The sequence below is a fragment of the Oncorhynchus mykiss genome, chromosome 4, assembly GCF_013265735.2.
Source record: "Oncorhynchus mykiss isolate Arlee chromosome 4, USDA_OmykA_1.1, whole genome shotgun sequence".
Lineage (NCBI taxonomy): Eukaryota > Metazoa > Chordata > Actinopteri > Salmoniformes > Salmonidae > Oncorhynchus > Oncorhynchus mykiss.
The window spans coordinates 22,074,557-22,146,645 of NC_048568.1; the positions used below are offsets into that span (position 1 = coordinate 22,074,557).

Below are 72,089 nucleotides of genomic sequence, written 5' to 3' on the forward strand. Positions count from 1 at the left end.
ACCTCTCTCAGAGGTAGATCCTGTACCTTTGGGAAACCTGTTAATCAAGTGAGAACGCCCGCAATGTTCAAAGGGGCTCCAGGTCCAGGCTATATCAGTGGTTTCCCTTTCACAACTGGTTTTGTTTGAAAGCATCAGCTTGCCCCGAGAGAAAATAAAAAATAAGCTGTTATTTCTAAACGAATAATTATACTGAAGGTGCCAATAATCAAAAGGAAGGGTGGAGGGGTAGAGAGGCCAATCATTTTCTTCTTGCTTTTGTGACCTTGTTAACTTCTGTTTCAAATTCAATAAACCTTTAAAAGATATTTGCCAGAGGGAGCACACTGCCATTACCAGCCCCAACGCCCTCCCACCCAGAAAAGACTGAGTAAATGGGCAGTGTCTACGCAATTTTATGTAGTTGTTAAAGTAGGTTGTCTGAGAGAAAGTACACCGAGTCCATTCGAACCCCTGACAACAAAAGACCTCCAGCCTATAAGCAGATCTTGTCACAATAAATTATTTATTTAATGCCAGTGACAGAACACATCTAAATCCTGAATTAAAGAAAACAAAAACATGAAAGTTCTGTTCTATGGCCTTTATTCATCTCTAATTCATCTCTGTGTGGATTCTGTTGATCATCAGCCAGCTTTTGTGTTCTCTGTCCTCTGCTTATGTAGGAGGAGGAAGAGGCATGAGATGGTCTGATAACACTATCAAGCATCAATCAATCAATCAAATGTATTTATAAAGCCCTTTGTACATCCGCCTATGTCACAAAGTGCTATACAGAAATCCAGCCTAAAACCCCAAACAGCAAGCAATGCAGATGTAGAAGCACAGTACTAGGAAAAACTCCCTTGAAAGGCAGGAACCTAGGAAGAAACCTAGAGAGGAACCAGGCTCTGAGGGGTGGCCGGTCCTCTTCTGGCTGTGCAGGGTGGAGATTATAACAATACATGGCCAAGATGTTCAAACATTCATAGACGACCAGCAGGGTCAAATAATAATAATCACAGTGGTTGTAGAGGGTGCAACTGGTCATCACCTCAGGAGTAAATGTCAGTTGGCTTTTCATAGCTGACTATTCAGAGTTAGACACAGGAGGTGCGGTAGAGAGAGAGAGTCGAAAACAGCAGGTCCGGGACAAGGTAGCAAGTCCGGTGAACAGGTCAGGGTTCCATAGCTGCGGGCCGAACAGTTTAAACTGGAGCAGCAGCAGGTGGACTGGGGTGGACTGGGGACAGCAGGTGGACTGGGGACAGCAAGGAGTCATCAGGGCAGGTAGTCCTGAGGCATGGTCCCCAGGGCTCAGGTCCTCTGAGAGAAGAGAGAAAAGAGAGAGTTAGAGGGAGCATACTTAAATTCACACAGGATACCAAATAAGACAGGAGTAATACTCCAGATATAACAGACTGATCTTAGCCTCCCGACACGTAAACTATTGCAACATAAATACTGGAGGCTGAGACAGGAGGGGTCGGGAGACCTGAGTCTCTTTATCTGGCTCCACCTGTCTATCTTTGGTTTTCTGTAACAAAGCCGGGGTATGTTCCTGCTTTCTCCCTCTCAATATCTCATCCTTTCATCTGAAAGTGAACTTGAGCTAGCAATGACACCTATTAACCCTACCCTTACTGACAAGAAGCACATCTGAACAGCAGCAGTGGGAGAAATACGTTGAGAACTTTGTGGTCCAGTAGACTTCTGTTTCTTTTTTTCTGTATTCATTTTTCTGTATATGTTATGTATGTATGTATGTATGTATGTATGTGTATACAGTGCCTTGCAAAAGCATTCATCCCCCTTGTCGTTTTTTCCTATTTGTTGCATTACAACCTGTCATTTAAATAAATTTTTATTTGGATTTCATGTAATGGACATACACAAAATAGTCCAAATTGGTGAAGTGAAATGAAAAAAATTACTTGTTTCAAAAAAATTGAAATGGAAAAGTGGTGCGTGCATATGTATTCACCCCCTTTGCTAAATACCATCTGGTGCAACCAATTACCTACAAAGGTCACATAATTACTTAAAGAAAGTCCACCTGTGTGCAATCCAAGTGTCACATGATCTGTCACATGATCTCAGTATTTATACACCTGTTCTGAAAGGCCCCAGAGTCTGCAACACCCCTAAGCAAGGGGCACCACCAAGCAAGCGGCACCATGAAGACCAAGGTGCTCTCCAAACAGGTCAGGGACAAAGTTACTGAGAAGTACAGATCAGGGTTGGGTTATAAAAAAATATCAGAGACTTTGAACATCCCACGTAGCACCAGTAAATCCATTTTTTTTTTTAAATATAAAGAATATGGCACCACAACAAACCTGACAAGAGAGGGCCACCCACCAAAACTCATGGACTAGGCAAGGAGGGCATTAATCAGAGAGGCAACAAAGAGACCAAAGATAACCCCGAAGGTGCTGCAAAGCTCCACAGCAGAGATTGGAGTATCTGTCCATAGGACCACTTTAAGCCACACACTACACAGAGCTGGGCTTTATGGAAGAGTGGCCAGAAAAACAGTCATTGTTAAAAGAAAAGAAAATAAGAAAACACGTTTGGTGTTTGCCAAAAGACATGTGGGAGACTCCCCAAACATATGGAAGAAGGTACTCTGGTCAGATGAGACTAAATTTGAGCTTTTTGACCATCAAGGAAAACTCTACGTCTGGCGCAAACCCTACACCTCTCATCACCCAGAGAACCCTATCATCACATGGTGATGGCAGCATCATGCTGTGGGTATGTTTTTCATCGGCAGGGACTGAGAAACTGGTCAGAATTGAAGGAATGATGGATGGCGCTAAATACAGGGAAATACTTGAGGGAATCCTGTTTCAGTCTTCCAGAGATTTGAGACTGGGACGGAGATTCACCTTCCAGCAAGACAATGACCCTAAGCATACTGCTAAAGCAACACTTGAGTGGTTTAAGGGGAAACATTTAAATGTCTTGGAATGGCCTAGTCAAAACCCAGACCTCAGTCCATTTGAGAATCTGTGGTATGACTTAAAGATTGCTGTACACCAACAGAACCCATCCAACTTGAAGGAGCTGAAGCAGTTTTGCATTGAAGAATGGGCAAAAATCCCAGTGGCTAGATGTGCCAAGCTTATAGAGACATACCGCAAGAGACTCGCAGCTGTAATTGTTGCAAGAGGTGGGTCTACAAAGGGGGGGGGGGGGGGGGCTGATTAGTAATGCACGCTCAAGTTCTGTTTTTTTGTCCTATTACTTGTTTGCTTCACGATAAAAAATATTTTGCATCTTCAAAGTGGTAGGCATGTTGTGTAAATCAAATACAAACCCCACCCAAAAGAATCCATTTTAATTCCAGATTGTAAGGCAACAAAATAGGAAAAATGTCAAGGGGGGTGAATATTTTCGCAAGCCACTGTATATACAGTATGTATGTATGTATGTATGTATGTATGATATTTTACTGCTTAGGGATGTAATTTTTGATTGGATAACCTTTTTCACTATTATGTATTGATTTTTACCTTACTTTTTTTCTTCACTCTTTAGGCGATGTGCAATGCAGAGAACACCGGAAAAATAATTACCATTTAATTACTATAGTGAATTATTGTAATGTTTGTTTATGTGTCAATTAATCCCATAAGGGATGGGTTGCCAATTGGCGATATGACACAAAAATACAATTTTATTCATTCATTTCATTCATTGTTATATGTTCATATGCGCTACAGAACCTTTCCCTTACACGGCACATGTTGATACTGTATATTTGGACTTAAATCCTCACATGGGAACAATTCACAGTCTACATTCACTGCACACATTTGGAAATGCCGTGTTTCCTTCACATGACCGATTGTAAATATAGACGGATGTGAAGTGGGGCAGAAAGTTTTAGCTCATGCTGAGGCAGTAACATGATTTGAGTACGTGCACGACCCTGTCCCACTTCAAGGCTATTCATTTCATCAGATTTCCCTCCAAGAGGTATCTGCGTTTAGAACTTAAAGTGGCCGTTTAAATAGTACTTGAAAAAAAGATGTCAAAGTCAGCTGTGCTTACTGAAGAGCATAGCCCAATATGCCATGACAAAGTTCCAACATAAACTGAAATATTGCTGTGTGGTGGGAGAGGTTTTTGGGTGCCTGCCTGTTCTTAAATATCACTGAGGAATGTTTTGTGGTCACTGATTCGATTTCAAGGTAACATCACAGAGTAGAATAGTACAGTACTATGGACTGGTGCCATTGAGAGGGAAAGTGTCCGTTACTGCTAGGACAACAAACATCTCCACCTTACAAAAAACCCTCTGTAAGTACTTTGATCTCATCTCCATGTCATCAGCGAGGGATAACATGCCTGTCGCAGAGGCAACACCATCACATACAGAACATATTTTTCTCTTCCCTCTTCTCAAATCAAGCGGTACAGAAATAGGGCCTACTGTACATCAGAGACACATGGTGAAATGGAGTCACATTGGAGTTAGTGGCAAGAAGACACCAGAATCTACCTGTTTCATTCCTAAATGTCTTAGGACAAAAAACAAAAAGCCTATGTCGTGTCCTTTAGCCCAGCCTGACATGACTGATAATATGTCAAAGGCAAGTTAAAGTTAGAAAAACAGTTTGCTTGTTTGCCTCATTGTACTGAACAACACATTTCCAAGGGCAGACTGGGACAAAAATTCAGCCATGGCATTTTAGCCACACCAGTTCAGATCAGTATGCGTGCTACTTACACACACAGGTAGTAATGCTACCAACACAAAACATAGGTAACTATAGTATAGCGTTTCTCAACTCTTACTGTAACCAGTGACCGGTGACATATAGTCCAACCCTTTTGAAACAGCTATTTTTAACCAGCTCATGTTTAAGATGAATACAGCATGTAAAAGCACCACTGGAGTTCCTCACCACTATAACTGTGCCTCTGTTGCCTCCCTATTGTGCAGTCTATCTCTGCATCTTCTCAGCTGTCACTCACTCACTCAGTCTGTCTGTCTGTCTGTCTGTCTGTCTGTCTGTCTGTCTGTCTGTCTGTCTGTCTGTCTGTCTGTCTGTCTGTCTGTCTGTCTGTCTGTCTGTCTGTCTGTCTGTCTGTCTGTCTGTCTTTGCTTCTCATTATGCTCCTCTGTTGTCTCTCTCTCTGTATATGTTAAGTGTTAATTGCTATTACATATAGAGCCTACATATTAAGGCACTTGCAGTACATCTGTGACTCTCTGTTTTCTTTCTACCTACATGCACTCACCTCTGAGCTGTCTGTGCTAAGTCTAGCATCTTCCCACAGTACTGGTACCAGAAGACCAGGGGACCACACTGCCTGTGCTGGGCCCAGCAACATCCTAGTTGTGAATGAATAAGCACATTTATTAGATAAAGAAGAAAGATTACTGCTGAATGTCTGGCTGTCATTCATGCCCCCCCCCCCCCCATCCTAAGGTTTAATTAATATTACATTCACAACCGGTCAAACGTTTTGGAATACCTACTCATTCAGGGGTTTTTACTATTTTCTACATTATAGAATAATAGTGAAGACATCAAAACAATGGAATAACACACATTGAATCACGTTGTAACCAAAAAAGTGTTAAACAAATCAAAATATATATTAACATTGAGATTCTTCAAACAGCCACCCATTGCCTTGATGACAACTTTACACACTCTTGGCATTCTCTCAACCAGCTTCATGAGGTAGTCACCTGGAATGCATTTCAATTAACAGGTGTGCCTTGTTAAAAGTTCATTTGTGGAATTGGATTAATAAATGGTGAGCAAACAGTTTGTAAAAGTATTGTAAAACAACACATTTCACTGCACCTAACTGGTCTATTTAATATACAGCCAAAATAGCAATAAACTGCCTGTACATGTGTCAGTGTGTGTGTGTGTCTCTCTCTCTCTCTGCTGGTTATTCACAAGTGTATATTTCCTTAAACATCCTGTGTTGTGTGCTTGTTCTTTAATCAGGCACTGCAGGAATATCTACCAATGGCATGCCCATCTTTTTGTGAGAAATTACACTGGTCAATCAAAAGTATAGACAGCGCTCACATTAGATTAGGGACTGCAAAAATACTTTACTAATGATTACTAAATGGTTTATTAATGTGGGAGTAATGATTAATAAAGGGTGAACATACAATTTATAAATTGCATTATAAATGTTTTATGACGAACACTTTAAATAAAGTTTTACTATCCTGGATGTGAATGAATAAACACACATATTAGACAAAGGAGAAAATAACTGAATAAATGCCTTGACCATTGGCTTATATAATACCTTATAACTGCATATTTCAAATTAGTACATGTCAAGTGTTCCTCCCTGCCCACTTAGCTAAGTGTTTAAATATTAGGCTACATATAATTCAATAGAAGAAAACAGATAGAGAGGAGAGCAAGAGACTGCCAGTTCCTTCATGTGTTGGCTGTACAATACAGCCAATGGCTACATTAAGGAACTGGCAGGCTCTCTCTCTTCCTCTCTCTCTGTTTTCTTATATTGAATTCAATATACAACCTACTGTGTTCGTCAAAGAACGATGCCTGGACTAGTTTGTGTGGATGCGAATAGATTTCCAGTGTTGTGCTTCGTTTGACAGTGCAGCGCGCATATGTGTAACTTTCTGCGTTTGTCTTCAACAGTCTTCGAGCACTGGCCTAGCACAGTGCTCCGCAGCCCCCGCAAGGCGTTGAATAGCAGAAAATTAGCTAAGAGATTCTTGAAAGTCGGGACATTCCTTGTCTGGCAGGGAAAACTTGTTTTTACAGTTGAAGAAAATGTATTTTGTTGCATTATTTGAGCTTAAAGTGTACTTTTAGGGGAATTTTAGAAGGGATTATTTTGGGGGTGGGGGGGATTTTCTAAATAATTTCAATATTATTCATTTTCATGTCGGCTCTATGCATGGAAATGCCCTTGTCTGGACCAAATATTTCACATTTAAAACAGTCCAATAAAGCAATAATGGATATTAATTGAAAATATTTCTTATGTAGTTTCTTGCAATAGCCCTACGTAGATAAAGATCTCATGCTAGATCTCATGCTAGAGAGAGCCATTGAGATGGCAAGGCAAACTGAAGAAGTGAAAAAGCAGCAAAGTTGCCTGCGAGGTGACACAGTAAGAACAAAAGAGGCATGCTCAGTGGATATAGTTATGCAGAAAGGCAGCCCTTGGAAACATGAGAAAGCTAGCCATATAAATGATAATGATAAAATACAGTCAAGGCGTCGCAACTGCGCAGCTGCACATCCAAGAGCACAGTGTGCAGCTAATGTAGTAGTGTGTCACTCCTGTGGGAAAAAGAGACATTACCAACGTGTGTACGTCATCAAGAGCCATAAATGAGGTTCAAGAAGAGGATGATAGCATTTTCCTAGGAACAACAACAGCAGGAGATGACTGACATTCAAGTGATGGACAAAAATGTGAAAATCAAAATAGACACTGTTGCCGATGTGACTCTTATCCCAGACAATTTGTTCAGTCACAGTTTTGCAGGAACCAGCAAGCCAACTTGGCAAAAACCTACAAAACTTCTGCTAGCACCAGGAAGAGCGCTGTTGGACGTGATCGGCGTCGCAAGTGTGGTTCTACTAAACGGAGAAAAATAAACACTGGAGGACGTGTATGATGTCATCAGAGATCTACACACAGCTTTACTATGCATTCCAGCTATCACAAAGCTTGAGCTAGTTGCTCGACTTGACAGCATTGATTTACAGACACTGAAAGAAAGCTATCCAAAGCTGTGCAGTAGTTTTGGCACAGCACAACAACCATATACTACCACGCTGAAACCCAGCGCAGAGCCCTACTCATTCCACACTCCACAACGGATTCCTCTGACATTGCTGCCAAATATCAAGAAAGAGCTAGAGTGCATGCAAGGGTTCAAGGTTGTCACCAGAGTGGAGGAGCCCACAGACTGGTGCGCCGGCTTGGTGGTTGTCCCAAAGAAGAATGGGGGCGTGCGGATATGTGTCTATTACACCAGTCTCAATGAATCAGTGTGTAGAGATGCGAACATGGGCTTCTGGCAGATCCCGCTAGCCAAGGAGTTGGTTAAGCTAACAACATTCATAACACTTTACGGACATTACTACTTCAACCGTTCTTCTTTTTGGCATGTTTTCAGAACCTGAACACTTCCAGACCAGAATGGTGACAGAGGTCACTGAAGTCTTGAAAGGTGTGGTCTGTCACATGAGTGATGTGTTGGTCTGGGGCCAAACACAGGAGGAGCACGATGCAAGACTTCATGCCGCATTGCAGAAGATGAAAAAGCCGGCTTAACTCTGAACATGGACAAGTGTGACTGGTCAAAGGAGGAAGTGAAGTTCCTGGGCGACATTATCTTGGACAAAGGAGTACAGCTTGACCCGACAAAGACAGAGGCTGTCAAGGAGATGGCAGAGCCATCCAATGTCAGTGAGCTGCAGAGTTTTCTAGGACTGGTTAACCAACTGGGAAAGTTCATCCCTCAATATCAGACAAGGACAAACCTCTCAGAGACCTACTCTCAAAGAAAAAAAAGTTAGAGCCTTGAAAGTGCTGAAGGAGGATCTGACAACCACACCCATGCTAGCCCTGTACGACCCAAACAAAGATATCAAGGTGTCAGCCGATGTGTCTTCCTACGGACTCGGAGGACTGCTGCTGCAGAAGAAGAGTAAGGAATGGAAACCCGTTGCCTACACTTCCCGGTCTCTCACACCAACCGAACAGAGATAAGCTCAAGTGGAATAATAAGCTCTGGGGCTGACATGGGCATGTGAAAGATTCAGAGACTTTCTCATTGGTCAACACTTTCAGCTGGAAACTGGTCATAAACCGCTCCTGAGCCTTCTAGGGAACCAAACCTTGGACAACCTTCCCCCACGTATCCTACACTTCAGGAAGAGACTCATGAGATACTCCTACATGATTGCGAATGTCAACTGAAAGCTGACAGTGTGTGCTCAAAAGTCAGAACCATGTGTCAGGAAGGATGGTCTGAGTTCAGGATGTGAAGGACCACTGAAACTGTACTGGCCAGAACGCGCTTTTCTCACAGTGCACAACGGTCTTCTGTTGAAAGGAACAAGGCTTGTCATTGCATCAGCCATATGAAATGATATCCTCACTAAGCTGCACAAGGGTCATAAAGTCGTGGTCAAGTGCAGAGAACTCGCACAACAGTCTGTGTGCTGGCCTGGACTCAGCCAGAAACTGAATGAACTTGTGCTTAACTGCAGGACATGCAGTAAAGAGTGCACAAACCACACAGAACCAGTCATACCATCACAACTTCCTGAGAGGCCCTGTCTCATGCGAGTACTGAGAACTGTTTGTTTCAGGTTCAAAGACACCTTGTTCCGGACAGACACACCTCGTTCCGGCTATGTAAGTTTCAGAGTACAGAGTTTATGTAGGTCCAACAACTTACACAATCAGACTAAAGGGATTGTACACATCTATCATTTATATAAACCTTAAATTAATGCTCATACTAATTTTGCCTTTACAGACCTCTTTCTGACTTCGCTGCAGAGTATGGATTTTGCCATGTCACCAGCAGTCCAAAGTTCCCGCAAAGCAACAGAGAGGCGGAACGCCAAGTTCAGACAGTGAAGAACCTCCTCAAGAAAGTAGCTCACCCTTACCTTGCTGGCCTATCGGTCAACTCCCCTCTAGAATGGCTTCAGCCCGGCACAACTGCTGATGAGACAACAGCTTCGTACCACAGTGCCAACACTCCCATCGCTGCTCGACCCATCATTCCCAAATACAGCTGCGGTCAGCTCAAAGGAAAAGGAGAGAAGGAGTGCGGATCAGAAACGATACAACAAGCGTCACAGAGTCAGTGACGTCAGCAGGCTCCCACCTGGAAAACAGGTGTGGGTGACAGACTCAAAAGTCACAGGAACAGTGCTGAGGGAACATGTAGGACCACGATCCTACATGATGGAAGTTTCACACAGAAGTTCCATCACCTCATCCCTATGGATGGACCTGAGAACAACAACGCTAGGCAGGAGAAGATTCACGTGGCTTCACCACTCAGACACACCTCATTGCCAGAACAATCAACATCCAAGGTAATGTTAGATGTACCCGCTACACCCAGAACAAGGTCCGGGCGAGCAATATTTAAATCTCAAAGACTGGACTTATGGGTCAGAGCAAACAAGAACAAAAAACTGAGCTCCAAAAATATAAATACACAAAACAACAGCAGTCAAGTTGTTACAGTTCGAACTTACCTGTGGGGTAGATTTGTGTTAAAATAAATGAGAGATGGATTTTTTTGTTCAAGTTTACAGAAAATATTTTATGTTCATGACTATGTTGAAATGCTCCAGAAGAACTAGGCAGGAACAGACCTACCGACATAAGGGCCGAATAATCCCTTGAGGTATGTTGAGACAAAGGCAGTCTACCATTTGTTCTCTTAAAAGGGGGGGATGTGGTGTTATTTACATTTTTCATCCTGTTTGGCCATATGCCATGTAAGGGTTCATTAGGAAAGCACCTCTCTCTCATGTGGCTTGTAAAGTGAAGCAACGTCCAGTTAGCAATAAATGAGTCTTCATAAAGAAACACCGTTAGTAGTTATTTTACTCGCGTACAGACAAGATTGATAACACAACTCTTATATGCTATGCTCAAAAGTAAACTGACTGGCAGCCAAAACAGCCAAATATTCTATCTAAACATGAATCGATTCTCAATGGTGATACGGTTGTAGAAACAAAAAGCCCTTACCTTTCATATCTCATCAAAATAATTTAACACATTTAAAATATACACGTACTACATTGTTTTAACCAGTTTTAACATAGTTGCAGCCAACATTAGTTTTCAGTTACCACACATTTCTGGCGTCCTTCTTTCGTTACGCACAGGTGTTTGGAAATGCTAGAGATAGCTAATTAGATAAAGTGGTCACCTCTCTCCGTAAACAAGCGCTGTACCATGGACATATGGCTGTGTAGGAACCCTAACCCTATAAACGTGTGTAGTAATTTAACTTTTTCGTTTTTTTAAAATTATTTCTTGTCGATATGAAAGTTCCAAATGTTTCCAAAACTGCATTGCAAGAGAGGCATATTGACGTTTAGACAGAGCTTCAGAGCAGCGCCGGAGAGTAAATGCATTTTCCCTGGTCAGCAGACACGTTTGTGAATAGACGGTATATGTTTAGCATTACCATAAATGAATGGGTTAAGGTTCAAGCTGTCCAGTAGGTCTTCTACGTGGATGTGCAGAAAATAGTTGGAGAGAGTGGAGCTGAGGAAGCTACAGTAGTTGCTTGGCTTTGGATTATTCTGAGCACATTTAATGAACTAGATAAAAAATATATACATTTTCTTGGTATTTCACTACTTTCAATTTCGGTAATGTTCTAGGAATGTTCTACAACTGGTTTGGCTTTGGGAATGTTTTCAGATAGTTCAGAGAATGCTAAGAAATCAATGTTATTCTGTGGGAATTTCAGTACGTCAGCATAACGTTTCTTACAGGTTCACTTTTTAATCACCACCATTAAGTCAGGACTCCTATTTGACTCAGCCATGCCTCATTGCCCGTCCAACATTTCCTCATCTCCCACCCCTTCTAATGCGACTAGCCCTGATGCTCCTCCCTCTTTTCCCCCTGCCCCGCTACAAAGTTTCTCCCTGCAGGCAGTCACTGAGTCTGAGGTGCTAAAGGAGCTCCTTAAACTTCACCCCAAAAGATAATCTGAGTCAGATGGTTTAGATCCTTTCTTCTTTAAGGTTGCAGTACCTATAATCGCCAAGCCTATCTCTGACCTTTTTAACCTGTCTTTCCTCTCCGGAGAGGTTCCCATTGCTTGGAAGGCAGCCTTTATTTAAAGGGGGAGATCAGGCCGATCCTAACTGTTCTATTTTGCCATGTTTATCAAAAGTGTTGGAAAAACCTGTCAATAATCAACTAACTGGCTTTATTGATGTCTATAGTATTATCTCTGGTATGCAATCTGGTTTCCAAACAGGTTATGGATGTGTCACTGCAACCTTAAATGTCAAATGTCACCGATGATGTCACCATTGCCCTTGATTCTGAGCAATGTGGTGCTGCTATTTGTATTTGGCCAAAGCTTTTGATATGGTAGACCATACCATTCTTGTGTGCCGGATAAGGATTATTGGTGTCTCTGGCCTCTCCCCAGATTTTGTGTTAAACGCTCTACAACAAAGATTTCTTAGTGTCTCTGCCCTTAACCTTGTTCTGAAAACCTCCAAAACAAAGGTCATGTGGTTTGGTAAGAAGAAAGCCCCTTTCCCCGCCAGTGTGATTACTACCTCTGAGGGTTTAGAGCTCATACAAGTACTTGGGACTATGGCTAGATGGTACACTGTCCTTCTCTCAGCACATATCAAAATTGCAGGGTAAGGTTAAATCTAGACTCGGTTTCCTCTATTGTAATCACCCCAGCTGCCAAATTAACCCTGATTCAGATGACCATCCTAACCATGCTAGACTACGGAGACGTAATTTATAGATCGGCAGGTAAGGGTGCTATCGAGCAGCTGGATGCTCTTTACCATTTGGCCATCAGATTTGCCACAAATCCTCCTTATAGGACACATCACTGCACTCAATACTCCTCTGTTAACTTCTTATGGCTGCAGGGGCAGTATTGAGTAGCTTGGATGAAAGGTGACCAGAGTAAACTGCCTGCTCCTCAGTCCCGTTTGCTAACATATGCATACTGGATAGAAAACACTCTGAAGTTTCTAAAACTGTTTGAATGATGTATGTGAGTATAACATAACTCATATGGCAGGCAGAAACCCGAGAAGAAATCCAAACAGGAAGTGGGAAATCTGAGGTTGGTCGATTTTCAACCCAGCCCCTATTGAATACACAGTGGAATATTGGTTATTGGTTGCACTTCCTAAGGCTTCCACTAGATGTCAACCGTCTTTAGAAACTTGTTTGAGGATTCTACTGTGAAGTGGGACCAAATGGGAGAGGAATGAGTCAGAGGTCTGCCAGCAGTCATGCGCTGGTCATGCACATTTCACATGAGAGGTAGCTGCGTTCCTTTGCTTTTCTGAAATATTATTTAAGTTTTATGTTAAAAACATCCTAAAGATTGATTCCATGCATCGTTTGACATGTTTCTACGGACAGTATCGGAACTTTTTGACATTTCGTCTGCAACTGGGGAACGCGCTTCATGACTTTGGATTTGTTTACCAAACGTGCTAACAAAAGTAACTCTTTGGACAAAAATTATGTACATTATCGAACAAATCAAACATTTAATGTGGAACTGGGATTCCTGGGAATGCATGAATATTTATAATGCTATTTATGACTAATGTTGACTACCCAATATGGCGGATATGTTTTTGGCTGCTTTGTTGTCTGAAAGCTGTACTCAGATTATTAAATGGTTTGCTTTTTCCGTAAAGCCTTTTTGAAATCTGACACAGCGGTTGCATTAAGGAGAAGTGTATCTATATTTCCATGTCTAACAATTGTATTTTCCTTGACATTTATAATGAGTATTTCTGTCAAATGATGTGGCTCTCTGCAATATCACCAGATGTTTTTGGAACTAGTAAACATGTCGCCAATGTATACACAGATCTTTTGATATAAATATGCACTTTATGGAACAAAACATACATGTATTGTGTAACCTGAAGTCCTATGAGTGTCATCTGATGAAGATCATCAAAGGTTAGTGATTCATTTTATCTCTATTTGTGCTTTTTGTGACTCATCTCTTTGGCTGGAAAAATGTCTGTGTTTTTCTGTGGCTCTGACCTAACATAATCGTTTGTGGTGCTTTCTCTGTAAAGCCTGTTTGAAATCGGACACTGTGGTGGGATTAACAACAAGGTTACCTTTAAAATGGTATAAGATACATGCATGTTTGAGGAATTTTAATTATGAGATTTCTGTTGTTTGAATTTGGCGCTCTACACTTTCACTGGCTGTTGTCATATCAATCCCGTTAACGGGATTGCAGCCCTAAGAAGTTTTAACCAGTCATCTCTGTATACCCGTCGCAAGACCCACTGGTTGATGCTTATTTATTAAAACCCTCTTAAGTCTCACTCCCCCCTATCTGAGATACCTACTGCAGCCCTCATCCTTCACATACAACACCCGTTCTGCCAGTCACATTCTGTTAAAGGTCCCCAAAGCACACATCCCTGGGTCGCTCCTCTTTTCAGTTCCCTCAAACTGGACAGTTTTATCTCCATCTCTTCATTCAAAGATTCAACCATGGACACTCTTACTGACAGTTGTGGCTGCTTCACGTGATGTATTGTTGTCTATACCTTCTGGCCTTTGTGCTGTTGTCTGTGCCAAATAATGTTTGTACCATGTTTTGTGCTGCTGTGATGTTGTGTTGCTACCATGTTGTTGTTGTCATGTGTTTTTGCTACCATGTTGTGTTGTCATGTGTTGCTGCCATGCTATGTTGTTGTCTTAGGTCTCTCTTTATGTAGTGTTGTGGCGTCTCTCTTGTCGTGATGTGTGTTTTGTCCTATATATATATTTTTTTATCCCAGCCCCCGTTCCACAGGAAGCCTTTTGGTAGGCTGTCATTGTAACAAAAAAAATGTCTTAACTGACTTGCTAAGTTAAATAAAGGTTAAATAAAAATAAATTCAAACGTATGGTTCTATTTAAAGATATGTTCTCAAATTGTTCCAAGAACGTTAAGAAACAATGTTTGTCTGTGGTAATTTCAGTATTTCCACAGAACATTCCACACAAGTGGTTCTATTTACTATCATTTTTTACTACATTCTGGGAACCTCCCAGGAATGCTTTCAAGGAACCAGAGTAAAACGTTTTAAGAACATCCCTGCAAACTAAAAATAAACATTACCAGAACAGGCAACATTTTCACTTGTGTTCTCCGAATGTTTAAAACATTTTCAGTGTTACCGGTCAGGAAAAGTATGGCTTTGTTTCCACAACCAATGTGAAACCAAATACATACGTTCCCACAACTTCCAAATAACCAAATGTGCTAGATGGGTAACAGCTGAAACATTTCAGGGAATACTGTCAGAAGATGTTTGCCCCTCCCAGGCCCTTGAGCCTGTGGGATGTTATCTTGAATGGAATGTGACTGAAGGAATGGGATAGGTTTATGATTTATCCATTTTCCATTCCCTTACAAAAAAAGATTGCAGTTTTGAAAGTGCAGTAAAAGTGAAGTAACTGCAGTCGACTGTGGTATTTTGGATGCAGTAATTACAGAATAACTGAACTGTGGTTATACTGCACTCTAATTCCAGTTACATTGCAAAATTACTGCAATAAAAAAACTGTTATTTTCGACGCAGTATTTGCCGCATAGTGCAGTTATACTGCATTCTGAACGCAATCCTCTTTCCTTCCTGTTCACTACTCGTACAGTAGGTGGCGGAATGCACGTTGCATTTCTGCAAACGCCATTATAGCAGAGAAGAAGAAAAAGGTCAACATTCCAAGATGGCACCGCGCTGTGTGCTTGGGTACATATGGATCTCTCTTTCTGGGTTTAAATGTGTTGCCAGCTGCAGCAATATGAGTGCCTTTCAGAGGAAAACAAGTTGCCCTCAGCTCTCGGTTTTTGGAAATATTCAAAGCAGAGGAATTCGACACAGTGAGTTTCTTGTTGAATCCTGTTGTAGCCATATGACAGTTCACTCTGTTAGCGTTGAAAATTGTAGCTAACTAAAATAGCGCATCCATTTAGTCATCTTTGCCCTTCGAAAATTATTATTTAAGGCATCAAATGTTAAAAGCATAATTGTGCTAGTTGATAATAAGTTCGATCATTTGAACGACCATGTTGCAGTTGCATGAACTAGCAGTATATCATCTAAACTAGCTTGCCGGTGTTGTGCCGAAAAGCTCCCCCCTCTTCACTGGACGCGTACCAACCAATCTGAAATGTATGATGAAAAATATTCATATTTAAAACATTAAATAAATTTCTTGAATTACAAGTATTTCATTATCAGACAAAGTGGATAATACTACCTCTAGAAATATGACCGCTTATACAAATTCGTACTCGTAAAAATGTGCCTTGAGAAGTGAACAAGCAATTGCCCAGTTAGTGTCTTCCTCATTATTGTCCACCTTCCCACAGAAGTGCCACAGTTGGCTCAGGTCATTTAGCAAAACATAATGTCAAGTAGTCTATAGATCTTTTACATGTATTTTTTTTCAGAGCGAGCAGGGAACAAGGGAATAGTATAGGTTTCTTGTAACACAATTATTTAAATACATGTGTTTTAGTGGCCATCTAGTCAGAAGTTGGATCAAAGATGAAAGATCCATATAAATGTTATTTTAAAAAAAAATCTACAATTAAATTAGAAATGTAACATACCAGTGTTTTGGAGGAGAGTGACTGCTATTTCTTCTCTCATGAAGTTAACGTCTTTGTCTGTATTTGAAAAGACAATCGACTCCTCCTTCAGAACACATTCAGAAAAATGTGATGGGCATTTCAGTTTTCCCCAACAAAATGATGTTACACTTAAGATTATAATTCGCAAGTATACAGCGACACAGCTATAATATAATTTGACAGTTCTGTTTTGCCTTTTATTCAGTATACTTTCAGTAGGTTCATTTTGCATTACTTACAGTTGAAGTCAGAAGTTTACATATACCTTAGCCAAATACATTTAAACTCAATTTATCACAATTCCTGACATTTTAATCCGAGTAAAAATTCCCTGTTTTAGGTCAGTTAGGATCAACACTTTATTTTAAGAATGTGAAATGTCAGAATAATAGTAGAGAATTATTTCTTTCAGCTTTTATTTCTTTCATCACATTCCCAGTGGGTCAGAAGTTTTACATACACTAAATTAGTATTTGATTGGCATTGTCTTTAAATTGTTTAACTTGGGTCAAATGTTTTGGGTAGCCTTCCACAAGCTTCCCACAATAGGTTGGGTGAATTTTGGCCCATTCCTCCTGACAGAGCTGGTGTAACTGAGTCAGGTTTGTAGGCCGCCTCGCTCGCACACACTTTTTTATTTTCTATATGATTGAGGTTTGGGCTTTGTGATGGCCACTCCCAATACCTTGACTTCGTTGTCCTTAAAGCCATTTTGCCACAACTTTGCTAGTATGCTTGGGGTCATTGTCCATTTGGAAGACCCATTTGCGACCAAGCTTTAACTTCCTGACTGATGTCTTGAGATGTTGCTTCAATATATCCATATCATTTTCCGGCCTCATGTTGCCATCTATTTTGTGAAGTGCACCAGTCCCTCCTGCAGCAATGCACCCCCACAACATGATGCTGCCACCCCGTGCTTCACGGTTGGTATGGTGTTCTTCGGCTTGCAAGCCTCCTCCTTTTTCCTCCAAACATAACGATGGTCATTATGGACGAACAGTTCTATTTTTGTTTCATCAGACCAGAGGACATTTCTCCAAAAAGTACAATCTTTGTCCCCATGTGCAGTTGCAAACCATAGTCTGGCTTTTTTATGGCGGTTTTAGAGATGTGGCTTCTTCCTTGCTGAGGGGCCTTTCAGGTTATGTTGTTATAGGACTCGTTTTACAGTGGATATAGATACTTTTGTACCTGTTTCCTCCAGCATCTTCACAAGGTCCTTTGCTGTTGTTCTGGGATTTATTTGCACTTTTTGCACCAAAATATGTTAATCTCTAGGAGACCGAACACTTCTCCTTCCTGAGCGGTATAATGGCTGCGTGGTCCCATGGTGTTTGTACTTGCGTACTATTGTTTGTACAGATGAACGTGGTACCTTCAGGCGTTTGGAAATTGCTCCCAGGGATGAACCAGACTTGTGGAGGTCTACATTTCTTTTTTCTGAGGTCTTGAAATACATTCAGCAGGGGATCAAATACTTTTTCCCTCACTGTATAGCACATACACATTTTACACACGTATGTGTTCACATATATATTCTGTGTTATGTATGTATTTCTTAGTACTGCCTTATTGGGTTGAGGAACAGAGCCCTCTTTTGGGATGGCAGTATAACCTTTCAAATTTAGACAGACACACATTACATGCACACATATTACACACGTGTTCACATGTATATTCTGTATTATGTACATAGTTCTTAGTACTGCCTTAGCGGCTCTTACCGTCACAGTCCAGTGGTTGTGTTCATTGATGATGCCAATAATGTACTTGTACATCATTGGATCAATCTGAAATTTCAAAGAGCAGGGATAGTTGCTTGAGTTCAATCTGTCAAATATAAGATATAATATTATGAGAATAATCCAACCAACCTTAAGTTTTGATTTCTTTCTCCCCAAATGCCAGTAATTTTAAAGGTGTCATTGTAGAACGCTTGCTCGGTTGACTGCCTTTAAAAATTCCGCACCAGAAGGAACATGTAGGCATTGATGGTCTGACAGAAAAAAAGACAATGAAGGTAAATCCTGTTTACATGGAAAAACAACAATTTAGGTTTTCCTCACAAATACACAGATTAATCACACACACACAGTATATGTAAACACTGTATGTGCAACAGTCTTACCTCACGTTCCAACTCCATATTTGGACCAGTTCTGTTGATTGTGATAAATGTATATGAGCCGATTCTAGACAACAGCACATATACATATTTGCCTCTGCAACACCTGGAAAAATGTACCTGTAAGTGTACTGAGAGATACAAATGGATCAATCTGACAAGATTACATACAGTGGGGCAAAAAAGTATTTAGTCAGCCACCAATTGTGCAAGTTCTCCCACTTAAAAAGATGAGAGGCCTGTAATTTTAATCATAGGTATACTTTTGAATGAATTTATTTGCAAATTATGGTGGAAAATATGTATTTGGTCAATAACAAAAGTTTATCTCAATACTTTGTTATATACCCTTTGTTGGTAATGACAGAGGTCAAACGTTTTCTGTAAGTCTTCACAAGGTTTTCACACACTGTTGCTGGTATTTTGGCCCATTCCTCCATGCAGATCTCCTCTAGAGCAGTGATGTTTTGGGGCTGTTGCTGGGCAACACGGACTTTCTACTCCCTCCAAAGATTTTCTATGGGGTTGAGATCTGGAGACTGGCTAGGCCACTCCAGGACCTTGAAATGCTTCTTACGAAGCCATTCCTTCGTTGCCCGGGCGGTGTGTTTGGAATCATTGTCATGCTGAAAGACCCAGCTATGTTTCATCTTCAATGCCCTTGCTGATGGAAGGAGGTTTTCACTCAAAATCTCACGATACATGGCCCCATTCATTCTTTTACACAGATCTGTCCCTATGCAGAAAAACAGCCCCAAAGCACGATGTTTCCACCCCATGCTTCACAGTAGGTATGGTGTTCTTTGGAAGCAACTCAGCATTCTTTGTCCTCCAAACACTACGAGTTGAGTTTTTACCAAAAAGTTATATTTTGGTTTCATCTGACCATATGACATTCTCCCAATCTTCTTCTGGATCATCCAAATGCTCTCTAGCAAACTTCAGACGGGCCTGGACATGTACTGGCTTAAGCAGGGGGACACGTCTAGCACTGCAGGATTTGAGTCCCTGGCGGCGTAGTCTGTTACTGATGGTAGGCTTTGTTACTTTGGTCCCAGCTCTCTGCAGGTCATTCACTAGGTCCCCCCGTGTGGTTATGGGATTTTTGCTCACCGTTCTTGTGATCATTTTGACCCCACGGATCTTGCGTGGAGCCCCAGATCGAGGGAGATTCAGTGGTCTTGTATGTCTTCCTGTTTCCTAATAATTGCTCCCACAGTTGATTTCTTCAAACCAAGCTGCTTACCTATTGCAGATTCAGTCTTCCCAGCCTGGTGCAGGTCTACAATTTTGTTTCCGGTGTCCTTTGACAGCTCTTTGGTCTTGGCCATAGTGGAGTTTGCAGTGTGACTGTTTGAGGTTGTGGACAGGTGTCTTTTATACTGATAACAAGTTCAAACAGGTGCCATTAATACAGGTAACGAGTGGAGGACAGAGGAGCCTCTTAAAGAAGAAGTTACAGGTCTGTGAGAGCCAGAAATCTTGCTTGTTTGTAGGTGACCAAATACTTATTTTCCATCATAATTTGCAAATAAATTCATTAAAAATCCTACAATGTGATTTTCTGGATTTTTTTCTTCTAATTTTGTCCGTCATAGTTGAAGTGTACCTATGATGAAAATTACAGGCCCCTCTCATCTTTTTAAGTGGGAGAACTTGCACAATTGGTGGCTGACTAAATACTTTTAGCCATTTTCAGCCATTTTTGCCCCACTACATACATTTGTTTATCAGTAGCTGGGGTGGAGGCCGCTGGGGTGGAGGCCGCTGGGGTGGAGGCCGCTGGGGTGGAGGCCGCTGGGGTGGAGGCCGCTGGGGTGGAGGCCGCTGGGGTGGAGGCCGCTGGGGTGGAGGCCGCTGGGGTGGAGGCCGCTGGGGTGGAGGCCGCTGGGGTGGAGGCTGCACCTGCTGGTGTGGTGGTTGTGGAGGCTGCACAACTAAAAATACCTAGGTGTCTGGCTAGACGGTAAACTCTCCTTCCAGACGCATATCAAACATCTCCAATCCAAAATCAAATCTAGAATCGGCTTTCTATTTCGCAACAAAGCCTCCTTCACTCACGCCGCCAAACTTACCCTAGTAAAACTGACTATCCTACCGATCCTCGACTTCGGCGTTGTCATCTACGAAATAGCTTCCAATACTTTACTCAGCAAACTGGATGCAGTCTATCACAGTGCCATCCATTTTGTTACCAAAGAACCTTATACCACCCACCACTGCGACCTGTATGCTCTAGTCGGCTGGTCCTCGCTACATATTCGTCGCCAGACCCGCTGGCTCCAGGTCATCTATAAGTCTATGCTAGGTAGCTCCGCCTCAGCTCACTAGTCACGATAACAACACCCACCCATAGCACGCGCTCCAGCAGGTATATCTCACTGGTCAACCCCAAAGCCAGCACCTCCTTTGGCCGCCTTTCCTTCTAGTTCTCTGCTGCCAGTGACTGGAACGAATTGCAAAAATCGCTGAAGCTGGAGACTTACATTTCCCTCACTAACTTTTAACATCAGCTATCTGAGCAGCTAACCGATCGCTGCAGCTGTACATAGTCCATCTGTAAATAGCCCACCCAATCTACCTACCTCATCCCCATATTGTTTTTATTTACTTTTCTTCTCATTTGCACACCAGTATCACTACTTGCACATCATCATCTGCTCATCTATCACTCCAGTGTTTAATCTGCTCAATTGTAATTACTTCGCTACTATGGACTATTTATTGCCTTACCACCTCACGCCATTTGCACACACTGTATATATATTTTCTTTTTTTTCTATTGTGTTATTGACTGTATGCTTGTTTATTCCATGTGTAACTCTGTGTCGCACTGCTTTGCTTTATCTTGGCCAGGTATATATATATATTTTTTTTACCTGCTGGTGTGGTGGTTCTGGAGGCTGCTGACTTTATTTTATGAGGGTTCCGACGAGTCTCCTCTATATGAGGCCTCTGGTGTTCCACGCATATTTTAGGGCAGATAACACCCTTGTCATCTTCCAAGTCCGCGCTTTTCCCTTCGAGACCTCAAATCGTGTATGGCCGAGATAGTTGGGATCTAGTTTGCCCCATTTCCTCTGCACTCATGTTGACTTACATATTTGAACTTTATTTTTTGCCCAGAGTATACATTTTTTTTATTTATTATTGTTATTATTATTTTATTATTACTACTGTATCTACATTCTTAACTAAAACAGAAATATATTTTTTTAAATGTCGGAAAAGCCATAATAGGGAAAAGCACGACAGGGGGAAGCTTTTCAGCACAACACCGGTTTGTTATGAAACACTGCTTGAATGACATGCCCTGGATTGTAGCTATACTAACTTTGACATTGACTATGTTGTTTGTGTTTACAGTCGTGGAAAAGAAACAATGAAAAACAACAATAGTGACAAGCTTGCTGACCTGTTGGTTCATCATTGTACACTGTTTGAGTGGCAATGGGTTACTTTTATCTCGCATTTGAGTCAATACAGTATCCACACACTTCGGGATATAAAGTATAAGATGAGCTCTATACCATTGTGTTAAGTATGAACACTGATCTAGATGGCTAGTAAATGTGAACTATGTGAACAGTAGATTGATGGAAGTATTTGTGTGGTGCTTATTTATTAATTGACCAGCATTGCATTCTTTTCTCAAATTGAGGGAACAACTGAGGATACCCCAAGTGGACCACAGCCACCCAATGCCACAGCCCAGTGCCCCATCTATCGATGGAACCTGCAGAACAAATACAACTACACAGTAAGTGTTTCAGTGATACCTGACTGCATACTTACTGCCTCTCGACTGTTCTGCCAGAATAACAGAGTGAGATGAACAGTGCTGGTCCACACTCACATCTGCCATGCCTCATGCATTTTATGTCAATATGTGTGCCTGTTCTATGAGCTCAGGCGTACAGTAATTCCCTGTGTTTGTATTTGTTAGGATGTCCTGTTGCTCAGTCAGTTCATCAGGTCTGATGGAGGAATGCTGCCTCGTAGAGTCACTGGTCTCTGTGCCCAGGAGCACCGCAAGATCGCCATCTGTGTGCAGATGGCTCACAGAGCAGGTATGATGCTGTGTGTGTCTGCTCTGGATGCACAACTATTATGAAATGTATTCTCTTCAAAGTGGTAAAAGTACTCTCTTTTCTACTCCAGGTCTGCTCCCAGATCACAAACCAACACTACCAGAGGGACACATCCCAAAGAAGCCCAAGCCACAGCTCAACAGGTAACGAGTGTGTTTGACCCCATCAGAATCTACCCTCTCACACCTGTATTGTTTCTTGTTAGACCTCTCATGACATTAATTACCTTTGTCGTGTCTTTGGCTATGCCGGATTAAGTGATATGACATGCTATACTATAAAATCATTTCTCCGTAATTAATATTACCTGATTGAGCTAATCATGTAAATGTAATTAACTAGAGTCGGGGCACCATAAAATAATATTTATAGAGCTGTTATCTTCTGAATAAACTCTTAAAGACCTAGTAATATTTTACATCAATAGCAGTCAATATTAATCGTCACCTTAATTCAGTCTTAACCAAGAATTTCCAACTTTCAGATATCTTCACAATCCCTGGCTAACAACTTGAATCAGCAATACAAAATTGGGTTAAATTATTTATTTACTAAGTACCTAACTAATCACACAGAATTACATATATACAGAATGAATTATACCTTGATTACAAATTACGTCATAAAGGGAAAACGTCCCTAGCGGGCGGAACAGATATGACAGCTGGTTACACAAAAGAAAAGGTCTGGGTTTGAGTGAATGAGCGGGAAGACTGAGGACCAAAGGAAGAAGCTGTGCTTTCGTAAATACAGTATTTTATGCATTCTAAATTACCGCCCATTTGGAAAAAGAAAATGCAATAAATATTTACTTTGAGCTGCGCTTCGGTAGGTTGGTGGTAGATGGAAGGCCGTGTTGCCAAACCGAGTCCTTTGTCCTTTGCAGAATGTCTCTGGTGGTCAATTGGATACGTTGTAGTAACGTTGTTGTGTGATAGACGGGATACTCTGTCTGTTCCTTCCTAACCCTTGTTTGCAGCTGCTGTTGCTAACTCAACGGCTAAGAGGTATCACTTCTGTAGTGAATAAGAGTTCAAAGTTCATACCATTCGCAACCAAAGCTCACGCTGATGTTGGCTTCGTTCTGTAGTTATTATCTGAACCATTCTGACATCGGACCGTCGTCCTCACATCCTCGGAACAGGAGGTTACATTTTCGTCAAGGGCTTATATAGTGGAGGGAGAAAAGGGGTGTGTTTCATAGTTTACAACCTATGTCTCTTCACGTGGGTGGGCCACTGAGTCGGGCCTAATTCACTCATGAAAACCCAATTCTCACATTTTAGAAGCTAAAATCACATTTCATCCCATCATGAATAATTTCATATTCAAACATTTAAATTGAACAACAATTCCATGTGAATCCGATAACTCTGATGTGTAGACTTTACACTGTAGAGTTTATGTCATCTTATCATTGATGAGAATGTCTCAGGTGACAACCGAACTGACATCATATTCATTAAGTACCACTGCATATGTTCAATTGGTCAGATTACCAGAATATAGTTAATTTCCCACCACATTCTGATGTTCTCAAAATCTCTGTTAACCAAGGGGTTTTCAAATGTAACATCAGTAGGGTAGAGAGAGGAAAAAGGGGGGAAGAGATATTTATGACTGTCATAAACCTACCCCCAGGCCAACGTCATGACACCTTTCAACTAACTCTTGTGCATCCTCTCTCTGACTAACTCACACCTGTGTTGTTGCATCACAGATATCTGACTCGCTGGTCCATTGATTCAGTGAAGCCCATCTATAGGACGGGGCTGAAGTGGTGTAAAAACCGCAACTCTGTCGGCCACCCAGCTCTCGGAAACAACGTACAGTACGGCAAGAAAATCCTCTACCTGAAACATTGATGACCTGGGGGCATGTCAACTCATAGCAGCAGGAGTCAGTGTGGGCGGGACAGAGATGGGGTACAACAGTTCTATTGGACGTCCTTCCTTATAGTACTCCTGGCCCATTTGGAGCTCCATTGACTTCGAGAACTAGCCATTGGAAAAGCTGGGGGAGCATCTGTATTTGTCCAGCCTTTTTATCTATTGGTGGACATTGCCCATTAGAAACCCATTCTGTCATTTGACCTTTTTGAAGATGCCCTGAAACAAAACTATTAAACTCCACATTTAGGGGCTCTATTCAATCCGCATCGCGGCAGTTCAGCTTTACAGCGTGATTGATATTTTAAAGGCAATGTTCCAGCTTTACCAGAGACTGCATTCACGGTAACCACTGCATATGTCAGCTCAATCGGGCATTACCTTTACATTTCTATTGCGGAATCTGTAACGCTTCAGCAATACAGATTGACTAGAGCCCTTGCTGTAAGATCAATTGGGTCAGTGTTACACTGTTTTGATGTAGGTGGGATGTTGTACTTCAAGACAACCCAGATGTGCAAATAAATCGGATTTGCTTTTTCTCCCTCCACCATGTGTGTTTGCATGAGTGTGGAAGTAAGCATTTACTGGGCCTATTGACAGAAATGAACCAAGTGCATGTGGAGGTAAATCACAAATAATTAATGATTTTAGTTTGTTTATTTACTTTAAATAACAGTAAAGAAACATCTCTTGCATAAATAGAACTGTTTTGGGTGGGGATGAAACACTGCTTGCTCAGATGAGAGGTTGATGATGATTCTCAGTTTGGATAAGTGGTAGGTGTTGGCTCTCCAGCTCTGGATCTCACTGGCTCTTTAAAGCATGAAGGGCAGGTCCAGGTTCTTCAGTCCGTCGCCCATGTAGATGTATCCGTGCTGGGGGGTCATGGGTACATGGAAGGAGGTCAGGCCCAGCCACAGCATGCTACGGATCACACACACTGTGCTGCCACGCTCAAACTGCAAGCTCCATGACCCTACACACACAAGTATATGGGTTATGAAGATGATCACACAAACTGCTGCTCGTCCATGACCTTTCATAAACAGAGACCGTGTACACGTCTCACATTACTCCCTCATTAACTGAATCCACTCTTCCCTATGTAAAGAAGTCTACACAGAAAAAGGTAACAGTTGGCTGATAGCTCAATAATTTAGAAGGGTTTAGTAAGTCCTTTCCCTGACTCTAAATATCAGGGTGGCCTGGTGGAGCAGCTGTCTGCTCATGGCCATCACCCATAGCCAGAGAACACTGTTCATGCTGAATGGGAGCCTAGCAGAATTCTCTCACCGCAGATTCACTGCACCATTAATCAGGAGGCTCCAGGACGTCTTGGAAATAATTCATTCATCTGGAACCTCCCCAATTATCAAAGCATTAAACCTTGTGCCAGAGCTATCTAGGAACAGCGATTCCAGTAAATTGTGTCAGCTGTTCTGATACTGTTTTTCTCTCATATTTCAGTTTCACAATGCTATGGGGCGGGAAATTAATTGAAACCTTTTGCAAGAGATATCTAGAAACAGAGATTCCAGAAATAGGGTCTATTTTGAGGTGTTTCACAATGGCTCTTTGTCTGTGGGGAGAGATTCATCTTCCATGACCCAAAGACACTCCTGCCAGGTTGATGTGATTTGAGAAGCTGTTCAGTGATGGTGTCCAGATAAGTATACTTTCCACTGAAACACACTGGCGGTTTCAAACTCACACGTGGCATAGGGAGGAACCCAATGGGAGAACAGGCATGGAAGGGGTATTGGCATAAATCAGAAGTCGATAACAGCAACTGTTGCCACATACTTCCAGGCAAGTCTAGAGGATCGCTGTGGTGAGAGGGGTAGCTTCACTCAGAGATACCAGAGGAAAGCACTTTCGATGGAGATCCATCATTTTCTCCTTAAACTGTCTTCAGTCTGGGTCTCTCGCTCCCTTCAGCAAAGGCTTGAGGCCTGGTCGTTAAGTTCTCAGTGAGGGTGATGCTGTCACTGGGACAGCTGTGTAATGTAAGCTGGTTTGGGAAAGCTGCACACACATTCACACACCACAGAGATGCTCATCCCTTTGAAATGAACAGCTGTGATGTTTTAGACAGATACTGCTGTGTGCCCAGAGCCTCTCACTTTTCCACAGCACCCACACCACAAACAAATTGTGATATATGTCTGTTTAGACAAACTACAGTTTGATATCATCCAGATATAAACTGACAGACTGACCAGGGGAAATCTATGATGTTATTGTTGTCACTTGTTAAATCGGTGTAGATGAAGGGGAGGAAAGGGTAAAAAAAAAAAAAAATTAAGCCATAAGACAATTTTGCACACTCTTGGCATTCTCTCAACCAGCTTCATGAGGAATGATTTTCTAACAGTCTTGAAGGAGTTCCCATATGCTGAGCACTTGTTGGCTGCTTTTCCTTCGCTCTGCGGTCCAACTCATCCCAAACCGTCTCAATTGGGTTGAGGTCGGTGATTGTGGAGGCCAGGTCATCTGATGCAGCACCATCACTCCCCTTCTTGGTCAAATAGCCCTTACACAGCCTGGAGGTGTGTTTTGGGTCATTGTCATATTGAAAAACAAATGATAGTCCCACTAAGCGCAAACCAGATGGGATGGCATATCGCTGCAGAATGCTGTGGTAGTCTTGCTGATTAAGTGTGCCATACTCTGTCTCACAAAGACGCGGCGGTTGGAACCAAAAATCTCAAATTTGGACTCAAATTCAGACCAAAGAACAGATTTCCACTGATCTAATGTCTCTTCTTATTGGTGTCCTTTAGTGATGGTTTCTTTGTAGCAATTCTACCATGAAGGCCTGATTCACGCAGTCTCCTCTGAACAGTTGATGTTGAGATGTCTGTTACTTGAACTCTGAAGCATTCTTTTGGGTTGAGATCTGTGGTGCAGTTAACTAGTGAACGTATCCTCTGCAGCAGAGGTAACTCTGGGTCTTCCTTTCCTGTGGCGGTCCTCATGAGAGCCAGTTTCATCATAGCGCTTGATGGTTTTTGCGACTGCACTTGAAGAAACTTTCAAAGTTCTTGAAATTTTACAGATTGACTGACCTTCATGTCTTAAAGTAATGATGGACTGTCGTTTCTCTTTGCTTATTTGAGCTGTTCTTTGACATAATATGGATTTGGTCTTTTACCAAATAGGGCTATCTTCTGTTTACCACAACACAACTTATTGGCTCAAATGCATTCAGAAAGAAAGAAATTCCAAAAATGTACTTTTAACAAGGCACACCTGTTAATTGAAATGCATTCCAGGCAACTACCTCATGAAGCTGGTTGAGAGAATGCCAAGAGTGTGTAAGGCTGTCATCAAGGCAAAGGGTGGCTATTTGAAGAATCTCAAATATAAAATATATTTTGATTTGTTTAACACTTTTTTGCTTACTACATGATTCCATATGTGTTATTTCATAGTTTTGATGTCTTCACTATTATTCTACAATGTAAAAAATAGTCCAACTAAAGAAAAACCCTTGAATAAGTAGGTGTGTCCAAACTTTTGACTGGTACTGTATGCATACATACTTTGGATGGTGCCCCTCTTATAAATACAGTGCTGTGAAAAAGTATTTGCGCCCTTTCTAATTTTCTCTACTTCTGCATATTTTTGATACTGAATGTTATCAGATCTTCAACCAAAACCTAATATTAGACAAAGGGAACCTGAATGAACAAATACCCAAATACCCATCGGGGATGGCTTACCTTGGATTTCCCTTCAATCTCCACAAGTTAGGTAAATCTGCATTTCTTTTTTTTGACACCTATAATGTGACATGATCTCCAGAAGTCCTTTAAAGTTGTTGGATTTGGTGCCTCCAAGGCAATTCAGATGGATGTTAGAGGGCCTTTTTACTTTAGAATGTATTTGTTTCATATGATTGTGTTTTTCTTTTCGTATTTTGAGTTTGCTTTCTTATGTATTGTGTAATTGATGTGTAATTGATGTGTATATAGATATGTATAGTGTAATTGTTTATTGATGTGTTTGACAAATCACCATTGTAAGTAAGAATTTGTTCTTAATTGACTTACATGTAGAAATAAAACCATGGCCGAATATGGACCGGGCACACAGGGCACGTGCCCTGGGGCCCTGACCTTCAGGAGAACCCCATTGATTTTGTTAGTCATTCTCACTCAGATATCATATTAACATGGCATAAGTTATTACCAAATGTGTAGAATTGCAGGAACTGTGCTTTAAAACTGAAAAATCTCCATCCCATGGCAAAATGGGTAGAATTTGAAGGAAATTTGCTGTAAAACTGCAAAGAAAAATCTGCCCCATGGCAAAACAAGTAGAATTGCATGAAATGTGTTATAAAATTGCTGTTTTCTCTCCACCCCATAGCAAAATGTATAGAATTACAAGAAATTAACTTTAAAACTAAAATGTGTCTCTCCATCGACAAAAGGGGGGCCACAAATGTTTTGCAGTGTGGTGGGCCCCCCCAACCAAATCCCTCTTAGGTCCCCCAAAAGGCTAGAGCCGGCCCTGCAGAGGAGGATGCCTTGATAAACTGGGCTCTCAACTGCCAACCCAAATTATCATTAGCACCAATTAAAAGGCTAGTTTAGTATAATAGAGAGTGACCATTGGACTATTCCCCAGGTAATTTCTGTAAATGAGAATGTGTTCTAAGTCAACTTACCAGGTAAAATAAAAGTTAAATAAATAAAAAATCAGAGCATGCCAAACATTAGTAATGTCATGTTCGTATTACATTTTTGTCTCCCACAAATGGGCGGTACTTTCAAGGAACTGGTTATATTTCTCAAGACAGACAACATGTGGGAAAGAAACCCCACCCATGGGGGGAATGGTAGGATGACTGTAAAGGAGTGGTGTAGTGAGAGATTTGGAACTCTGTTACCTTTGGGGATATCCTCACTCAAAGGATCCAGGAAATCAATGGAGGGGTTGAGGTCAGCCAGCTCCAGGATGGATTTCTTCTTCAGTTTCTGCGGCTCAGTGAAGTGCAGGAAGTAGCTGAGTTTACCTGCCTCCAATGAGGACAGACCTACAGAATAGACAGAACAGATTCACTCACTCAGTAACTGATAGTATGATATGATTCTGTATGTGTATGAAAAAGAAAACACACAAATGTGTGTACTCTATAGATGTACAATGTACAGTGTGAGATAAATGACGGTCTGGATTCTGGTTCCAACACACTGAGCTACACAGCTGAGTCGTCCTCTCGAGCCAGTAACACACACAGCTGTGTCCCATCTTTTATTTTTTATTTTACCTTTATTTAACTAGGCAAGTCAGTTAAGAACAAATAATTATTTTCAATGACGGCCTAGGAACAGTGGGTTAACTGCCTGTTCAGGGGCAGAACGACAGATTTGTACCGTGTCAGCTCGGGGATTTGAACTTGCAACCTTCCGGTTACTAGTCTCCGCAGTCAGACCACATTCTCAACTAGGAACCACCACACTCTACGTGGAGCCATCCATTTCATTAATAACTTTGAAAAGTAGCTTTACCCTCAAAGCTGCGATTGGTCTGCACCAGGCCATGGGGACTCTTGATGAAGGCACCGCGCGGGACCACAGACACCTCCTTATCAATGGTGTGGACAGTGGAGGCCAGCCTCTTCTCCTCTTTCACCTTAACCTGCAACACAAACCAAACAACCATTACCAAACATCTGTCACAACACCCAAACAAACTAGTCCTCACTCTTCTGCAATAATACCACACACAGTCACGACGGTCATATGAATCTAGTACATTAATCACTGACACTTATTAATAAACAAAACACAATTAGCTCAAAATTAAACAATATAATTCGTCACACTTGTCCCCACCACGACTTCCTCCTCCACAGCCTCGTCCCCCTCCCCTTGCCGCCGTATCTCGGTGTGCTCATACTCATGTGAGGGGTCTCCCACGAAGCGACCCTTTGCTGTAGCAGAAACTTCCGCTATCATTGCCTCAGTGGCAGGGGGAAGCAAGTGCCAGTCCACACAGTTGAAACTGGAGTAGGGAAAGGACACAAACACGTGTGCAAGAGGGCACACATACACTCATAGAGAGAGAGAACATCTTGAATAGGAGAATGGTTCACAACTCCAAAGCCACAAGTGACAACAGCAAAATGCAAGCTAGCTAAAATAATATACCTGTAGTAAAATAGACTAGAGGCTCTAAAACTATTTCCTTTGCACCTCTTACCTGTAAAGGCTCTTTTTATCCGTCATCTCATCCTCTGAAACCCCTTGAGCAATGAAATAGTCACCCTTTATGCCCAGAATCTTGCCCCAAAACAGGACACGATTGAATTTGTTGTTCCTCTTCAGAATGACCAGGGAAGTCTGCAGGGCAGCTTTTTGCTCACTGCTCAAAGTTAAACCGCTACCAGAAACGAGGTCCAAGGAGTAGTATAACGTACTGGAGTCCATTGCATATATAAAGCGTGTCTCAATGAAAAGTAAATACTTTTCTATAAAAAGGCAAAATGTTTGGTATCTAGGTTACGTGGGGACAGCTGCCAAGAACGTCCGGTTGCCAATGTCAACACATCTCCTTAGTTACGTGTAGTCATAGCAACTGCGGATCGCTCCCCGTCGACAAAGCAGTTGAGCTGCACAAATTAGCTAGAGATTGAATTAGTTGAATTCTCGATCTGATCTTCAACACTTGGCTCTAATTCAGCAACAATCTGCCACGTACTTGTCTGTTAGGCTACCTATCCTCATCTCATATTTTTCTAATTTACAGTCTTAGCTACTTCAGATATTTCAGTGTTGAGAGTAAAGAATGGGGGAGATTTCCAAGGCCTTTATTTCAAGTCACAGCCAGAAACCTGTTCTTCTGAGCTCTTGTGCGGTTTCCCAATGCTTTCTGATGAATGGGTCTGTCAGTATGAGTTGTTTCTCACCCATTTAGCTGTGGATTGAGTGACAGTGAGAGAGGAAAAAGTGAGATGTCTTTATTCTTTTGGAACATGTGTGAGTGTAATGTTTACTGTGCATTTTTTTATTGTTTAATTAATTCCCTTTCGTTTATTATCTATTTAACTTGCTTTGGCAATGTAATCATGTGTTTTCCCATGCCAATAAAGTGCTTACATTTAATTGAGAAAAAGAGAGAGACCTTAGACCCAGTGCACAGCTGGCACAAAGGAGGATAGGACTTTATGGATATAGGAACTGAGAGGAACTGAGATTATACCACTTTGAATCCTGAGCACATGGGACAGGGGGTCAATAATGTTACTGTGTGTGTTTATGTGTGTGCGTGCATCAATGGGTTCATGTCCCTCGATCTGTGTACTTACGTACTTATATAAGATTCATGTCATGTACATAAATAAGTATGTGTATATAGCCCGTATTTTATATATATTATTGGATTGCCATATCGTAACTTTATAATGGAAGATGGGGAATTCTCAATGCCAAAGGTACACTTTCTTATACAGATGTCTTTAGATCCATAAGCCATAACAGCAGCACAGGAGCTGAGAGGGCCTTCATGAGTTAGAGCACTATGACCCTAACTCATCATAACTTACCAGCTCAAGACAGCTTCTCATCCTCTCACCCCTGAGTCTGTCTGAGATCTCATGAGGTGCATTTGGGACCGGAAAGAGAGCAGAGAGGATGTAACAGAAAGGAAGAAGAGAGGTATTAGGGAGGAGATGGGAAGAGAGGGATAGGGGTTGAAGAGTGGGGATAAAGAAGAAGAGAGAGATACCATATGGAGATAAAGCAGGGAAGTCTGCAGGGAAGTCTGCAGGGAAGCTTTTTGTAGCAGGAGTAGCAGGAAACATGAAGAATGTGGGATGGATGACAGAGGGAGGAAATAGACACTCAAATAATTTGAAGTTGTAGCACTGTGGGATGTTGCAGCACTGTAACTTCAGACTGTTCTGTCTTGTTGAATGTTAATGTTCTACACATCTGGCAACCCTGTGGGAACAGTGCTACACCAGCGGCCCCCTTAGGTAGCAGGGGTACATGCCCCTGATAGCAGAGATTAGATTGAAACACCCTCTCTTAAAAACAAGAACGCCATCTTCTCATTCCTGCTGAACATGCCCCCTTAAATCACTTGATTCTTTCTTTCAATACTGATTTAGGCTCAGCCCTCCCTACATCTCTCCTAACCTTTACCATCACAAGCCGAGCAACAGAACTGACTCTGAAGCAGTTGTTAAGCTAAGTAGGTAACCCTGTTCTCATAAATCCTGCTCTATATTCGCTTCCCCTTCTTTCCTGGCTCGCTGTTCCCATGCCTTCCACGGGCCACCAGAACATTACCGTTTCCAGGGATCTATGCGTTTGGTGTAATTGCCGAACAAAAGGACCTGGCAGGCCGGAATCACATGCTACCGCCTCGGTGGAGACTGGAGACTTCAGCCCCCTCCCTCACCCCATTCCTTGTCCTCCCCCTGGCCCCGACCGCAGCCAGAGAACACAAAGAGACCGAGTGGGGTGACTTCTCCTTTTCCTTTTGTCCCCACAGAACAGTCGTGCATGTGCACACACACTCTCACACAAACTTACACAAATATATACACAGGTGCAGCTTCACATTCTGCATACTGTACATGCAAATGAGCAGGTGCTCACACACAGTCATACCCAAACACACTAACGAAAACTCCCTATGGCTCAGTTGGAAGAGCATGGCACGTGCAATGCCAGGATTGAAGGTTTGATTCCCGAGGCCAACCTTACATGAAACAAATTCTGTAAGTTTCTTTGTATAAAAGTGTCTGCTAAATGAAACATCGCCCCCACCTCCCTGAACTTGGTGTTGGTGGGCTGTGGTCCCACTCCTCTGGGAACCTCACCTCCCAGGCGACCAGCGTTGCCAAGGAACTAATCCTGAGGGACAAAAGGTGGGAAGGGTGTAGAATACGATGCCTCTGTAGCATCTGATTGGTTGGCATTGGGCCACGCGATCGCCTGATTGGTTGGAACTAAGTTTAGATAGAAACTCACAGGGTCAGAGGTCAGATCCATCGATCATTGCGGTGACATGAAGGAAGAGTGATCCCCCCATGGAACTAACATGGTTTATACCCATTCAACACACACCAACCCTCCATCTTGCAATTACTCTCCCATGTCCCCGACCTTGGAGAAACATAAGCCTATAGGCAACGAAGCATTCAAAGATTGCGGAAGAAAGCCGTCTGGCTCGAGAGACTATCTTGCGATAGGCCATGGGTAAGTTCTTTGCCCTGAGCTGAGAGAAGACAGAAACAGCTAGAAAAGAGAAAGAGGGAGAGAGATTACTTATTAAAGAAGTGTCTGTGGTGTAATGAAGCACAAATACACAATGCCAAGAATGTGGTGAGGGCCCTGGGTTCGATGGGTTTGTCTCACACACAAGTACATAAGCACATGTGCGAATGTACACACACTTGCACGTACTCGCGTACACACTCCTTGCAGCAGTAAATCTGGATTAGCAGTGGATAAATGTCTTGATCCAGACTAGGACTGTAGCCCAGTCTCAAATGCTCTGTGATCCCCTTTACATGGTGAATGATACGGCCTTGCCCGACACCTACAGATTAAACACAGCAACATGGGCTGTGTCTCAATATTCTAAATCAATGGCTTCCTCTCCTTCATTACCAAAGAGATTGTGTGTGGGTGTAAGAGTCTTTTGGCTCTGCTTTGGTCCATATCCCACTTCAGTATGATCAGCTAAATTGATTGAAAAACTTTTGAAAAATATTCTCACATTGACATATTCACACTTTCACACACTCCTTCTGCTGCAGCCCAAACCCTACTGTGTCAGAACCGAGGCACTGTGTTTGCAGTCTGACCGCTGATTAGTCCTCACTGTGATGTTTGGACTGCTTCTTGACTGCTGGGTCTGGAGTAGGCAGGTTCCCAGGCTCCTTTGCTCCTAACTCCAGATTACTTCTGCTCTACTGAGCTGGCAAACAACTGATGCTTTCCTCTCTGCTCACCAGCAATACCGACTATCACACACACACACACAACATGCACCTACAAACACACATATCAAGCATAACCAGCAAGGTCACCCGTGATACAAGTCAGTATCTGACATCGATCCATGTCTGAGAATGTCAGGAGATGAGGTGGAAACTGGCCACTAGGGCAAGAATGAGCGATGTTACCTTCAAGTAGGTTTTGGTTGTAGGCCGTGATGGTGGATGGGTGTAAGCGCCGGCCTCTGATTCCAGAGGATGCGAGTGTGAATCCAGCGATAGAAAGTTGGTTTTTATATTTTTGTTTTAAGCCTATCCCAAACCTGAACCATTCAGAGTTAATGTGTAACCTTAAGAATTTGGAATTAATGCCTAAACTGAACCTTAAACACTTTGACGTTGAGAAACATGGATGAACGTCTAATTTTGACTTGAGAGCCAGTAGAGTATAACACCTCTCCAAGGGGGAAAGACACACACCAGACAACAGACGTCCACTCTCACACACATCTCTTTCCCAATTCATCCGTAGAGCTTGAAGATGACCTGCAAGCAATTAGAGCCCCCGCAAACTCTCTCACTGTCCCAAAACTCATGTTTCTTCTCGTGTGTGAGTGTCATAAACAGGCATAGAGATCTCACTGGTAGTTAAACACATTTGCTATTATGAGTTGCTGAAGCAAATTATTGCCTGTAGTCTCAATGGCTCTTTAATTGCCTTCTGGGTGTTCAGCTATCCAATTACCCAACCACACTCCAAGGAGGTACAGGCTAACACCAGTAATCCATTCTGATGAAATCTACTATTTATTACCCACTCACCCACACTCTCCCTTTCTCATTCACCAACACACACACAACCTTAACATAACGAGGGAAAATGTTTTTAATTCTTGTGCAACTGAAAATCTCTGTGCAACAAACACCACCAAACAAACCTGATAACCCATGTGCTCCTTGAGCGTCCAACAGTAAAATGTCTTGAGGGCCCCCTAAGTAAAGGTGTATGCATGTTTGTGTGTAGTTATTCACATTTGTTCAGTACATGTGCTAGGGGTGAGGAAATGGTGTCAAAGCTTAATACTGCCAAAAGTTATTTCCACGTCTCTAGAGTTGCCTGTTACACAATCTGTGATTACATGGTGAACTCGCCCTGCTTTACGTTGTCTCTTTGTCCATGATTGAGAGCCATTGATTGCAGAGCTGAGCGCTCCAGATCACCCCTGGACTAAAGTTTGTTTTTCAGATTATTCTGTTGGTTTAAGAGGCTTTTGGCGGAACTGAACTATATTATGTACTTCTGTGTGTGTATGTATGTCACAGCTAATTAACAGTGAATTAAGTGTCAGTGGTAAAACTACAAAATCAGGACGTACCAATTTGAAGTAAGCCAATAAGAACCACTTTTGCAGCCCGCTATTGTTCCTGATATTTTCCATTCTTCACCCCCCCCCCCCAAAACAAGGTGAATTTACACTGATCCTAATCTAATAACAAAACCCTATTTTTCTGCTCTGTGAAAAGCCTCCACCCAGATATCTGGCGGGCTTAGCACTTCATTAATCGGCCAATCACTTGTACTAAAAAACATGTCCTTTTGAAAACTGAGGCACCCTGGTGAGAGAGAAGGCTGGATGCAAGGGGATCAAAGAAAAAAAAGTCATGTAGTAACAAGACACTGTTGAAGCTACTGCTAAATCCTAATAGAAAATCTGTCATGCAGTGCCCCCTATGGCTATGGACACTTAATAGTTACTTACATATTAACTTATTCGGCACAAAATCTCAAACACTAATAATGACCAACAAACTCTCATAATGTAACAACCATTTAACATTTTAAAGCAATATATTTAACACTGAGAAGTTCCATGCTGTTCATATTCACATAAATAGGCCTACTCTCATTCATCGTCAATAGTTATGTCAATTCATGTTCAGATTGTGTTATGGTTCAAAATCCTGATAATAAAAAATAAAAAAATCTATAATATGTTAAATATATCAGCTTAATATAAAACATTTGTTAAAATGATTCAGTCAAAATGAAATAAAAGTTCCTTGCCTAATAATACAAAAACTATTTGTAAAAAATACTTTTTGTATCATCAGACCTTGAGGTCCAGATTTGAAAGGCCCTGGTTCAGTACAAGTAATTTAAGGTGGACACTAACTGCCATGCAACAAGAGTGCCCTCTGTTGGTCAGAGAACCAAAATGCCTTCTATTCTGGCATCCTGGATATTAAAACGCAAACTCAGTGGAAATGCATGGCATGGCAGTTTTTCCCAACATTATGCTATAAAAGCAATTTTGGTTAACAAAAAAAAACTGTATTGGTGCTGAATAGTCTTTAGCCAAGGCAGTCCTCATAGGAAGGTCTTAGGAAAAGGGTCAGATTTGGGCATTTCTGACAGAAGGCTTGGCTCCTGAGTGGCTGCCAGCTCTCAGTGGAGCCTTGGCAGAGTTGTCTCAGGAGGCCTGTAACAATTTATTCTCTCCTCCCCTCCTGGAAAGAATCACTGATGGAGCACTATTGAATAAGTGAAAGCAAAGGCTCTACTTGGACCAATCTATTGATATCAGACACATGCTAAGCTTGATGAAAGGAGAGAGAAAGGATGCATTTTAGGGGTATTTGAAGGGCCTGTGTTGGATGGTACAGCAATAGATTTGGGGATAAACTCCCCTATACCATCACCTCAGTTCTGAGACTGGATGCCTCCAGGAATCAAAAAGAAGGGGAAGATATTTTAAGTTCAGGGGTTCATCAACAGTTCATCATCTACTGGGCTCTGACAGGATGGGCTGCTGTCTGTCGTCCCATATGACTGGGGGGTTTTACACCCATCTGGTGATGTGGCGGGGGACTCAGGGGACTCGGTTCTAAGCACCCTTGGAAGGTAGACCTGTGGACACAGAGAGACAGTACCAGTCAAATGTTTGGACACACCTACTCATTCCAGGGTTTCTTTATTTTTACAATTTTCTACATTGCAGAACGATAGTGAAAACATCCAAACTATGGTACTGTACATGTGCAGAAGGGAGAGGGTGAAAGGGATACCTAGTCAGTTGCACAACTGAATTAATTCAACCAAAATGTGTCTTCCACATTTAACCCAACCCCTCTGAATCAGATGTTTGTGTGGCTGCCTTAAATCAATGTCATCGCCACAGGGGAAGCAGTTGTTGGGGGTTAACTGCCTTGCTCAAGGGCAGAGCGGCAGATTTTTCACACCTTGCCGGCTCAATGATTCGAACCAGCAACCTTTCAGATACTGGCCAAACACTCTTAACCGCTAAGCTATCTGCCGCCTAGATTGAGAGACAGAAATAATATACGATATGTTCTGAAACTCTTAAGTTGGCATTGTTTCTACGATTCATGTCCTCATTTTTGTGAAAGAACTGGGATGGGTACCACCATATTGCTTCGCCCCTTCCAAACAGATTTGAACTTCCGTCTATAAATTCATGGTGAAGGAATAAACCTGTTACTGACCATGTTGCTGTCCGCCAATCCATCCAAGGCATCCTCATCCTCCTTCAACTGCAGGCAGAACAGAGACTGTTAGTGTCTAAACACTAACACACGAACACCACACGAACACCACACGAACACCACACGAACACCACACGAACACCACACGAACACCACACCTTGTAGTTGTGAGGGCTGAGGTACTTGAAGTGTCCGAAGCAGGTGTAGCTGATGCAGATGCAGACAGTTACACACAGGACCACCAGAGTGAAGAGAGATGTGTCTGCCATGAACCCTGACCCAAAAACACATACAGAAGTGTGAGGATACGTTAAAAATTGTGCTTTAACTCGAGCAGGTAACTCCAGGGAAACAGCCAAGTTAGAAGAAGAAGAAGGGACATAAGTAAGCCTCCTATGTATGAGAGCTCCAGTAAACATCCAGGCGTGTGCGTTACCTGTCCGGAGGACGGAGAAGAAATAGAGCCAGATGAGGCAGATGATGGGTGCAGCCAGGGCTTGATTGACAGCTCCCAGGTGCACCTGCCTGTCCAGGCGGCCGGGCAAGTAGGCAAAGTACAGGTTGTGTTTGTCCACTAGATGCTTCAGCATCAGGTACAGCAGACCTGGACACACGGAGGAGAGGGAATGTAACTTTAGGTCAAGTTCAGCAGTGTGTGTGTGTGTGTGTGTGTGTGTGTGTTGCCCATCACTCACCGAAAGGCACTATGACAGGGCAGGTGATGCTGTAAGCCATGATGACAGTGAACACACACAGGGTCCACCCGTACATGGCTCCGTACTCAAACTCATACGCTTGGTTCTGCAGACAGGACAAGGTTAAATCACACATCATCTGAACTTCATCCATGACTACGTAGATAGAAAAGGTCAACATTGAGCTGATCATTCCATACTAACCATGGATGACAGATTGTTGTCTATTTTCTGTTCTGTATATCTCAATCTGAACTTCCTGTAACGTTGAGCCCTGATTGATACAGGGGCGGAGTCTTAGTCTCACCTGTTTGACATACTTCCTCTCTGCGGCGGAGCGAGCCAGCGCCATGCGGATGGTGTAGAGCAGTAACCCTGGCAACCGCAGCAACTCCATCCCAGAGCCCACCAGGCCCGCCGTGATGACATAATTCACAAAGAACGCCCCCTGGTCAGGCAGGAACACACACCTGAAGGAGGGGGGAGATGAGGCAAGGGAAACAGAACGAGATAGAGAAATGGACACAATAAATGAGATGCTAGTTATTATACAGGGACACAGTAAATGAGATGCTAGTTATTATACACGGACACAGTAAATGAGATGCTAGTTATTATACATGGACACAGTAAATGAGATGCTAGTTATTATACACGGACACAGTAAATGAGATGCTAGTTATTATACAGGGATGCTAGTTATTATACACGGACACAGTAAATGAGATGCTAGTTATTATACATGGACACAGTAAATGAGATGCTAGTTATTATACACGGACGCAGTAAATGAGATGCTAGTTATTATACAGGGATGCTAGTTATTATACACGGACACAGTAAATGAGATGCTAGTTACTATACACGGACACAGTAAATGAGATGCTAGTTATTATACACGGACACAGTAAATGAGATGCTAGTTATTATACACGGACACAGTAAATGAGATGCTAGTTATTATACACGGACACAGTAAATGAGATGCTAGTTATTATACACGGACACAGTAAATGAGATGCTAGTTATTATACACGGACACAGTAAATGAGATGCTAGTTATTATACACGGACACAGTAAATGAGATGCTAGTTATTATACACGGACACAGTAAATGAGATGCTAGTTATTATACACGGACACAGTAAATGAGATGCTAGTTATTATACACGGACACAGTAAATGAGATGCTAGTTATTATACACGGACACAGTAAATGAGATGCTAGTTATTATACACGGACACAGTAAATGAGATGCTAGTTATTATACACGGACACAGTAAATGAGATGCTAGTTATTATACACGGACACAGTAAATGAGATGCTAGTTATTATACACGGACACAGTAAATGAGATGCTAGTTATTATACACGGACACAGTAAATGAGATGCTAGTTATTATACACGGACACAGTAAATGAGATGCTAGTTATTATACACGGACACAGTAAATGAGATGCTACTTATTATACACGGACACAGTAAATGAGATGCTAGCTATTATACACGGACACAGTAAATGAGATGCTAGTTATTATACACGGACACAGTAAATGAGATGCTAGTTATTATACACGGACACAGTAAATGAGATGCTAGTTATTATACACGGACACAGTAAATGAGATGCTAGTTATTATACAGGGATGCTAGTTATTATACACGGACGCAGTAAATGAGATGCTAGTTATTATACACGGACGCAGTAAATGAGATGCTAGTTACTATACAGGGACGCAGTAAATGAGAAACTAGTTATTGGGAGAGAAAGAGAGGCAGGTCAGAGGCATAGATAAAAGTGTATCACTCACTCAAACCTTAGCTTCCCATCAGCCAGAAACTCTTTGTCAAACAGCCAGCGGAAGAACACAGCCAGACTGTGGTTAGAAAAGAGAGCCAATCCCATAAGATAAATGTAGTACAATTACAGAAACAAAAACATGATTTCATATTTCATTGATTATCTGGATTAATCATTAAGTGATCAGGGCGGGGTAATTAATTACCTGGTGAGTCCAAGAGAGGGCAGGATCAGAACCATGAACAGGAGGAAGATGTACAGCTTGTGCATCATAATCAACTGCTCCCTGGACCTACAGTACATAGATAACAGTGGTGGAAAAAGTAAAGATACCGTAAAAGAAAATGACTCAAGTGAAAATCATCCAGTACTTGAGTAAAAGTCTAAAAGTATTTGGTTTTACTTAAATATGAAAAGAAAAAACATAAATCATTTAAAATTCCTTATATTAAGAAAACCAGACGACACGATTTTCTTGTTTTTTTTTTCAATTTTATGGATGGTCAGGTGCATAGTTCAACACTCAAGATAATTTACAAAAAAGGCATTTGTGTTTAGTGAGTCTGCCAGATCAGAGGCAGTAGGGATGACCAGGGATGTTCTCTTGATAAGTATGTGAATTAGACCATTTTCCTGTGCTGCTAAGCATTCAAAATGTAACGAGTACTTTTGGGTGTCAGAGAAAATGTAAGGAGTAAAAAGTACATCATTTTCCTTAGGAATGTAGTGAAGTAAAAGTTGCCAAAAATACAAATATTAAAGTACAGATAACCCAAAAAATGGCTTAAGTAGTACTTTAAAGTATTTGTACAGATACAGTATGTCAGTGAAGTTACTGTGTATGTGTACCTGTTCCAGTGGCACTCTCCCAGAGTTGAGTAGTACACTATGGTGGGCAGCAGGGCAGAGAAGGACCACAGAAGCAGAGTGGGGAAAAACTGACTGACCACAGCACTCTGTCTCACACACACATACAAACAAACAAACAAACAATACATTACACTGTTGCATACAAATCAACACTAATTGAATACACAGCAAATGGCTCCCAAGTGGCACAGCGGCTTCTCAATGCTAGAGGTGTCACTACAGACCCTGGTTCGATCCCGGGCTGTATCACAACCGGCCTTGATCGGGAGTCCATTAGTGCAGCGCACAATTGGCCTAGCTTCTTCCGGGTTAGGGGAGGATTTGGCTGAGGTAGGCAGTCATTGTAAAATAAGAACTAGTTCTTAACGGACTTGCCTAGTTAAATAAAGGTTAAATGAGCACCAGCATTCCTCTGGCCTCGCCACACCAGCATTCCTCTGGCCTAGCCACACCAGCATTCCTCTGGCCTCGCCACACCAGCATTCCTCTGGCCTCGCCACACCAGCATTCCTCTGGCCTCGCCACACCAGCATTCCTCTGGCCTCGCCACACCAGCATTCCTCTGGCCTCGCCACACCAGCATTCCTCTGGCCTCGCCACACCAGCATTCCTCTGGCCTCGCCACACCAGCATTCCTCTGGCCTCGCCACACCAGCATTCCTCTGGCCTTGCCACACCAGCATTCCTCTGCTCTCGCCACACCAGCATTCCTCTGCTCTCGCCACACCAGCATTCCTCTCACCTCGCCACACCAGCATTCCTCTGGCCTCGCCACACCAGCATTCCTCTGGCCTCGCCACACCAGCATTCCTCTGCTCTCGCCACACCAGCATTCCTCTCACCTCGCCACACCAGCATTCCTCTCACCTCGCCACACCAGCATTCCTCTCACCTCGCCACACCAGCATTCCTCTGGCCTCCCAACACTAGCATTCCTCTGGCCTCGCCACACCAGCATTCCTCTCACCTCGCCACACCAGCATTCCTCTGGCCTCGCCACACCAGCATTCCTCTCACCTCACCAACCAACCAAATACAGTTACAGTATATTCTATTTTATTCTAGTAGATAGTGACTCACGTTGAGGTAGTAGATGGGCTTGGTGACGTTGAACTTGTCCATGGTGCTGATGATGATGGAGGGAGTGGTGAGGAAGGTGAGGAGGAAGAAGAGGAAGAAGTTGAGCAGCAGGCATCGGACCCACCAGCGGAAGCCCTGCACTGAAAGGTTGTCCCTGGGACAGAGAGAGAGAGGTATGGAGGGAGGAGAAAGAGAGGTATAGAGGGAGGAGAGAGAGGTATGGAGGGAGGAGAGAGAGGTATGGAGGAGAGAGAGGAGAAAACAGAGCAGAAAAACAGGAAGAGAGGTTATTTTCAACATGATAGAATATACTGTACCATTGTTATCAAACAGCACACTGTAGGTTAGGTTATAGGGGGACTCACCAATACACATTTCTGGGATGAGGGGCATAGTCAACCCTCCAGTTCCTCACTTTCAGAGTCGCGCTACAAGACGAAGGTTGGGGCTCTCGGCCACACCCACACCTCACTGCACTGTCCCCATTTCCACAGTCCAGGGCGTTGAAGTCCTTCAGAATGCTGAGGGGAGTGAGTGACAGCTGTCAATCATCATGTTTACATAACCCAAGAAAGTGGATACATCAACTAATATTGTTTCCACTAATGATGGTACAGTCATCAATTCCATGTTAATTTTCCTGTTGGGTCAGAACAAAAGCCTGCACTCCCTGAAGCTCTCTAGAGCTGGGGATGGTGAGAGACGCAATCTAAGGTTGGAGAATCATTTCTATCATTATCATCAATATGACACTTAGCCCCTCACCAGCCCCAGAGATGAGAAACTCACTATGTGGCCATTGCCTCAGACTGCAGAGTGACGAAGACCATCCCTAGAGGGTGCTGTGGCACAAGCTCTCTCTGCGTCCTCACCTCCTCCAACAGACCTGCCGCTTGACCACGGAAGTACTCTATGGCATCTACCTAGAGCCACAGAAAACATACATACATAACATACAGTGGGGCAAAAAAGTATTTAGTCAGCCACCAATTGTGCATGTTCTCCCACTTAAAAAGATGAGAGGCCTGTAATTGTCATCACAGGTACACTTCAACATGACAGACAAAATGAGAAAAAAAAAATCCAGAAAATCACATTGTAGGATTTTTAATGAATTTATTTGCAAATTATGGTAGAAAATAAGTATTTGGTCAATAACAAAAGTTTCTCTCAATACTTTGTTATATACCCTTTGTTGGCAATGACAGAGGTCAAACGTTTTCTGTAAGTCTTCACAAGGTTTTCACACACTGTTGCTGGTATTTTGGCCCATTCCTCCATGCAGATCTCCTCTAGAGCAGTGATGTTTTGGGGCTGTTGCTGGGCAACACAGACTTTCAACTCCCTCCAAAGATTTTCTATGGGGTTGAGATCTGGAGACTGGCTAGGCCACTCCAGGACCTTGAAATGCTTCTTACGAAGCCACTCCTTCGTTGCCCAGGTGGTGTTTTTGGGATCATTGTCATGCTGAAAGACCCAGCCACGTTTCATCTTCAATGCCCTTGCTGATGGAAGGAGGTTTTCACTCAAAATCTCACGATACATGGCCCCATTCATTCTTTCCTTTACACAGATCAGTCGTCCTGGTCCCTTTGCAGAAAAACAGCCCAAAAGCATGATGTTTCCACCCCCATGCTTCACAGTAGGTATGGTGTTCTTTGGATGCAATTATTTTTCTCCAAACACGACGAGTTGAGTTTTTACCAAACATTTATATTTTGGTTTCATCTGACCATATGACATTCTCCCAATCTTCTTCTGGATCATCCAAATGCTCTCTAGCAAACTTCAGACGGGCCTGGACATGTACTGGCTTAAGCAGGGGGACACGTCTGGCATTGCAGGATTTGAGTCCCTGGCGGCGTAGTGTGTTACTGATGGTAGGCTTTGTTACTTTGGTCCCAGCTCTCTGCATGTCATTCACTAGGTCCCCCGTGTGGTTCTGGGATTTTTGCTCACCGCTCGTGATCATTTTGACCCCACGGGGTGAGATCTTGCGTGGAGCCCTAGATCGAGGGAGATTATCAGTGGTCTTGTGTGTCTTCCATTTCCTAATAATTGCTCCCACAGTTGATTTCTTCAAACCAAGCTGCTTACCTATTGAAGATTCTGTCTTCCCAGCCTGGTGCAGGTCTACAATTTTGTTTCTGGTGTCCTTTGACAGCTCTTTGGTCTTGGCCATAGTGGAGTTTGGAGTGTGACCGTTTGAGGTTGTGGACAGGTGTCTTTTATACTGATAACAAGTTCAAACAGGTGCCATTAATACAGGTAACGAGTGGAGGACAGAGGAGCCTCTTAAAGAAGAAGTTACAGGTCTGTGAGAGCCAGAAATCTTGCTTGTTTGTAGGTGACCAAATACTTATTTTCCACCATAATTTGCAAATAAATTCATTAAAAAACCTACAATGTGATTTTCTGGATTTTCTTTCTCATTTTGTCTGTCATAGTTGAAGTGTACCTATGATGAAAATTACAGGCCTCTCATCTTTTTAAGTGGGAGAACTTGCACAATTGGTGGCTGACTAAATACTTTTTTGCCCCACTGTATATACACTGCTCAAAAAAATAAAGAGAACACTAAAATAACACATCCTAGATCTGAATGAATGAAATATTTTTATTCAATACTTTTTTCTTTACATAGTTGAATGTGCTGACAACAAAATCACACAAAAATGATCAATGGAAATCAAATTTATCAACCCATGGAGGTCTGGATTTGGAGTCACACTCAAAATTAAATTGGAAAACCACACTACAGGCTGATCCAACTTTGATGTAATGTCCTTAAAACAAGTCCAAATGAGGCTCAGTAGTGTGTGTGGCCTCCACGTGCCTGTATGACCTCCCTACAACGCCTGGGCATGCTCCTGATGAGGTGGCGGATGGTCTCCTGAGGGATCTCCTCCCAGACCTGGACAAAAGCATCCGCCAACTCCTGGACAGTCTGTGGTCCAACGTGGCGTTGGTGGATGGAGCGAGACATGATGTCCCAGATGTGCTCAATTGGATTCAGGTCTGGGGAACGGGCGGGCCAGTCCATAGCATCAATGCCTTCCTCTTGCAGGAACTGCTGACACACTCCAGCCACATGAGGTCTAGCATTGTCTTGCATTAGGAGGAACCCAGGGCCAACCGCACCAGCATATGGTCTCACAAGGGGTCTGAAGATCTCATCTCGGTACCTAATGGCAGTCAGGCTACCTCTGGTGAGCACATGGAGGCCCCACAAAGCAGCCCCACAAAGAAAAGCCACCCCACACCATGACTGACCCACCGCCAAACCGGTCATGCCACCGGTATGTTGCAGGCAGCAAAACATTCTCCACGGCGTCTCCAGACTGTCACATGTGCTCAGTGTGAACCTGCTTTCATCTGTGAAGAGCACAGGGCACCAGCGGCGAATTTGCCAATCTTGGTGTTCTCTGGCAAAGGCCAAACGTCCTGCACGGTGTTGGGCTGTATAAACACAACCCCCACCTGTGGACGTCGGGCCCTCATACCACCCTCATGGAGTCTGTTTCTGACCGTTTGAGCAGACACATGCACATTTGTGGCCTGCTGGAGGTCATTTTGCAGGGCTCTGGCAGTGCTCCTCCTCCACGTCTCCTGATGTACTGGCCTGTCTCCTGGTAGCGCCTCCATGTTCTGGACACTACGCTGACAGACACAGCAAACCTTCTTGCCACAGCTCACATTGATGTGCCATCCTGGATGAGCTGCACTACCTGAGCCACTTGTGTGGGTTGTAGACTCCGTCTCATGCTACCACTAGAGTGAAAGCACCGCCAGCATTCAAAAGTGACCAAAACATCAGCCAGGAAGCATAGGAACCGAGAAGTGGTTTGTAGTCACCACCTGCAGAACCACTCCTTTATTGGGGGTGTCTTGCTAATTGCCTATAATTTCCACCTGTTGTCTATTCCATTTGCACAACAGCATGTGAAATTGATTGTCAATCAGTGTTGCTTCCTAAGTGGACAGTTTGACTTCACAGAAGTGTGATTGACTTGGAGTTACATTGTGTTGTTTAAGTGTTCCCTTTCTTTTTTTGAGCAGTGTATATACAGTGCCTTGCGAAAGTATTCGGCCCCCTTGAACTTTGCGACCTTTTGCCACATTTCAGGCTTCAAACATAAAGATATAAAACTGTATTTTTTTGTGAAGAATCAACAACAAGTGGGACACAATCATGAAGTGGAACGACATTTATTGGATATTTCAAACTTTTTTAACAAATCAAAACTGAAAAATTGGCTGTGCAAAATTATTCAGCCCCTTTACTTTCAGTGCAGCAAACGCTCTCCAGAAGTTCAGTGAGGATCTCTGAATGATCCAATGTTGACCTAAATGACTAATGATGATAAATACAATCCACCTGTGTGTAATCAAGTCTCCGTATAAATGCACCTGCACTGTGATAGTCTCAGAGGTCCGTTAAAAGCGCAGAGAGCATCATGAAGAACAAGGAACACACCAGGCAGGTCCGAGATACTGTTGTGAAGAAGTTTTAAGCTGGATTTGGATACAAAAATATTTCCCAAGCTTTAAACATCCCAAGGAGCACTGTGCAAGCGATAATATTGAAATGGAAGGAGTATCAGACCACTGCAAATCTACCAAGACCTGGCCGTCCCTCTAAACTTTCAGCTCATACAAGGAGAAGACTGATCAGAGATGCAGCCAAGAGGCCCATGATCACTCTGGATGAACTGCAGAGATCTACAGCTGAGGTGGGAGACTCTGTCCATAGGACAACAATCAGTCGTTTATTGCACAAATCTGGAGTGGCAAGAAGAAAGCCATTTCTTAAAGATATCCATAAAAAGTGTAGTTTAAAGTTTGCCACAAGCCACCTGGGAGACACACCAAACATGTGGAAGAAGGTGCTCTGGTCAGATGAAACCAAAATTGAACTTTTTGGCAACAATGCAAAACGTTATGTTTGGCGTAAAAGCAACACAGCTGATCACCCTGAACACACCATCCCCACTGTCAAACATGGTGGTGGCAGCATCATGGGTTGGGCCTGCTTTTCTTCAGCAGGGACAGGGAAGATGGTTAAAATTGATGGGAAGATGGATGGAGCCAAATACAGGACCATTCTGGAAGAAAACCTGATGGAGTCTGCAAAAGACCTGAGACTGGGACGGAGATTTGTCTTCCAACAAGACAATGATCCAAAACATAAAGCAAAATCTACAATGGAATGGTTCAAAAATAAACATATCCAGGTGTTAGAATGGCCAAGTCAAAGTCCAGACCTGAATCCAATCGAGAATCTGTGGAAAGAACTGAAAACTGCTGTTCACAAATGCTCTCCATCCAACCTCACTGAGCTCGAGCTGTTTTGCAAGGAGGAATGGGAAAAAAATTCAGTCTCTCGATGTGCAAAACTGATAGAGACATACCCCAAGCGACTTAGAGCTGTAATCGCAGCAAAAGGTGGCGCTACAAAGTATTAACTTAAGGGGGCTGAATAATTTTGCACGCCCAATTTTTCAGTTTTTGATTTGTTAAAAAAGTTTGAAATATCCAATAAATGTCGTTCCACTTCATGATTGTGTCCCACTTGTTGTTGATTCTTCACAAAAAAATACAGTTTTATATCTTTATGTTTGAAGCCTGAAATGTGGCAAAAGGTCGCAAAGTTCAAGGGGGCCGAATACTTTCGCAAGGCACTGTACACATTCTGTATCACTCACCTGGACAAAGCATAATATCACATTACAGGCAAGAAAACATACAAACATTCAAAAATAGTACCTTAGGAAGAACAGAGAGAGTATCATCTGTGTGAAATGCCTGACACGTTGCTCCACAGTCACTCACTACAAGCCCCATCAGACTGAAACACCCATCTGGATACACCGACCGAATCTCACTGCTCCTAACACAGCCCAGATCCCGCAACCCCTCTCCTGGCTTTCTCTTGGTATTGTCCCTCTCACCTCCTGACAGTTGCGGGTGCGGCAGCAGCAGAGGTGACCACATAGACGGGGGTTGATCACCTCCCTCTGGCCCCCTCGCTGAAGTACCCGCTCGTAGTAGTGCAGGTTCTTCTCTGCTCGCTTCCTGAGAGACAGAAAACAACAGGATTTAGTGTAAACGAAAGGTAGGGAAGGATCAGTCAGTCAATCCAGACTGCTATATCTGACTACATGTCAAATCAGAAAGAACTACACGCTCTTTAGCGTGGCGTTACCGTGGCAGCTTGACGTTACTAGGGCAACGTGACATTACTTGGCTATCTTCACGATAGTTACCAGGGCAACTTGGCAGCGTGACATTACCAGGGCAGCTTGGCAGCGTGACGTTACTTGGCTATCGTGACGTTACCAGGGCAGCATGGCAGCGTGACGTTACCAGGGCAGCGTGACGTTACCGTGGCAGTTTGACGTTACCAGGGCAGCGTAACATAACCAGAGCAGCGTGGCGTTACCAGGGCAGCGTGGCGTTACCAGGGCTGCGTGACGTTACCAGGGCAGCTTGCCAAAGCACCGACCTTTCCTTGTCCAGGTGCATCAGCTGGGCCACATCATATGTCAAGTGCACTTCACACACACGGCAGGTAGGGTAGGCCTCACTGCAGAACAGGCAAGGGGGAGAATAGAGGTGAGGATAAGGCACAGGGTCTAAATATATACAGGTACATGTATGTCCAATGTTCATCCTTGTAAGCCATTGTCTGCCCATTCAGGCAAGTTATCACTAGTCAAACTGAATCACTTTTATTACCATGGTGAAGACAAAGACACCACAGATGTGGGTGTATGTTCAGAAGACAGGGTTAGTGGGTGAGTGTGGACCCCCCATGTTGGGAGAATGGTGCGGTCCAGTCTACTTACGTAAAGTGGGTCCTGATGTCCTCTTCACTGGCTTCTTTGGGGATGGAAGACGCAAACAGGGTGTTTCTGGTCTACGGGGGGAGCAAAGCACACTCATTAGTATCAGTAATAACTACTAGTGAGGGGATGAACTGTTGGTTTTGTGACAGATGGATCAGAGGAACTGACCAGCCCTCTGCCCATGCCCTTCATCTGGGAGGTGTGTCGCCTAAGCAGTAACACTGTCAAGATCAGGTAGATGACTGCAAACACTGTGTGTATCCACAGCAGGTTATTACTGAGGAAATCATAACAAACAAACGGTTACCTAAAGCATTAAGGAACCATTATAATGGAAGTTCATATTATATACAATGAAAGAACCACACATACATACAGACACATGCATGCACGAACACACACTTACTCCTTCTGAAGATTACCCACAGTAGTCCTTCCGAAGTTGTACGGGTCATTTCCTTAAAAAAATAACATATCACACTTAAATTTCCTGAGACTGTTAAAACATTTAATTATAGCAGGATAAGAGAACTGACAGCAATATTGTTGTTGATTACAATGTTGAAAGAGTAAATGTAAAAGAACTCTGCAATAGTTATGCTTCAGTCAGTGGTAAGTAACACCATTGTATTGAAAGAGATTAACTTTCACTGCCACACATCGGTGGTAGGTAATGTCGTACAAAAGAGGATGTTTATACTCTCGGTCTCGCGCTGGCAAAAGTGAGACATAGCAACGAAACAATGTTGTGTGTACAGAGTGATTAGCATGGCAGAGTGTTATGTTAAACACTGTTTATACATCTGTTATGTGTGAGTAGTTTGAGTTGAGTTTGAGTTGTTGTAAGTAATGTCGTTGTTACATTTATAATGAAGCACTGCCTGGCAGTGTTGTGTTTGGGTTCACATTGCATTGTGAGAGTGTAATACAGTAAGGTTCTTATACAGTAATATTGAGAGTTTTGTAACAATGTTGTGTTGACATGGTGGTGTTTGCATTATACTAGCGTTGTGTTGACATGGTGTGTCACACCCACCTAGCAGGTTACCAGACAGGTTGACAGGCAAGATGACAGTCACGGAGATGATGGTAACCAGCACCAGGAGGGTGATCAGGTGACGCTGGAAGGACAGGTAGTGGACAGCGTCGATCCCACAACGCGCCTTCACCATCTCCTCACTGGAAAAAGAAACACAAATTGAGGGTGCAACCTCAACATACGAAAACAATGACTGCCCCGCCCACCCACAGAAAGAGAGAGAGCAAGAATACTCACTCCATTCTGATGATGTAGGGGAGCCAGGAGCAGCATCCCTAGAGAGGAAAAAGAAAGATAAAGATGACTATTAGATGGAGTTGATGATGGTGATGATTACAACATCTCCCTCACCAATTCGTGCTCCGGCTCCTCCACGTTGGACACACAGGACGACATTCTCCCATAGCGGCGGTGTGATGTCTCACTGAACCTGAAACACAGACGGCTACGGTCATCATCATTGGGACAGGGCAGGCGGGTCGGGGTCAATAGGACACATCTCTATAGACAATTAATTCAACTATTGGCAGGCAGTAACACCCACTGCAGAATTTAGGTAGGTGTGTTTATATTGTTTTTCTCAGGTTTCAACCGGAAATTATACTGTTTGATGTCATAACGGACCCTTCCCTGTCAGAGATCAGCGCCAGGCGGCCATAGTCCCACAGCTTCCTCCTGATGACGGAGAAGAGGATCAGCAACGCCTGAGACAAGTACACAACAGAATGAGGAAATGGCTTGATTTGTGTGCATGTGTTGTGTAACGCTATCCTATTAGGGTTTGGAATCACCCTTATGTGGTCATATGAGTTTCAGTATGAGTGTCAGTTAATGCAACACACACACACACCAAGAAGAAGCTGAAGTCCAGCAGCAGTACAACAGGCACCCCTCCAAAGTTGTTTCCCTTGAGGACGGTGCTTTCTGTGGAGCTGAAACAACTGCTATTGTCCACATGATGTGCACTGCCATTTTTCACCAGCCCCCACCAAGTGGACATCACAGCAGCTGAATAAAAAACATTGTTCATATCAAGATTGTATCACAATGTTACATGTTACAATGTGTCAGTTCAACGAAATGATAGACAAGTATTGGAGACTGAGCATGACATTACAAATACAACATTTATTTTTATTTTTATCAGTGACAGCAATATTTTGTATCTCCGAAATTAGGTTAAGTATATTTCATCTCATTGACAGTGTGTCACGCGGGTCAATCCCTGAACAGCTGTTAGCTTCACGTAATGTTTGCTAGCACGTAGTTAGCTAACTAGCTATACATTGCAATTACTTCCCTGTTATAACTTAGACATAAACACATGATAAAAATAGTTTGAGACAGCGAAAAGTTGACAAATCCCTAAAACGCAAGCTAAACTAGTGAATATAGTCTAGTGGTTGCTAAAACAAGTGGCAACATTAACTTCCGCATTTCATGGTTTTTGTCTCGTCTCCAAATGTTACAACACGATTTAAATTGCATCAACCTGATTTGGCAAGACTTCTGAAGACATACATACCTGGGACAGCCTCTGATACCCGAAATTACGGGGACAAAACTTTTAGCGGTAATAACACAGATAGGAACAACAAGGTTGTGGTCACTGGACCTTCTTCTTTAGGATTTGGTTGGCGGATCGATTCGAACTTTTAAATGCCTACGCCGCCTCCTACTGTACTGGAGTGTGAGCCCAGTCATGGCCTACTTACATTAAATCATCCTCATTCGTCCTGTTCCAAGACACCACCACCTACACTAAGTAAAAACCCACTACCCTATTCCACTACTTTAAACCAATCTGCTCCTGCACCATGCCAACGGCCTGGGAGAATGGGACAGCACCCCTCAACACATCCTGTAACTCTTCTGAAGTCAAATCTTGTATACCCTAAAACTTCTCTGCAGCTGCCACTACAACCTCGATTTTCTGTGATTTACGTTACAGTTGATAACCATTGCTATGAACGCTAAGAAGCCAACCTTACTGAAGCATAAATCATTCGTTGCCCTATCCCTCGGTGCTGGCACACATTTACTACTCACTGGGATCCACTCAGGATCCCTTGACTCATCCCCCACTACTTTCTTCACTGCATATGACACCTTCTGCACTACTCTGACTCTGGCCACTTCAAATTGCCTCTCTCACATTGAACCCCTTCCAATCCCCAGAAACATGAGCACCCCTACAGTTTACACAGACAACTTAATGCACCAAAACTACACAATCCTGCACACTTCCCACATCTTGGAATCTCCCTCCTACACACTGCTGAAACGTGACCATAAATGTAACACCTGAAACAGCTCAGTGGATTCTGCACAAAATCTCTAACTGGAAAACTGATATATCCTAACATGACTCAAATGTTAGGATATATATATATATATATGTGTATATATGTTCGGTAGAGACTCAAAACTCACAAAAAAAACTGACAATGACTCTTGTGTTTCACCACACTCCCCACCTGGTCTAAGTCACACAAAACATCCGGTGTCACAAACACCAGGAATTTAACTGCAATTGCTCCACATCCACATTTACCGCTACTGCAATAATCACTCCTTTTTCTATGGTATATTGGGGATCGCACAATTGAATGTACATCCCGCCACCTACTATGCGGGATGGAAACAGGATACCCCCTAAAAAAACTGAACAAACTACCAAAAAATAAAACAAAAGTGTTTCTGTTAAAAAAATACAACAGATCTGATCCCTACACAGTCTCAAGGGGAACCCGGTGCCAGTACCCCTTGAAAATCAGATGTCAAATTCTTAGGTCCTAAAAACTTTTCTGCCGCAGCCACAATAATGTCCAGTTTCTTAGACTTCTTTGAGACACACTATAATTCTGACAGGTTGTACGTCCTCCACCCACTGGAGGGCAACTACTATTGCCAACAGTTCAACTGAGTATACTGACAGTTCATCTGTTAGTCTTCTATATATCTGCAAATCAAAATCAGGAACGTAACCACCTGCTCCTGTGCGCCAACTATCTAGGTCCTTGGATCCATCTGTAAAAAGTGGTAAAAATGCATAAAAGCCTTTATCAATGTAATTGTCAACCAGTTTCCCTATATCACTGACTTCTGACCAATCTTTTATTTTCTCTACCAATGTTAGATCAACAACAGGATCTTGTTCCTTGTGTCACTGGACCTATATGAAGCTGGCCATAATAAGCTAGCCTATGTGAAGCTAGCCATAAAATGGTGGAATTTGCAGTTGGCCTTCAAAATAAATGTCCCTCAATGAAAGTGATGCAAATTTGTAAAAATAGTGTACTAATTTTGGACTATTCCTCTTTACAAAACTGTTTAAGTTCAGCAATATTCTTGGGATGTCTAGTGTGAACTGCTTGCTTGAGGTCATGCCACAGCATCTCAATCGGGTTGAGGTCAGGACTCTGACTGGGCCCACTCCAGAAGGCATATTTTCTTCTGTTGAAACTATTTGGTTGTTAATTTACATCTGGTTTGGGTCGTTGTCCTGTTGCGTCACCCAACTTCTGTTGAACTTCAATAGGCGGACAGATAGTCTCACATTCTCCTGCCAAATGTCTTGATAAACTTGGGAATTCATTTTTCCGTCGGTGATAGCAAGCTGTCCAGGCCCTGAGGCAGCAAAGCAGCCCCAAACCATGATGCTCCCTCCATCATACTTTACATTTGGGAAGAGGTTTTGATGTTGGTGTGCTGTGCCTTTTTTTCTCCACACATAGTGTTGGGTGTTCCTTCCAAACAACTCAACTGTAGTTTCATTTGTCCACAGAATATTTTGCCAGTAGCGCTGTGGAACAGCCAGGTGGACTTTTGCAAACTTCAGATGTGCAGCAATGGGTTTTTTGGACAGCAGTGGGTTCTTCCGTGATGTCCTCCCATGAACGAGTATCGTAGACTCATCAACTGAGATGTTAGCATGTTCCAGAGATTTCTGGAAGTCTTTAGCTGACAGTCTAGGATTCTTTTTAACCTCATTGAGTATTCTGGGCTGTGCTCTTCAGTCATTTTTGCAGGACGGCCACTCCTAGGGAGAGTAGCAACAGTGCTGAACTTTCTCCATTTATAGACAATTTGTCTTACCGTGGACGTTGGGTGCTTGATGAACATCAAGGCTTTTAGAGATACTTTTGTAACCCTTTCCAGCTTTATGCAAGTCAACGATTCTTAATCTTAGGTCTTCTGAGATCTCTTTTGTTTGAGGCATGGTTCACATCAGGCAATACTTCTTGTGAATAGCAAACTCAATTTTGTGAATGTTTTTATAGGGCAAGGCAGCTCTAACCAACATATCCAATCTCGTCTCATTGATTGGACTCCAGGTTAGCTGACTCCTGATTCCAATTAGCTTTTGGAGAAGTCATAGCCTAGAAGTTCACATACTTTTCACAAGCTACACTGTGAATGTTTAAATTATATATTCAATATAGACAAGAAAAATACAATAATGTGTGTGTTATTAGTTTAAGCGCACTGTGTTTATCTATCATTGTGACTTAGATGACGATCAGATTAAAAGTGATGACCAATTTATGCAGAAATCCAGGTAATTCCAAAGGGTTCACATACTTTTTCTTGACACTGTATTTGGACTGGATAATGCTAAACAAGGTTGGAATGTTGTTATATAAGCTCGAAAAAATACAATAATGAGTTAATTTGACAAAAATTTAAAATCTGTTGAAATCGTACTGTGGATGTATTTGACTTCAGGATTGCATTTGGGGCGTATGTATTTCACTGCACAGCCTCGTGGATTGTGGATCAATGAAAATGGGGTATATGTCTACTCAGTGACACTCACAGAACACTGCTGTGAAAAGTTTGCACAAATATTTGCATCGCAGCTCTTATTGCAGGACTTGAAACCATTGTGATCCACAATCCATAGGTAAGGCTGTGCAGTGTAACATGAATGTCCAATACACATAGTACGTTGACTGATAAGCTTAATGTGGCTCATTTCACAGTGGTTTCAGATTCCCGCAATAAGAGCTACGACGCTAATATTTGCGTAAACTCTTCACAGTTGTGTTCTGTAGTTGTCATTGATTAGACTGATAGATACCACAGTTCATGGAGTATATTTAGGTGGTTTACATGATTCACTTTCCTACTAACCTTCTGAAAGTTGACGGTGCTAAAATCTTGCCAATCCATTCATTATTCTACTAACTATGACTGTGTGAGACATGTTTTCCATAATGTACGTTTCATACATATACATTCCAACAAAGAACACCATCACAAATAGTGTTTAACCATTTATTGAGTACGGAGACAAATGGTAAAGGTGTCTCAGGCAGTATTTGAAATATATAAATATGGTGAAACATACCAATCAATGTATACTGTATCAAATGTAACGCCTCACCCAGCAGACTGTAGACCAATCGCATTCACGTTGTCATGCTGCGTCACGCCATTGCTAAGCATTTACAATCCCTTCTCAAAGTCAGGGTATTAGTCAAGTAACTTGTCTATTTTCCTCAAAAGTACATCATGTCACGATTCCACAGCATATGATATTACAGAGAACCCGTCAATTATCTCACATCTAGGAAAACATTTGTAAGAGGCTCAGTGTTGTTTGGAAGATGCTTTTAGAGTGTGTCACTCCTATGTGCTGTTGTTAGTTAAGGTCAGCTAATGGTCAGTGCCTTTACAATGGTGAGGATGAGTCATGTTCACCCCTGAGTGCATGTCTTGTGAGGTTTCAAAGTACTTCAAATCAAATCAAATCCATTTTATTTGTCAACATACACATGGTTAGCAGATGTTAATGCGAGTGTAGCGAAATGCTTGTGCTTCTAGTTTCGACAATGCAGTAATAACCAACGAGTAATCTAACCTAACAATTCCAAAACTACTACCTTGTACACACAAGTGTAAAGGGATAAAGAATATGCACATAAAGATTTATGAATGAGTGATGGTACAGAACGGCATAGGCAAGATGCAGTAGATGGTATCGAGTACAGTATATACATATGAGATGAGTAATGTAGGGTATGTAAACAAAGTGGCATAGTTTAAAGTGGCTAGTGATACATGTAATACATAAAGATGCAGTAGATGATATAGAGTACAGTATATACATATACATATGAGATGAGTAATGTAGGGTATGTAAGCATATTATGTAGCATTGTTTAAAGCGGCTAGTGATATATATATACATCAATTTCCATCAATTCCCATTATTAAAGTGGCTGGAGTTGAGTCAGTGTGTTGGCAGCAGCCACTCAATGTTAGTGGTGGCTGTTTAACAGTCTGATGGCCTTGAGATAGAAGCTGTTTTTCAGTCTCTCGGTCCCTGCTTTGATGCACCTGTACTGACCTCGCCTTCTGGATGATAGCGGGGTGAACAGGCAGTGGCTCGGGTGGTTGTTGTCCTTGATGATCTTTATGGCCTTCTTGTGACATCGGGTGGTGTAGGTGTCCTGGAGGGCAGGTAGTTTGCCCCCGGTGATGCGTTGTGCAGACCTCACTACCCTCTGGAGAGCCTTACGGTTGTGGGCGGAGCAGTTGCCATACCAGGTGGTGATACAGCCCAACAGGATGCTCTCGATTGTGCATCTGTAGAAGTTTGTGAGTGCTTTTGGTGACAAGCCAAATTTATTCAGCCTCCTGAGGTTGAAGAGGTGCTACTGCGCCTTCTTCACGACGCTGTCTAAGTGGGTGGACCAATTCAGTTTGTCCGTGATGTGTACGCCGAGGAACTTTCACAAGCACTCAAGTTGCTCCTGAGACTGTTCTCCTCCACCTCCACCTGCCTGGTGCACTGGCCATATGGTCTGAACAAGTAAATGCACTGGCCATATGCTCTGAGTGTTCTTCAACTGTGTGTGTGTGGGTGTGTGTGAGCGTGTGTGTGTGTGTGTGTGTGCGCCTTTTTGGAACTGAACAGACCAGTGTTAAGTATAATTATCTGCAAAAGAACAGGAAGAAATAACTGAAGTAGTACTTCCTCAAACTTCTTTATCCTACGAACATGAAACCGAAACCAGCTGAGGGAATCCTAGGATCAGATTTTGTAAATAGGTAATGATGACAGGACAGAAAAACAACAACATTTTCCTGGAAGACAGTAAGTAACTCATAGTCCTAATAGACATGTCAAAGTTCATAAGTATCTTGATTGAGAATGAACAAAAGGACCTCCCATGGCAGTATGCTTCCTACATACTACCTCTCACCAATAAATAAATACATCAACACTATGACTTGATTGAGTCATGAGGTTATTGTGCGCTCTGACGATGTCATTTTTTTTCTTTGAAAATGTCTATTTGATAAAGACACATGTATACATAAGGCTCTTCTGTGGACACTGTGTTAACAAACCCCCAAATGAGCTTCAATGCCATACAACACTCCTTCCGTGGCCTGCAACTGCTCTTAAATGCTAGTAAAAGGAAATGCATGCTCTTCAACTGATCGCTGCCCACACCCGCCCGTCCGACTAGCATCACTACTCTGAATGGTTCTGACTTAGAATATGTGGACAACGATATATACCTAGGAGTCTGGCTAGACTGTAAACTCTCCTTCCAGACTCATATCAAGCATCTCCAATCCAAAATTAAATCTAGAATCGGCTTCCTATTTCGCAACAAAGCATCCTTCACTCATGCTGCCGTAAAACTGACTATCCTACCGATCCTTGACTTCGGCAATGTCATTTACAAAATAGCTTCCAACACTCTACTCAGCAAATTGGACGCAGTCTATCACGGTGCCATCCATTTTGTCACCAAAGCCCCATATACTACCCACCACTGCGACCTGTATGCTCTCGTTGGCTGGTCCTCGCTACATATTCGTCGCCAAACCCACTGGCTCCAGGTCATCTATAAGTCTTTGCTGGGTAAAGCTCTGCCTTATCTGAGTTCACTGGTCGCCATAGCAACACCCACCCCTAGCACGCGCTCCAGCAGGTATATTTCACTGGTCATCCCCAAAGCCAACACCTACTTTGGCCGCCTTTCCTTCCAGTTCTCTGCTGCCAATGAATGGAACAAATTGCAAAAATCCCTGAAGTTGGAGACTTATATCTCCCTCACTAACTTTAAGCATCAGCTGTCAGAGCAGCTTACCGATCTCTGCAGCTGTACACAGCCCATCTGTAAATAGCCCATCCAACCAGCTACCTACCTACCTACCCCATCCCATATTTGTTTTTGTTCTTCTTCTCTTTTGTACACCAGTATTTCTACTTGCACATCCTCATCTGCACATCTATCACTCCAGTGTTAATTTCTAAATTGTAATTACTTCGCCACTATGGCCTATTTATTGCCTTACCTCCTTACTTCATTTGCACACACTGTATACAGATTTTTCTATTGTGTTATTGACTGTACGTTTGTTTATCCCATGTGTAACTCTGTGTTGTGGTTTTTGTCGCGCTGCTTTGTCGCGCTGCTTTATCTTGGCCAGGTCGCAGTTGTAAATGAGAACTTGTTCTCAACTGGCCTACCTGGTTAAAAAAAAGTGAAATAAAATAAATTTTAAAAATACCCTTAACCTGTATACTGCCAACATAATTTACATGAATGGATTACCAACTGGGGTCATTTAGACCTCAAAATTAAACTATTGGAAAAAGCAATAATGATGGCAGAATATCTTCTTAATTTTTATCAAAACATCATTAGACATGTAAATAACATTTTATAAAAAATATATTTTCTTATTTTAGCAAAATTACAGTAATTGGCATATTCTAACTAACTAACAAAAATATGACATAGTTGTATTTATACTGAACAAAAATAAACACAACATGCAACAAGATTTTACTGGGTTATAGTTCATATAAGGAAATCAGTCAGTTGAAATAAATTCATTAGACCCTAATCTATGGATTTCACATGACTGGTCTGGGGTGCAGCCATGGCTGGGCCTGGGAAGGCATACGCCCACCCACTGGGGAGCCAATCAGAAAGAGTTTTCCCCCCCACAAATGGGCTTAATTACAGACAGAAATACTCCTCAGTTTCATCAGCTCTCCGGGTGGCTGGTCTCAGACGATCCTGCACATGAAGAATCCAGATGTGGAGGTCCTGGGCTGGCATGGTTACACACGTGGTCTGCAGTGTTTAGTCCAGTTGGACGTACTGCCAAATTCTGTAAAACGTTGGTAGAGAAATGAACATTGAATTTTCTGGCAACAGATAATGAGGTGGCAGGTAGCCTAGTGGTTAGAGTGTTGGGACAGTAAGCCACTGTTCCTTGGTAGGCTGTCATTGTAAATAAGAATTTTTTCTTAAATGACTTGCCTAGTTAAATAACGGTGGACATTTCTGCCTTTAGCATGCCAATTGCATGCTCCCACAGAACTTGAGACAACTTTGTCATTGTGTTGTGTGTCAAAACAGCACTTTTTAGAGTGGCCTTTAATTGTCCACAGCACAAGATGCACCTGTGTAATGATCATGCTGTTTAATCAGTTTATTGATATGCCACACCTTTCAGGTGGATGGATTACCTTGGCAAGTGAGTAATGCTCACTACCAGGGATGTTAACAAATTTGTGCACAACATTTAAGAGAAATACACTTTTGTGCGTGTGGAACATTTCTGGGATATTTTATTTCAGTTCATGAAACATGGGACCAACATGGGACTTTACATTTTGCGTTAATATTTTTGTTCAGTATATTTCCTTGCCACACAGTCAGCAGTAGCATGAGTGCTAGTGAAACAATGGACGTGGTAGGGCCCATGGCAGGATGCTTCAAAAAGCATGTCTAAAACCTTAAAGTAACTTCAAACCAAATGTTATAGCAACCCAAATACAGGTTGAATACATTCACTTAGGTTGGAGTCATTAAAACTCATTTTTCAACCACTCCAAAAATGTATTGTTAACAAACTATAGTTTTGGCAAGTTGGTGCATGACACAAGTAATGTTTCCAACAATTGATTACAGACAGATTATTTCACTTTTAATTCCCTGTATCACTATTCCAGTGGGTCAGAAGTTTACATACACTAAGTTGACTGTGCCATTAAACAGCTTCTGATAGGCTAATTGACATCATTTGAGTCAATTGGAGGTGTACCTGTGGATGAATTTCAAGTCCTACCTTCAAACTTTCAAGTCCTACCTTCAGTGCCTCTTTGATTGACATCGTGGGAAAGTCAAAAGAAATCATCCAAGACCTCAGAAAAAAATTGTAGACCTCCACAGGTCTGGTTCATCCTTGGGAGCAATTTCCAAACTCCTGAAGGTACCAAGTTCATCTGTATAGTACGCAAGTATAAACATCATGGGACCACTTAGCCGTCATACCGCTCAGGAAGGAGACGCGTTCTGTCTCCTAGAGATGAACGTACTTTGGTGCGAAAAGTGCAAATCACTCAGAGAACAACAGCAAAGGACCTTGTGAAGATGCTGGAGACAACAGGTACAAAAGTATCTATATCCACAGTAAAACGAGTCCTATATCGACATCACCTGAAAGGACACTCAGCAAGGAAGAAGCCACTGCTCCAAAACCGCCATAAAAAAGCCAGGCTACGGTTTGCAACTGCACATGGGGACAAAGATCATACTTTTTTGAGAAATATCCTCTGGTCTGATGAAACAAAAATAGAACTGTTTGGCCATAATGACCATCGTTATGTTCAGAGGAAAAAGGGGGAGGCTTCTAAGCCAAAGAATACCATCCCAAATGTGAAGCATGGGGGTGGAAGCATCATGTTGTGGGGGTGCTATGCTACAGGAGGGACTGGTGCAAGTCACAAAATAGATGGCTTCATGAGGTAGAAAAATTATGTGGACATATTGAAGCAACATCTCAAGACATCAGTTAAAGCTTGGTCGCAAATGGGTCTTTCAAATGGACAATGACCCCAAGCATACTTCCAAAGTTGTGGCAAAATAGCTTAAGGACAACAAAGTCAAGGTATTGGGAGTGGCCATCACAAAGCCCTGACCTCAATCCAATAGAACATTTGTTGGCAGAAGTGAAAAAGTGTGTGCGAGCAAGGAGGCCTACAAACTGACTCAGTTACACCAGCTCTGTCAAGAGGAATGGGCCAAAATTCACCAAACTATTGTGGGAAGCTTGTGGAAGGCTGGCCAAAATGTTTGACCCAAGTTAAACAATTTAAAGACAATGCCAATCAAACACTAATGGAGTGTATGTAAACTTCTGACCCACTGGGAATGTGATGAAAGAATTAAAAGCTGAAATTAATAATTCTCTCTACTATTATTCTGACATTTCACATTCTTAAAACAAAGTGGTGATCCTAACTGACCTAAGACAGGGAATTTTTACTAGGAATAAATGTCAGGAATTGTGAAGAACTGAGTTGAAATGTATTTGCCTAAGGTGTATGTAAACTTCCGACTTCAACTGTATATACTATTATAGGACTTCTGGTACTTAAGTATATAACATTCTCTGTAGAATAAAACATTTTCGGGGGAATACACACCAATACAGCAGCACTATGTGTACATCTAGAGGATAGCTGGTTTCTGTATTACAGTTCACACCACTTACAGATTCTTATGAGCTGTTTTGACTGAAACTGAGCATATACAGAATGGAAGTTAATTTAGATGTTGTACTCGGTCATACCTAACTTCAACCAGATATAACCATAGGCAAGTACATAAGGTGCTCCATCGCTGCAGGTGATCCATCTATCTGGTCAAAATCAGTGATACAGGCCCCCCCCCCCCCCCCTCCACCCTCTGATAATATGTATACGTTAAAATTATGTCTCTCGCTCTCTGTGTAGATTTACAGCTTATCGGATTTCTGTATTGCAGTTCTGTCAAGTATTAACACCATTGGCAGACTTCTTATACAATTGGCAGATTTTTATATGCACATAAGTAAGGTTTTGTTCACTGTCATGTGCGTGGTATAGAAAAGTATAATGTTAGGCGAATACACAGGGAGCTATATCTCTGCAGATGATCTGTCTGTCTGGTCAGAATCCTGATACAGGTCCCCCTCCACCCTCTGGTGGTATAGATAACTTGTCTCCAGAGAAATCTAGATTGAAATAAAAGTCCTATCTATCAAATTACTGTAGAAGGAATTACGTGTTTTTGGCTGGGGACAAAATGACCCAAATGGGACATGATTTTAAAAAGAAATGCCATGTTGATTTAGATTTATTAAGAACAAGTTCTTTGACAAAGTCATGAAAATTTTGAAGAATTTAACTCCTCTTGGCTAGGACCCAAAAATATGCCTCTGGGGTCAAAATGACCCAAGTCGGTAGTATGAAGTTTAAAGGAATAGCTCACCCCTATGTATTTTTGTTGTTGTTGCTGATTTCATTCAGCCCATTGTACACTTATCACAGCACACTGACATATGTCTCATGGACCTTTTGGGCCTCTGTTAGCTTCATGATCTCATTATTCCTTAATGTGCTGGGGTTTAGATTGGGACTGCTACCTGCTAGGAGGAACAAGGAGCGAGGGGGTGTTCAACGAATCCTTGTCTTTATACAGGGACGATGATGATGTTGAAGATGATGATAATGAAGATTCCGGCTGCAGGCCCAGGTTCTCCACCCCTCCCAATACCCCCAGAGAGTTTTTCCTTGTCTCCAGGCTCTCTGTAAGCACGTCCCTGGAGTTGTAGCTCCATACCTCTTTCTGGAATGTGCCTTGCGTGTTCGCTTCCTTCTTGAACAAGATGATGTAGCACTTTAGCAGGAAGTGACAGAACAGGATGCCATAAGCGGAGATGAGGATGACCACCATCTCCAAGGCAGGATGGTACCTCCCCGTGGTGGTGTTGTAGACAGGGCCGAAGATGACCAAGCAGAGGAAGTAGATGAGCATGCCAAAGGTGATTAACTCAGATTTGTTGTAGCTGCCTGGCAGGTTCCTTTCTTTGAAGGCGAAAGCAAAGCCGACGGTGCGCCAGCAGGCCAATGTAGCCCAACATGGCCCCGAACGCCTTGAACAGTCTCTCGTCGCAAAAAAACAGTCTTTCCTGCTTGTTCTTAAGGCCCTCCCACTTAGTCTGAAGGGGCTTAAGGGCCAGCCACAAGGCACAGATGACAACCTGCAGGGATACACACACATCGATGATAACGTACGGGTGGTATCGCTTTTCAAGAACCAGCTTGATATCCGGGTCAAACTCCAAGGCCAGGACAATCTTTAGGGACTTGACCAGGATGCAAAAGACACACTGGGTGAAGCTGAGGCCAAAGAGGACCTGGCGGGCCTGGCACTGCCTCTCAGTGGGTTGACCGGCAAACAGCACCACACTGGCGAAGGTGCCCAGCAGAGAGAGGGGGATGAGGAGGAAGATGGGGCCCACAGATGCCCGCACCACGGGGATGTTCCAGTGTTCCAGGAAGATGATACTCATGATGAGGATGAGCAGGACCCCCAGGGCAGCCGGTGCCAACAGGAGGTTGGCATAGATGTCTTTCCAGCCAAAGTAGACAGACGTTTTTGGGGTACAGAGGAACTGGTCAGGGTGGAAACGAGTCGCTCAGGATGCCCGTCGTCGAACAGTAACTAATCTTAGACCACAGATAACATATGAGATATCACTACCAGTATAAATGTACAACACATTCAGTACAACAACTCAAATACACAAAAACATAGTTTCATCACTAAAAAGACCACACTGTCAGGGGAGGGTAATCCAGTCATTAGTTGTTTATTCATTATTATGTAATTACTGCGGGCTTCAACATAAAGCGAAATTGTTATAGTTGTAGATAATCAAATCTACTCTCCAATAAGCAGGCTGGTTTGTGGTCTTAGTTGAGGCTCAGCCTTAATTGTGGGATGTGCTCCAGATTGATTTGCTTAGCAACCACTATGGACACCTTTGAATGGTAACCTCGGCTAGGATGGGCAGAGTCGGGCGCTCTGTGGTGTTTCCACCTGTGGACAATCCACCATTTAGTTCGAAAAATCATTTCCTGGTGACGTCGCTAAATAACAATGATGCATTTTGACAAGACTATGATGACATCTCCACCACCTTTATACATAAATCAAGCCCACATCTAACGTCATGGTAACCGATAAGTTAAATGTAATGTTTGTTTAAAAATGCATTTACAGCCATAAATATCATATCCGGAGGTAAAGATAATATGCTGTTAAAGATAATCAAACTTGACTGTGTTTTGGTTGCAGTCTGCAATGGCTCTTCTCATGAAGGACTCAGACACCTCAAAGGCTGTGGTGACATCAGAGCAGGAGTCCAGGATGTGGTACCCCAGGGTGAGGTTACCTAACACGGGCTGCCTGTTCACATCCTCCACTGCTTGAACCATCACAAGGGCCTGGACCAGCCGTGCCGTGCAATTTTAATGCACAGAGATACCGTGACGAGATCCATTGTAGTGCCATTCATCCCCCGCCATCACCTCATGTTTAAGCATGATAATGCATGGCCCCATGTCGCAAGGATCTGTACACAATTCCTGGAAGCTGAACATTTCCCAGTTGTTCCATGGCCTGCATACTCACCAGACATGTCACACATTGAGTATGTTTGGGATGCTCTGGGTCGACGTGTATGACAGCCTTCTCCAGTTCCTGCCAATATCCAGCAACTTCTCATAACCATTGAAGAGGAGTGGGACAACATTCCACAGGCCCCCAAAAACAGCCTGATTAACTCTATGTGAAGTAGATGTGCCGCGCTGAAAGAGGCAAACGACAGTCCCACCAGATACTGACTGGTTTTCAGGTCCAAGCCCCTACCTATTTTTGAAGGAATCTGTGCATATCTGTATTCCCAGTCATGTGAAATCCATAGATTTGGGCCTAGTGACTTGATTTCAATTGACTGATTTCCTTATATGAAGTGTAACTCAGTAAAACCTTTGAAATGGTTCCATGGCTCACATCAACACCATCGTCCCTGAAACCCTAGACCCACTCCAGTTTCGCATACCACCCCAACAGATCCACAGATGATGCAATCTCAATTGCACTCCACACTGCCCTTTCCCACCTGGACAAAAGGAACATCTGTTCCCTGTTCACCCACAACTGCTCAGCTTATGGGGAGGAGGTCAGAGACCTGGCAGTGTGATGCCAGGACAACAACCTCTCCCTCAACGTGAGCAAGACAAAGGTTTTTGCACGTTGACGTGGTACCGGTACCACCGGTACTCATTATTATTATTTTATTGTGTTACTCTTTTTTACTATAGTATATTTAATCAATCTTCTCTTAACTCTATTTTCTTAAAGCTGCATTGTTGGTTAAGGGCTTGTAAGTAAGCATTTCAGGTCTACACCGGTTGTATTCGGCGCATGTGACAAATACATTTTAATTTGATTTGATGTTGCGTTTATATATTTATTCAGTGTTGAATCAGAGAACAACACCGACCACCACTCTTTACAATCAACCAAGAGGAATTATTCTAAAGACGCTTGGTCTGAACCATAGTGGAGATTCAGTGTGACATATAACATGGAGAATATGGGCTGTCCCACTGTTAGACCAACACGGGCAATGTGTCAGAGTAGGCTACGGGACAGAGCGACACCAACCAATGATATGTTCCCCTAACAAATCCTTTGGTGGACAAATTAACAAGCCTTACCAAGTTATTCCTCCAATTTACTGAGGCCTTCTCTTTCTGACAGAGTTACTACATAGTTATGTGTTTGCAAGACACTCTTTCCCTCCCTCTCCCCCCCTCTCCCCCTCGCTCTCTCTTTCTCTCTCTGTGTGTTTGTGTGTGAGTGTGTCCGCCTACCGGATTTTCTGTTTACCCATTTGTCTTTGACTGTTCATTTCTCCCCAATCCTCACACCTCGCTGTGTATCTGTTCAAGTGTGTGTTTGTGCACCGACCTCAGTGTGTGTATGTGTGTGTGTGTAACTGTTCATGCTTCGCTGTGGGATGCTTTGATTAGTGCCCCGCTGTGGCTCAGTTCCCAGCTGTCCCTGATTGAAACCAATCAGGCTTGTGATGGCCCAGTCGCTGTGACCCCTCACCCCGCCCACCCCCACCCTAATCACCTGCTGATTGGCCCTCGCCAAGCAACCCCTCCCGTCGGCACGGAAGGTTAATTTGGCCGTCGGATGGAGCGGCCGGGAGGGAGTAGGAACGTGCGCCTGGTGGTATTGCATGAATATAGCCACCTGTCAATCAGACAGAGCAGGGAAGGGGGCTGGGAAGAGGGCTGGTAGGAGGGCTGGTAGGCTGGTTGGCTGGGAGGAATGCTGGTAGGCTGGTTGTCAGGCTGGCTGGCTGGGAGGAACAGTGGTTGGAGAGCTAGGAGGCTGGCAGGTTGGGAGGAACGGTGGTTGGAGAGCTGGGAGGCTGGCTTGTTGGGAGGAACCGTGGTAGGAGGGCTGGGAGGCTGACTGGCTGGGAGGAACGGTGGTAGAAGGGCTGGGAGGCTGGCTATGAGGAACGGTGGTTGGAGAGCTGGGAGGCTGGCTTGTTGGGAGGAATGTGGTAGGAGGGCTGGGAGGCTGGCTGGCTGGGAGAAACAGTGATAGAAGGGCTGGGAGGCTGGCTGGGAGGAATGGTGATAGAAGGGCTGGGAGGCTGGCTGGGAGGCACGGTGGTAGAAGGGCTGGGAGGCTGGCTGGCTGGGAGGAACGGTGGTAGGAGGGCTGGGAGGCTGGCTGGGAGGAACAGTGGTAGGAGGGCTGGGAGGCTGGCTGGGAGGAACGGTGGGAGGAACGCTGGGAGGAGGGCTGGCTGGCTGGGAGGAACGGTGGTAGGAGGGCTGGGAGGCTGGCTGGGAGGAACGCTGGGAGGAACGCTGGGAGGAGGGCTGGCTGGCTGGGAGGAACGGTGGTAGGAGGGCTGGGAGGAACAGTGGTAGGAGGGCTGGGAGGCTGGCTGGGAGGAACGGTGGGAGGAACGCTGGGAGAAGGGCTGGTAGGAGGGCTGGGAGGCTGGCTGGCTGGGAGGAATGGTGGTAGGAGGGCTGGGAGGCTGGCTGGGAGTAACGGTGGTAGGAGGGCTGGGAGGCTGGCTGGGAGTAACGGTGGTAGGAGGGCTGGGAGGATGGCTGGGAGTAACGGTGGTAGGAGGGCTGGGAGGATGGCTGGTTGTGAGGAGAGCTGGGTGTGAGGAACGGTGGGAGGCTGGCTGGTTGGGAGGAATGGTGATAGGAGGGCTGGGAGGAACAGTGGGAGGCTGGCTGGTAAAGAGAACGGTGGTGCTAGCGTGGCAATGTTGCTTGTTTGTTTTCTGACTGTTTTGAATTATTCATGTGTTTCAGGTCTTTATGCTTAAAAAATGTGGTACATTTTAAAATAAAAGGCACAGGCAGATATTATAAAATGTACAATTGTTCATTACTATGGAAACAGGCCTTCCCAAGTATTTAGCTTGTTATTCTATTCATAAGGCAACAATAAAATAGGGTCATGACAGTCATATTCATAAGTGTGTCTGTCTAGTCTATTTCAGAAATATAATTTGTTGAATGCGGACTCTATCTCCCACTTTATGATCATTCTTAGCTATCAGTCATCTTGTTACACTGCAGTAGTGTAGTTTGACCATAGGGAGGCAGTGTTGCACTGACAGTTCAGAAAATATTCACAGCCCTTGACTTTTTCCACATCTTGTTGTGTTACAGCCTGAATGTAAAATGTATTATGTTGAAATTTTGTGTCATTGATCTACACACAATACCCCATACTTTGAAAGTGGAATTATGATTTTAGATTTTTTATTTTAATTAATGAATTATGAAAAGCTGAGTTGATAAGTATTCAACCCCTTTGGTATGGCAAGCCTAAATAAGCTCAGGAGTAAAAATATGCTAAACAAGTCACATAATAAGTTGTATGGACTCACTCTGTGTGCAATAGTAACATTTAACATGATTTTTTGAATAACTACCTCATCTCTGTACCCCACACATACAATTATCTGTAAGGTCCCTCAGTCGAGCAGTGAATTTCAAACATAGATTCAACCACAAAGGAAAGGGATGTTTTCCAATGACTCGCAAAGAAGGGCACCTATTGGGCACCTATTGGTAGATAAATATATATATATTTTAAAAGCAGACATTGAATATCCCTTTGAGCATGGTGAAGTTATTAATTACACTTCGGATGGTGTATCAATACACCCAGTCACTACAAAGATACAGGCATCCTTACCAACTCAGTTGCCAGAGAGGAAGGCACCCTCTCAGGGATTTCACCATGAGGCCAATGGTGACTTTTAAAGAGTTACAGAGTTTAATCACTGTGATAGGAGAAAACTGAAGATTGTAGTTATTCAACAATACTAACCTAAATGACAGAGTGAAAAGGCAGAAGCCTGTACAGAAAATATTTCGAAACATGCATCCTGTTTGCAATACGGGACTAAAGTAAAACTGCAAAAAAAATGTGGCAAAGAAATGAACTCTATGTCCTAAATACAAATCGTTATGTTTGGGGCATATCCAACACAACACATCACTGAGTGCCACTCTACATATTTTCAAGCATGGTGGTAGCTGCATCAAGTATGGGTATGCTTTTCATCGGCATGGACTAGGGAGGAGTTTTGGGGGATAAAAAGAAAATGCATAGAGCTAAGCACAGACAAAATCCTAGAGGAAAGCCTAGTTCAATGTTCTTGCCAACAGACACTAGGAGACAAATTCACCTTTCAGCAGGACAATAACCTAAAACACAAGGCTAAATTTACACTTACCAAGAGTTGCTTACCAAGGCGACATTGAATGTTCCTGAGTGGCCTCCTTACAGTTTTGACTTAAATCGGCTTTAAAATCTATAGCAAGACTTGAAAATGGCTGTTTAGCAATTATCAACAACCAACTTCACAGAGCTGAGGCAGGTAGCCTAGCGATTAAGAGCATTAGGCCAGTAACTGAAAGGTTGCTGGTTAGAATCTCTGAGCTGACTAGGAGGCAAATCTGTCGATGTGTCCTTGAGCAAGGCACTTAATCCTAATTGCTCATGTAAGTCGCTCTTGATAAGAGCACTTCTAAATTAATAAAATGTTAAAAAGAATAATGTGCAAATATTGTACAATCCAGGTGTGAAACACTCTTAAAGACTGCCAAAGGTGATTCTAACATGTATTGACCAAGGGGGTAGGATAATTATATAGTCCAGATAAATTGTTTAAAAAATATAGAGATATTTTCATCTACTTTGATAGTACAGAGTGTAGATCGTTGACAAAAAAGACAATTAAATCAATTTTATTCCCACCTTGTAACACAACAAAATGTGGGAAAAGTCAAGGGGTGTGAATACTTTCTGAAGGCACTGTATGCTCTACACATGACTCCACACCATCCTCAGACAGGAACAGGAAAAGACGGAACGCTCTACAGGAACCTTCAGTTCAAGCTCACAAGTAAGGCTAAATACATTTTCTGGTGATGTGGTTCAGTTTGTGTGCTGCTGTATTGTGTTGAAAACAGGACTTTTTAGAAGTCCACTGACCTTTCTGCTGAGAGAGAATTCAAACTATCCTCCCTACCCCACGGCTTTTAGCCTGTTCCTGTCCTACAACTTGATAGAACACATCACCACCCCGTCCCCAGTCCCCAGTCTCAATATTCTCTCACTCAGTCAGTTAGTTTGTGTTCTGTCTTTGTGTGAGTGTGTGAGTTTGTAAATGTGTGTGTGTGTTTGTGTGCAGCGTGTGGCTGTTCCTCTCCCTCTCCTTATCGGGTGAGTAGAATAACGCTGCCAGATTACCATATCATTACCATATAATTTCCATGTCATTACCGTACCACTGCCTGCGATGGTGTGTGTGGACTCAGTATCAGATCATCAACTATCTTTCTCTCTCCCCCCCTCTCTTTCTCTGTTTCTCTCTCTCTCTCTCTCTCTCGCTCTGTCTTTCTCGCTCTTGCTCTCTCTGACACCATTTTTCTCTGTCATAGATTGTCAAATCAAATCAAATTGTATTTGTCACATGCTTCGTAAAACAACAGGTGTAGACTAACAGTGAAATGCAATTAATGTCTCTCCCCATTTCATGTAAACATACTATTGTGACATTAATAATGCCAGTATGCTAATTGAAATAACAACAATTAACACTTCCCCATTAGCACAATGTCCATTTCATGATGGCCACTTATTTTTGATGGATGGATGGACCTTAGGAATCCATGCGCTGTGTTGTACTTTCGATCTTTTAAAGCAGGTGTACTTGCTGGTTTATTGAAATTACAGCTTTGGAGAGAGAGACAATCTCTCAGCCATTTTGGGTCCGTTACAGACTAACTACTGTAGATACAATTATAACACCAAAAAAAATGGAAATGTACAAATTGCATCTATTTTGAATTTGTTTTAATGGCAATACCCAAATGTTTTCCTCTAATCGGAGGTGTGGCCGGGACCTTCAGTAAAGGACCCAGGTAAGCCAATGAACCATTTTGGCTCCATTAGACTAAACCCTGTACACTCACACCATTCTGCCCGGTGGGGGGTGCTATACAGTACATCACTATGGGTATGGATTTCAAAGTGCAAGGACTGTTCAATGCACCTCCACGTTCAACCGAGAACACTCTGCCTGGGACATCATTCATAACTTCTTCACCGATGTCACTGTGGTGGTTTATACTTCATAACTTACAATTGCACTTTCATATTGGTACATCATTTTGCTTTATTTGAACTAGTGATACCTAGCTACCAAGTGGCTGGACCAGTTTTCCCAAAACGTACCAATATGTACCATCAATGAAATATACTGATCATGGCTGTTGGCTATTGGTTAGTCAACATGCAATATTACTTGTATATTTTCAATCACTGAGATGAATGATTTGCGTTTAAATGAACAAGATCAGATTAGCGGACCCTAGCCTATCTTTTCCCCCTCCCTTTTCAGTGACTGTGATGTGTTAATCAATACTTCTGGTCAGTATGATCAATGATCATCATGCCTAAATACATTGATATGCAGGATATGGTGTGAGATTTACAGTAGACCTAGCTACATATGCTATTTGTGTGAGCATCTCTCTCTCTCTCTCTCACACACACACACCCAATGTGATATATATGCAGTACCAGTCAAAAGTTTGGACACACCTACTCATTCAAGAGTTTTTCTTTATTTTTACAATTTTCTACATTGTAGAATCATAGTGAAGACATCAAAACTATGAAAAAACACATATGGAATCATGTAGTAACCAAAAAAAGTGTTTGAAAAATCTCAAATCTCAAATATAATTTGATTTGTCTAAGTTCCCACACTTTGCCTTGATGACAACTTTGCACATACTTGGCACTCTCAACCAGCTTCACCTGGAATGCTTTCCCAACAGTCTTGAAGGAGTTCCCACATATGCTGAGCACTTGTTGGCTGTTTTTCCTTCACTTTTCGGTCCAACTCGTCCCAAACCATCTCAATTGGGTTGAGGTCAGGTGATTGTGGAGGCCAGGTTATCTGATGCAGCACTCCATCACTCTCCTTCTTGGTCAAATAGCCATTACACAGCCTAGAGGTGTGTTGGGTCATTGTCCTGTTGAAAAACAAATCATAGTCCTACTAAGCGCTAACCAGATGGGATGGTATATCGGTGGTAGCCATGCTGGTTAAGTGTGTCTTGAATTCTAAAGAAATCACAGACAGTGTCACCAGCAAAGCACCCCGACACCATCACACCTCCTCCATGCTTCATTGTGGAAATTACACATGTGGAGATCATCCGTTCACCTACTCTGCATGTCACAAAGACACAGCGGTTGGAAACAAAAATGTCATATTTGGACTCATCAGTCAAAAGGACAGATTTCCACCGGTCTAATGTCCATTGCTCGTGTTTCTTGG

At 42.8% G+C, this 72,089-nt stretch overlaps 3 protein-coding genes across 4 annotated transcripts; 1 reads left to right on the forward strand and 2 right to left on the reverse strand.

Moving 5' to 3' along the window:
* Positions 1-15,434: 15,434 nt before the first annotated feature.
* mrps18a (mitochondrial ribosomal protein S18A) lies at positions 15,435-25,037 on the forward strand. 2 transcript variants are annotated; one of them, XM_036975894.1, is made up of 5 exons: positions 15,435-15,625; positions 22,169-22,335; positions 22,456-22,579; positions 22,671-22,743; positions 24,321-25,037. In XM_036975894.1, exons 1-5 carry the CDS (start codon positions 15,472-15,474, stop codon positions 24,463-24,465), a joined length of 663 nt encoding a protein of 220 aa, XP_036831789.1. In that variant the 5' UTR covers positions 15,435-15,471; the 3' UTR covers positions 24,466-25,037. The 2 variants fall into 2 exon arrangements, with proteins under 2 accessions (XP_036831789.1, XP_021456301.1); XM_021600626.2 differs by having other exon boundaries at positions 15,438-15,625; positions 22,169-22,269.
* Positions 25,038-25,110: 73 nt separating this feature from the next.
* Positions 25,111-31,490, reverse strand: rsph9 (radial spoke head component 9). Its single transcript, XM_021600624.2, has 5 exons — positions 30,706-31,490; positions 30,339-30,507; positions 30,012-30,141; positions 29,390-29,536; positions 25,111-25,468 (listed from the first exon to the last, which is right to left on the reverse strand). Exons 1-5 carry the CDS (start codon positions 30,930-30,932, stop codon positions 25,308-25,310), a joined length of 834 nt encoding a protein of 277 aa, XP_021456299.1. The 5' UTR covers positions 30,933-31,490; the 3' UTR covers positions 25,111-25,307.
* A 3,825-nt stretch (positions 31,491-35,315) lies between these two features.
* tmem63a (transmembrane protein 63A) lies at positions 35,316-51,951 on the reverse strand. The gene is made up of 23 exons (XM_036975895.1): positions 51,820-51,951; positions 51,145-51,302; positions 50,919-50,998; positions 50,646-50,724; positions 50,532-50,569; positions 50,292-50,434; positions 49,662-49,713; positions 49,424-49,532; positions 49,256-49,326; positions 48,913-48,993; positions 48,359-48,482; positions 43,197-43,330; positions 42,773-42,928; positions 42,408-42,561; positions 41,307-41,413; positions 40,663-40,749; positions 40,468-40,533; positions 38,960-39,122; positions 38,653-38,758; positions 38,394-38,561; positions 38,116-38,231; positions 37,958-38,005; positions 35,316-37,361 (listed from the first exon to the last, which is right to left on the reverse strand). Exons 2-23 carry the CDS (start codon positions 51,292-51,294, stop codon positions 37,212-37,214), a joined length of 2,382 nt encoding a protein of 793 aa, XP_036831790.1. The 5' UTR covers positions 51,295-51,302; positions 51,820-51,951; the 3' UTR covers positions 35,316-37,211.
* Positions 51,952-72,089: the final 20,138 nt, after the last annotated feature.

Bases quoted from the DNA above. Each gene is read 5' to 3' on its own strand.
- rsph9 (XM_021600624.2), bottom strand. From the start codon at position 30,932: ATGGACTCCAGTACGTTATACTACTCCTTGGACCTCGTTTCTGGTAGC. The intron at 29,537-30,011 runs GTAAAGCTACTT...TCTATTCTGTAG, and splicing joins GACCAATCGCAGCTTTGAGG to GTCTGTCCTCATTGGAGGCA. The intron at 25,469-29,389 runs GTAACAGAGTTC...TTGTGTGTGTAG, and splicing joins GAGTGAGGATATCCCCAAAG to GGTCATGGAGCTTGCAGTTT.
- tmem63a (XM_036975895.1), bottom strand. From the start codon at position 51,294: ATGTCCACTTGGTGGGGGCTGGTGAAAAATGGCAGTGCACATCATGTG. The intron at 50,570-50,645 runs GTGAGGGAGATG...TTTCCTCTCTAG, and splicing joins AGGAGCCGGAGCACGAATTG to GGATGCTGCTCCTGGCTCCC. The intron at 42,562-42,772 runs GTGAGTCCCCCT...TCTCTGTCCCAG, and splicing joins CATCCCAGAAATGTGTATTG to GGACAACCTTTCAGTGCAGG.
- mrps18a (XM_036975894.1), top strand. From the start codon at position 15,472: ATGGCACCGCGCTGTGTGCTTGGGTACATATGGATCTCTCTTTCTGGG. The intron at 22,580-22,670 runs GTATGATGCTGT...TTTCTACTCCAG, and splicing joins GCAGATGGCTCACAGAGCAG to GTCTGCTCCCAGATCACAAA. The intron at 22,744-24,320 runs GTAACGAGTGTG...GTTGCATCACAG, and splicing joins CCCAAGCCACAGCTCAACAG to ATATCTGACTCGCTGGTCCA.